Source organism: Amblyomma mixtum, chromosome 1 (assembly GCF_055824585.1).
Source record: "Amblyomma mixtum isolate Tamu chromosome 1, ASM5582458v1, whole genome shotgun sequence".
Classification (NCBI taxonomy): domain Eukaryota; kingdom Metazoa; phylum Arthropoda; class Arachnida; order Ixodida; family Ixodidae; genus Amblyomma; species Amblyomma mixtum.
Window position 1 is genome coordinate 320601340 of NC_143012.1, and position 72089 is coordinate 320673428.

Here is a 72089-nt window from a genome sequence, read left to right on the forward strand (position 1 = left end):
GCCAGTACTGCAGCTTGTGAACCGCAGCCCACGAAGCGTTTCCTACTCACATTTATGGAGAGAGGAACGACTCCTGAAAGACGGTGCGGATGTTAAGGATGGTGTAGTTTTCATGGAATGCTTCATAAGACGACACTGAATTCGCTTATCAGAAATGCGCATATTGATGAGCACCCTCTTAACATACAGGGGAGGGTCCCTTAGTGTGCGACTGCCCGAGGTGTCTGCGTACCGAGTGATGAATGAGGATCTTATGCAGTGTGTTGGAATAAGCGTAAAATTCACGAGAAACGCTGTTAAGGAGTCCCTGCAAACCGCGCGAAGAAACGGCTAACTAAACCAGCACTTTCAGATTTGGTGAGTTTTGCAGAGAAAACCTAAACTAGTTTAACGTGCGATTTGTGCTTCACTGGAGAGCGTAACGCATTACAAGTCGTCGCACGTAATTTTCGGACGGGATTATTCGCCATCGTCGCGAGAGAAACGTGGAAGTGCCGTCGTGACTGCGTTACTCTGCTGAGTGTTGAACTGTGTGAAGACGAGGCAGGAAAGTGATCAGAATAAACTGTGATGCCGGCGCAAAGTAAATGTATACCAGTTTAGCCCATACTGCACAGGCATGCTATAGAACACGGAGCCTGGAAGAATTCTGCGAATTTATTTTTTCAAAGTTTGTCTTTTCGAAGCTGATGTGCTGAAAAGGCGCTTGTCAACTATTTTTCTTTATAAAGTCAACAGCTCATGAGCTGCGTTCAGAGTTCCTGGAGAAGTGTCAGAACATTCTATGTGAATGACTTCCTTAACCTGACATGAATGGGAAATAAATCAATTTTGCTGACTTCTCGCGGCTTAATTAAGTGAGCTTATTCAGAGACAAATCGAGCCGCTTTCCTGCGTAAATGGCGAAGAGCTATCTTGCTTATTTGACTGACTGATTAAAAAATATTGTATGCTTCGCTGAAAATTCCATAGTTCGTAAACGGGGCTTGAGATTTTTGCCTTTCACGGGATCTCTTCGCTCGCTAAAACCGAAAAAAGAGGATCCTATATTTTATTTTTTTAGCTAGCGGAATGTACAACCTTATGATTGCGCGGAAAGCAAAAAATTATGCCACGAAGAGAGTTGTACTGAGTTTCCTGACCTTCACTGTACTGTTGACTTATTCAGCTGAACCCACATAAGGCATTGTTTTGGTGTGATTGGTTTACTCTATCCAAAAAGCATTATATTGGGCTCTCGAGGGCCCGTAGGAACACGTGATCACTGAAAATACCGCTTCGCCAGCAGTAGTACTAGGAGCGCTTTATCGTACGTTTGACATACTGGAGCCCGGTAAAACAAAGACGACGCTAGCAACTCTCGGGATATTTTTGTTCAAAAAAGCTCGAACTCAGCTTTGTTAAGTTGTCTCCTGATTACTGCACAGAAAGAACTTGTGGCATGCCATGCGTTGTACCATGCTACGCAATCAACTGCAAACGCGAAAACGGAGAAGCGGTCTGTTTGCTTCGGTGGATTACCTAAACTCTTGAAGACGTGATGCTTCGCAATTCGAGAAAAGAACGTGAGAATCTTGCTATGTTTTTTTATTTGGGTGTGAGCATTGGCTCGTAAGAACGTAGTTTTTGAAGCGCGAGCGACGAAAAGCACAAGGGATATAAATATATCACTGAACAATGAAAATTAAAGTGGACGACACAACCAGTTCTTATTTTCAATAGTATAAAGACAAATCTTTTTTTTTTCTGGGGCTAGATTCGTTCTTGAAAGGAAGGGAAAAGCCGCTGAGCAGTTGTTGTTTTTGAGAAATGAACGTTACGCGACCAAAGTCGCGTTTCTTTCTGATGTAGTTTTTCTTAGTCGCAAATTGCTTATAGCAGCAGAGGAAATTGTGCAGCGTACAGCGCTCACACCGCGGGCAGCATTACTGCCACAATACATAGTACTAGCAATGCATGTGCTGCAGGCAGTAGTCGGATTTAGTCCATACGTCGTCATGGTGACGTCGTAGAAGTAACTTAGACGTTTTCGGCAAGATTCACATTCGCTGCAGTGATGCTGTTGCTGCCACTCGCGAGAAATTGCTGGTTCCTACCTGCTTCAAAGTTATTGCGAAAATGAGAAAAATAAAGTATGTGCACTTCCAAAGCAATGCATTTGCTTCCGGCCCTGAGTAGAGATATTCCTCCTCAGCTTGCCTTCTGCAAATAGGCAGCACATCGGCGCGTGGTGTCGGTAAAGGCCTTGCCTAAAGGGAGCTTATTGTTTGTAAAATCGAAACAGACCATGCAGAATTTTGTGCAAATGTTTGAGTACTGGTTTGTACGGCTTGAGATGTTCAACTCGCTTAAAAAATTCAGAAATTCCGAACGTGATCAGGCGTCAGCGCATTGTTTTCCTCTCCTCGCATGATGAAGATGAAAACATTTTCACTGGAACTATAACTACCGGCCGGTCCCCCTATTCTGGGAGTCCATTGGACCTTGCAGCCGCTGTAGGCCTTTCTGTCATCTCCTAGTGAACTTTCGGGTATGAGCTGGGCAGCATTTCCTCTCACTGCTGAGTCGTTGGTTCTTTATCCTTTCTATTTTTGTGTGGTTTTGGCAGACCCATAGCATACAATTTTTTATGAAGCAATTGCGTTTTAGAAAATTTAGTTCATTGTTCTTTGAAAAATTGCGGTAGGAAAGCAGAAGCGGCGTTCTTTCCTGTGATGTATCTTCATTAACCGCAAAATTTATGCCGAAGCAAGTGAGTAAAAAATAAATTGAGAATAGAGCTGCGTGAGAACTCATTACGAAGTCATGTGCCAGATTGATGATGGCGGAAGGCATTTCTGCGAGGACGCTTAATGATGGGACTCCCGCACAAGGACGGAAATTTCCCCCGGGATTGGGCAGAACTGACATAGCAACGAAACTCTTGGTGAATTTTTTTTGCGCACAGTGTTAGGACCATTTACTGCTCCTACTGCGCAAGCCACGACCTTCAAGGTTAGGGCACGAGTGAGAACCTTTCAGTAACGAGCTTTCAGTCACCAGCTAACAACAAGGTAGCCTTTAGCAACAATTGCGAGCCGTCATGCATGCTCTAGGTCGTGCGTATCTTAGCCGTGCTGGTATGGCTGGCACTCTTATGGCTGAACAAATGGGGGGAGCGTCGGTATTTTCCCATTGTCACAAGCTGTTCGCATTGGAGTAGAACGCGAGCGTGAGACGAGGGCTTCCTTCACTCCCGAGCCATGATAGGTCGACTGACTCCATGCTCACTGGAGTGCACGAACTGGTTCGTCGATCTGGGGGCTGCTGGAGTCCGGCGAAGACTGAACACCCGACTGAAGTCAAAAGATGTTCAATGAAACGCACACTGAGTAAAGATTCTTTCTCTTTGTCTCACGCGCTCCCAAGACACCTGTGGAAACCGTCGCCTCGCGCTAGGAGTTCCCGCTTGATTGAGAACAGCGAATATGTCAGACAGAGTATCCACTTGTTCCCTAAATATGTCATTTGCAGCCGTTGTCAATAGTTGTTCCACTACTGAAAGTTGACGATCTGGCAGCTTTTTCTCTTTCATTACTACACACGCACGCGCACAGACACGCAAGCTGCGCTTATCGATATATTCTGCCAGTTCTTTAAGGGTAACCTTGACGACCTATGTATGGTCACGGTGGTGGCTCAAGGTGTTCGGCAAAGTCTTTACACATGACACTTCACGCGGTATCCCTACGGGACTGCGGTAAAGGTTCGGACCACTTCGTTAATAGATACTAGAGAGATATAGCAATGAGTGATCCGAGATCCGCTAACGTGAACCGCTTCTGCGAGGCACCACTGCACGCGCGGAGAACGCCATGAGAACACTGTAGCCGTGACGGTGCCAGATGGCGCCACGTGCCCGTCAGCTGTAGGGTGCCTGCGCGCCTGCCGTGTCGGGACCAATCAGCGCGTACGTAGTGGTGCCCCGCGGAAGCGGTTCACGGTAGCGGATCTCGGATCACACTATGCTGTCATTTTCTAATTTTAGCACCGCTGATTGGCCCGACGCGGCGAGCTCGCGCGCTGTTGACGGGAACGTGGCGCCATCTGGCGCTCTCAGGGCCATCTGCGCATGCGCTGTGCAGGCTCGCGGTAAGCGGTAACGGTATGCGCTATGCTAAAAGTATCTAGCCTCAGAGGATAGCAAAGCTACCGGCGCTTGTGACGCGTATTCGCGGTGAGCTTCACGTGCTCAATTAAAATGAGGTTAAAGTAGGTTTTGATCATAGCTTTTTTGTTGTTGAACGAATAATATAGGGCACTGTGAGGCTGTTTACTCATTTTCTGGAGCTGACATTTCTTAATGAAAGGATGTCTTTTAATTGAAACCGTGAAGATTGTGACGTATTCAGCTGCCACTCGCAAGCTGGGGCTGGATGCCACCAGAGTCGACCTTAGCGCAGAAAGAGGAAGAATAAAGGAGCCCAGTGCCGCGAACCTAGGTTCACATGGTAGTAAAGGATGAATCAAGAAATATTAAAAACATTAATGCATATTTTGATAGGGTTAATTTTTTTGTTCGGCCAGTTCAAAAACAAAAGTAAAAAAAACGCATGGTGACCTAACTTGTTTAATTAAAGTTCTCCTGAAAATCCACTCCTAACGAAGTCACATCTTTTGTAAGCAGCACTTTGCAAGACATGTTATTTGCACTTCGCCACGAAAATGGTGCGACAACTGCAGCCATACTGATCGATACTTTTTATTGAAGTCTATTGTGAGGATAGTTCGGAGTGGATAAATAGAATATATAAATGACGTTTGTAACGATGTTACCAAAATGTCTTGGAAAACTGCGTTGAAGCAGAAGGTGAAATCTCCCGCGTTAAACACATCGGAGCCCTGCAGACAAGTTTATGGAATAACGAGAGACCAGTTATGCGCAAAAGATTCTTCGTTTTACCATAGTCCTTCAATGCTTTTTCTGGTCACGAAACTCCTCCGTAACTCTATGGGAGAGGTTCATATACCGCCCGCGCCTGCCGCGGCGCGGCGCCACGGGGCACTGAAGGGCATCATTCGGCGAGCTCAGCGCTGTCGCGACCGGTCAGAAAGCGTCGCCGCTCGTTATCAGAGTGCGAATTTCACCGCCTGCTGCTCTGTCTGTTCACCTGACTCTCTGCAGCACTCTGCTAAATGTTTCTTCATATCTACTCTGTTGCAAAACACGGGTTGTCTGCTCTCTCTATTACATGTTCATTTGCTCCTCTTGACTTAAGCTTCATTCCTCTGTTTGTGACTGCTGTGTGCGTAATATTCATTTTTGCTGTGTGCATCAAAAGGGTAATCCCCTATGTTCTTCGGCAAACGCACAAGACCATGTAGAACTTTCACATGCCTTGCTGCCGATGCAAGCTGTTATATCTGTTTATTGTTCATCACAGCTCGATGTATAGGTGTATCACACATGCGCATGTATGCATAAGCGCTTTGTACTTTGGCCACTGCTGCTTGAGCTGCTAAAAGGCGTCTGGCAGAATTGTAAAATAAAACATCAGATTGTGTTTGCTCTTCAGTTCATGCAACTCCTTGTTTTGTCTTGTAATTGCCGCTATCATCTTAATTTCCACTGCTAACTGAAATGTTCCGAATCTGCTAATTGAAATGTTCTTAATTTTATCTTAACATTTGTTAGCCTCAAAGTTTTCATCTCATAAGTGCTAGCACCAACTGTCCTCTTCGTTTTGGGGAATGAGTTCAAATGCAGACTGCTTGCTAATCATCCTGCACCTCATTCTTGTTTGGCTGCTTTTATTGCTATGGTCAGGGATTCCTGTCACAATACTGGCCTCGATAAAGGCATTAATGTTAGCATGAATTTCTTTTCTATGTAAGTGCATTGAACATTACTCTCATTCTCTATATTAATTGTACCACTATTTTATTTTTAATTTCATCTTTTATATTTGCATTGTCAATCAAGACATTCTATTTTTCTCTGCTCGCATACACGAGTCAGCTGGCAGAATTGACGATTGCTTTATTGTGCTTTGTATATATGAGGTTTACTACAAGACGATCGCTTCCCTGGATTGCCACGTGCTGTTGCAATACTACATGTCACTGATTTGTTACATATAAACACGGCTGTCTGTTAACACTGACTTGCTATTGCTTTTCATCAGTTATTCATATTTAGTTTTCTCATGCCTACTGTGTATAATTCCATTTTTTTTGCAGATTGGATGCGATGGCGCAAAAATATGTACGTTTGTAATTAATAATAGCTTTTTGATTGAGTGAGTATTGCAAATAAAATACAATTTTTGAACTGCATTACGAGGAGCATTAAAAATAGGTTTGGCCGGTGGTAAATTGACACCTACGAATTTGCTAATTAATTAGGCCAATGCGCCTACTGTGCCAGTCATATAGAATTTTCGGGTGGGAGAACTGCCAACAGTTCCTCTTAGCATGCAAGAAAAATTTGGTTGAGACACACAGGTCAGAGATATGGTCCACGACTGATGAGCCGCTGACCGTATGCATGAGGTGTACGGCAGTTAGTAAAACAGATGCCTGCTACAAACAATGCACTGTTACAACAGCTTAAAAATGAACCCAAGTCAAAGAAGATAGGGCACTAACGAATACACAACTGAACAAATACAGAAGAGTTAAACGTAAGGGTTCGAAGTATAAGACATCAGAATAATGCCTACAGAACTAGTGACAGCTACAATAAGGACTTGAAGACGTTAGCTCGTAAAACAATTGAAAGTGAGGTATGTAGGGAGGGGAAAAAAGGAGAGGTCAATATAGAGGGGAAACGAGTGCTTATCTGCAGGGATGGCAAGCTCCTATTCGAAGGAGGGTAGGTCGTTGCGGGGCTGATTCAGTGGCGAGGACGTTGGAGGACCAGAGCCTGATGTTGGCTTATCATGGGGCCTCGGGGTAACGAGGGTTGACGTGGTAGGTTCTGATCGTAGTCCCGATCGCTAGCCGATCACGTCCTTGCCTTATGCACGCTCCCGTCTGCACGCATCGACTAGCCCAAATGCTCTGTCCGGCCCTGCGCTTACACTGCCGCCGTATCTTTTACCCTCACGTGCACCGTCCACAAAATTACTTTCACATCGCCTTATAAGCCGCATGCGGTCATTCCCCGCGTGACTGCGTCCTTGGCATTTAGGAGACGCAAGCTCTGAAGGACGCGGTGAGGCCGTCCACCCATTCCGACGACCGGCGCCGGAAAAACAGAGGGGATACCGCGGGGGTCCCGAATTTAGTGACAGGAGCATATATTTTTAAGGCTGCAGTTCTCATGTTTCTCCTAATGACAAGGCTCCTAATGACAAGCTGACAACAGTGTCAGCTGTAATCGGTTCAAGAAGAATTAAGTTAAAAAAAATTGTCGTGAATTAAGAAACAAATGCGCTGAAAATCATTGCCTCGCATGTTTGCAACGACCACGAATGCTGATTTAGTGATTTAGATACACGACAGCCAAAAATGACAGAGCCCTTTCATATGCGGAAGCTGAATTAAAGCAAAAATCACACGATGAAACTTAGCGCGCGTTCCTTATGTGTCACATATATGCAGCCGTGAGCACGGAGTCTTTCGTTGATCAAGCCATCACGGTCATGCTTGCTACTCTTAAAACTGCGACAAAAAGGGGCAAAATAAGAAGCCCGTTGCGCAAGCCATCATATGCTTACTTTCGAGCCCGGACGGGCATCGCGTGGCCCCAGTTCCCACAAGAAAGCTGCCTTATAAATTCAAAAGCACCGGCTATGTATACGCTTCTTGAAAGCGGACTCACGCTTGAGCTGTCAGACCAGAGTTGGGAGGTGTTGAATGGGGACTGCGGTCATGTTTCTGCTCGTATTTCGCCAACTGCAAGCTAGCGGTTACGCGCTTCAAGATTTGAGATCGAAAACAGCGATGCGAAGGCAGGAGACAAGCAACTGTCTTTGTAGCGCGTATCGCTTTCTTCTGGCAATATCGTTAGCTTTTTATCGCGTCTACAGGGCGTTAGTGTGCTGCATCACGTTCAAAAATGTAACAGGGCCATATTGAGAATAAACAAGAAGCTGCGCAGTTCTACACAAATCGTCTGCTTCAGAGAAGTATCTGTATGTCGCTACGTCATCATTTCCTTCCCATTTCCCATTTCCTCCCTGATTAAAGTTCGTCATATTCTCGTTAGACTAGATTGGAAGGAAAGCTAAACCGACTGTCGCTGAAATTTTCGAGTAATCGGGTGAAAATACCTCGCGTGATGCAAAGCCGGCTGGGGCGGGCAGGCGGCTGCGCCGCTGCTCGGTGCCCTCCAGTGCCCAGCGGCGCCTCTAGCGGCCAGCGCCGACCCTATATGAAACTGAGGCGGGAGTTTCGTGACCAGAAAAAAGCATTGAAGGACTATGGTTTTACTGTGGTGAGACAGTGCCATTGACGAAGCCAGCAAAGGAAGCTGGTTGAAGAATGATCCCCGCGTTTTTATTATTTTGCGTATGCTAAGCGTGCCTCTGCCACCCCTCACAACAGGTGTATTTAATTATAAAATTAGTGCTCCATCAAACCCTGGTGCGAACCGTTGCTTTGTGTTTGTTTTCCTGCAATCTCTTTTTTAACAGTCAAAAGTAAAACACTATATATATCCCACCAATTAACTGAAGAATCGTGACGAGACACACAAGGCATGCGAGCGGAAATATAAGGCAATGCCTAGCCCTAGACCATTGCGGCTATTCAAGCTCCACATGATATCATTTCCTATATATGCTCTGCGACCTACTAAGATCGGTTACTGAAGCATACATTTATCCGAGTTAAACGCCGGAATGTTGGATGTATTTTCCGACAGCAAACTTCTCCTCGAAGCTTCGCGGCCGTTAGGCGTACAATGGCATTCAGACAGCAAGCGATACGTCCTTCGATGCAGCGAATCTGCGTTCTTAACCCTGGACCCGATAATGGCAAGCAAACTTTCGTGAGCCAGTATTTACTGATGTTAGCGGTCTACTGATGTTTACTGATGTTAGGCCGGCTTCAAGCTGGGTCTGATGAAGCAGTCCTTTCATTGCCTTTTATCCTGCGGGAATCAAACCAGAATCACTGGCTGTGCGCCGTGACTAGAATACTAACAGCTCTCGGGTGTCTGCGCCAGCTGCCGTGGGTCACGGACTGCTTCTGCAACTCTGGTTTTGTGTAAGCTGAATAACAGGAGGATGGATTGCGCATGTCGCAAATGAGCTCTGTCGGTTTGTCTCTGAGGGGACGCCTGTATGGCTATTCACGAGTAAATTGTCGGCTTATTCCCAGTCGACGCTTGCCTTTTGATCAGACTGGGCTTGCAGACTGGCAGTGATCCTGCAAACGGTGAAGCTCGACCTTTCACGCTAGTAGAGCGGATCCAATTCGTTCTGTTTACGTACGAATGGAGCTGCATGTGACACATGACGTGTTGACCTTTCGGTAAAAGGAGCCAGTTGGCGGTCAAGCCAGACAGACAAGTTTCCAACTAACAATAGTGTACCTCAGCAGAAAGCTCGCGACTTTTTACGAAACGAATTGTGGTTTGCCTATGAGAACAGCATTGGAGGAAGTAAGAATAAATGTATAGAAACTAATTTGGAGCGCCTTAATGAGTCATCTGTATGCTTAACACATACAGTACACACTGCACAATGCTATTTCCAGCTCTGTTCCTAGAGTAGCTGTAAGAAGTTCTGGAACCAAAGTAATCGGTCTTGTTTTCATTTTGAATTAACGCTACTGCCTCTTATCTTCCCGAATGGAAAGACCCGTGGTGCTTCAAGTATGTCAACAGAATGTTAAACAGGTCAAGCATGGAGTGATCACCTAGTATTATGCAAAGCAAGATTTCCCCTGTGTTGCGACTTTAGAGTGCCATTTTTATCGAGGTATCAGGCGTATGAACCTCTTTTCTGTACAGCTAAATGAGAGAGTGCACTCTTGGGGGCAGCACGTAAATAAAAGAAACAGCTATAACCACAGTTCCATAGCTCCTACAAAATCACAAGACCGGCGACGCCCGCCTCTACTTGCTGTGACAACAGTTAAGCCTGGAAAATGTTCAGTTTTTTTTATGCGTTGCTGCAGTTGACGAAAACTACTGGTGTTATACCCACAGCGTACGTATTTTCGGAGTGTAAATGCTTTCATTACCGATTGTTCGCTTTCGTGCTTTACCGATATTAAGAGCTGATGCGAAAGGAGCTTGGCGAGATTACTTTTTTTGCGTCATTCTTTTCCAAGATACTAAGTGTTGTTTGAACGCAAAAGCAGAAAAGAAAAGCCTCTTTTTGTGGGAGCCTAGGAAAATGCACGGTGAAATGCGTGGCGACAGCAAGGACGGGAAAAATGGCGCATTCAACCGCTGGCAGGCGAAATCTTGCACGGCCCTACTGACACGTGCCTCGAATTCGGGAAACATTCAGTGGAGGCGCGTGCGTATGATCTTGCATTCTACAACGCTCTTTACGTTTACCTCTACAGAAAGAATACACGAACATACTGCTCTACAAATACCGGATTTACTAGTACCAAATTTACGTCTGTGGAGACTTTCAATTTGTGAAGTGTTACTTTACGCTTTATATTTACCAGCCGCCTTTATTATTACGCTAAATTCATCGGTATTCTCATTTGTTTAACACTGTTTTTGTTCTACAGTCCACGATCACGTACTGCAGTGTCTGTCCGCTTCTTCCGGGGCATTCAAATATTTGTTTAATTTCCTTCCGCCATTTTTCTTGGGTAAACCAGTCTTCCTATGCAATTAGCAATATCCGCTAGAAGCGCCCGAGTTTTCCCGATGTCAGGAACCGGTGGGCTTTAAAAATGGCTCGGGCATCTCGTGGTGCTGGTAGTGAGGTTTAGGACAGACGGGATTAGTCTTACATCGATGGTGTCGGCAAGCGTTGCGCATATGTTTCATACGGTAAATAAAATATACCTACTAGCCCAGTTTTAGACGGCCGGTACCCCCTAAGAATTTAAAATCAGCGTTGCGTCTCCATGTCCCCGTTTTGCATCATGCTTCGCAACAACGTTGTTGTCCGATCAATTATTTTTATGCGAAGCATACTAGCCGCACAACCGAGCTCTTCCTTGATGCGCCGCGCGCGGCCGCGTAGCTACCACTTGACCTACATCGGCGCACCACGTGATATGACATCACAACAGCTGTGAAAGCTGGGGCTCAACTCGTGCGCTCGCTTGCGGACGCGCAGCCTCCGCCGGCGGTATACTTCGCATCCTAGGCTTAACCATAAGCTAAGCCAGGCCATTTTTTGAGGAAGCCAAATATTAGAAGCTGTAATTGGCTTGCTCGCTAATGGTACTGAATGGTACATTACGCTCCATACTGACAAGTGACTAACGTTGCCAGAGGAAAGTAGCTGTTCGGCATTGTCTTGATGTTGTGCAGTCGAAAGAGGTTTGCTGGAACGAGAGTGTTAACCATCGCTCCAAGTTACTGCATCGGAGTGACAGTTCACCACGCGGACGGGAAAAAGTGCGAAGATCATGCGGAGAGCTGTTTGACCAAATTTCTTCTTCGTGCTTCATTTAGTTGCCACAAACGTCTGGAACTTGTTGCCACGCCGAAATAAAAGTCTAAGCATGGTGGAGGCGATAAACTTTCCCGACATCCAGCAGTTTAAGGAAAATTAAAAGGTATTCATTGATATTCCTTCACTGGCATCACATGAGTGAGTTTGCTTGGGGGTACTTGGCATAGGGGGGAAATGTCAGGTGAGGCTATTCGATAGAGAGTCTGCACCAAGGAGGCGGTTGGCAGTCAACATCACCAGCGAAGAATATTACCAAGTTCAGCCCTGTGCGCCGAACGGTGCCTCCCAGCCCCCAACATTTCCGTGGGACGTACGCAGACCGGAATAATAGACCTGAGGCACTTATTTCCTGCCTTAAAAATAGAAAGCGTTTCAAGTCGTTTTGCATTTTTCATTGCCCCCTCCCTCATCCCTCATTCCCCCCCCCCCCCCCACACACACACACACAATATCAACATAGAAGACAGCATAATCATCCGTAAAATCTATGGAAACCATAAGAACTTGTGACGCTCGACTGCAAAAAGAAAAAAAAAACGGACACAAAGAAACGCCGTCACGCCGAATGAAAGTACTGTGCGGAAAAGAAGGGAATAATGTATTCAAATTCGGCACTTTCTCTGGTATTTTAGAATGCATTCCTCACAAGCCATAATCTCAGGGCTCATACATATAAGAAAGAAGTCGTCTTGTTCACTAAACGAAGAGGGTCCCTTGAGATTACAATGCCAAAGCAGAGAGTCTGTGTGCCCTTGGTTTGGTGCAGTGACTATGCTTCGCTATGGTAAAATATTCGCGCTTTGACAGAAGAAGTACTAGCGTAAAAACATCACCAAAAAAAGAAGCCTAAGATAGTGCCATTCCGAAACATCACATTTCAGAGCGTCCGGTTTTGCAAGAATTCACTAAATTGCTGCGAAAATACGGTAAAAAATGGGGCTTTTCTGAAACAGGCGCCCAAATATTGAGCACGTTTTTGAGGACAGTGCGCAAACTACGCAAGTATTTGTTGGTTTATAAACTGTTAAAGAAATTGAGTAAAGTATTCTGACGTCTCTTTCTCCCACTTTAGGGGCTTTATTTTGCTTTTTCTTATGTGGGATGAAAAAAAGGAAATGGTGCTTCGTTGAGACGTATAATGGAAGAGAAAGCAGTGTTTTTTGTTCGCCATGGGAATTTTGGTAACAAAGATAAGGATCAGTGGTCTTTCAAACAGTCCCAGATGGCTGATATAAAACACGAATAAGAAGTCTTCATGAGAAGCACTGGTAACCCCGCTGAATATGGAACTGCTGCACCGCACCGGCATAGCTTGTGGTCCTCAAAGGGGCAGCTGCGAATCCTAAATGTGCAGAAATGTGTGTGTGGGTCAAAATTGGTATACCCATTTAGAAGAAATTTGTGTAGAAGAATGAAACGTAGGTCGCATGTTTTTTTAGATCAAATAAGTTTTGCAAAAAGTGTGCAGCTAGATGTTTCAACATGTTTCCCCTCCACGGAATCAGCACCACTGTCTCATAGTAAAACACTGCCTCATGCGCTGCAACATAAGGTGGGCGGAAAGTTATACCTTTAGTAGATTTAATTATGTCGGTTACGAAGCTATACTACTCTAAATTTTCTCCATGCCTGCATAAAACGCTAATAAAAATTGCGATTCTGCCCAACACATCATTTCATTTCTCAAAAAGCCAAATGTAAGGATGGATTTTGTCACTTCACAACATGATTTCCCTGGAATGCTGTTATGTAACCACTAAAGCATATGAGTTTGGTTCTTATGGTTATGACGACCATAATAGTTCATATTAAAGCATAGTGTTTTATACACGGCACCCTGGGGAAGGTACCTACGAATGAATGACATATCTGAAGAAGGAAGCCAAATATTTAACGTTTATGAATTAAGTGTTAAGGTCTATCACTCTTCTACCTTGCGGAGGAAAACCGCTTTCAATGCAATGCAGGAACCGAGCTGCAGAAAGCATTGTACGCGAACTCGCACTGCTCCACGAAAAAAAAAAAATTATGAGAAGAAAGCTTTAATTGCCATATGTATATTTGTCAGTACGCCATGCATACCCCCTTTCCATTAGCATCGAGATGTTTATATGCCTTCTACAAGGACCAAAACTAAAGCAAGGACGGAGTGTGAAAAGTCCACAGAGAGGTAGAGCAGTAGGGGGCGGCAGCAACAGTACGAGAGTTGTTCAGTAATAAAGACTCGAAGCTCTAGCCAGGTGTCTTGGCCGAGGTTCACTGTGGGTAGAAGGTGAGAACGAATGTGGTATTTGTTCCAAGCTGGGCAAATAACTCTTTGCGATGCCGTCCTCTACAACTTTCACCATTCTGAATAACATGAAGTAAAATGATGTGGTGTAACTTTATTTGGCAAGAGAATTCGAGGCCCGCAGGCCTCCTGGGTCTCCGCACGACCTCACTCACGGTCTAAACGTTCATGTGGTGTTGGTCCATTGTATACGGCCCGGCTGACGACGAACTTCTGCCTGGCCAGGTCCGCTGACAGCAGTGAAGCCTCCCAGTCCTCCCAGGTTTGGAGAGGAATGTGAGTTAGGCAATTTTCTTTGCTTTTATTTGCTCAAAGAGCTAAAAGCTATCCTAACGGGCTCCTTTCTGCTAACACACCCAGACGCGCGCGTGCGCACGCACGCACGCACACGCGCACACACACACAGACAGGCACGCACTCACGCACGATGCAACATACATGCGCGCGCGCATTCGCCTCCTCGCACACGCATACATACTCACATACATAGTGTACTTATCCACACATACACATACACGCAGTCGCGCGCACACAACGCGCACGAGCGCACGCACCATTGATAACGCCCACATGCTTCTTGTAGGAAAAAGAAAAGCTTGTTCAATTCTCCGATGATTGAAGCGGTCGGAAAGCGCGCCTGTAATCGCAAAGAGTTTTAGTATCCCGCAAGTCATAATTCAAGAGCTCAGTACTGTGATGCCATACCCTTTCCCTTATGAAAGGCGACTTTTACTTGCACATTCAGAGAGCGCTGAAAGCGACCAAATTTATGACCTGGAGCATGCAATCCTGCGGGAAATCAATCGGACCTAGTTGCTCGGAAGAGGCATCCGCGAAGTCTTTACTATACCCCGGCACCGGCTGTTGCGTTAACCGGGGCGAGGACTCCTGCTCTTATTTCTCTCCGATCTTTATAAATTGCCCACTAATCTAGCCACCGGAGGAAGTGCGTCTATCCTGGAATAATTAGACTAACCGTGCAAGCGCTGTCTTTGTAGGCTTGGTAACGTATGTTGCCGGGCGGGTTGGGTTTGCATTTTTGCTTTGTTCGTTAGTTTTTCGGCACGCCACGGCTCCTTGCACAAAATGAATTGTGGAAGTGAAAGCTGCCTCTCGTGCAAAACCAAAAAGAAGCTCATTTTGTACGGAACTTTTGTTTTCATCCAGCAGAGCAGATTAATTAAGCGCCAGGTTTCACAGTATGCCGGAAAGCGAAAGGAAGCGATTTAGGACAGGGTTTAGCTCTAAACGCCAGCACAGCTGGCAAGAACTTGGCTAAGTAAAACAGATTTGGCGAAAAAAATGAAGCTGTGCTTAAAGTGTTGCTATAGCGGATAAAAATACGAAAGCCATGATTTACGCCCATGCGATTATGTTCAAAAGTAATTGTCAGGAAGGGCTAATCAATTTTCGTATACTCAGTAAAGTGTTTGTCGCAGCACCACTTCATGCTTCAGATTTTCGTTATGCAGAAACAGTTTTCCAAACGTTATTTCATTCTTCATTTCAGTACCCTTCCTGGTGCGTGATGCCCTGAGACGTCTCAAAGCGACTCAGGCTACAAGGAACGCCGTAGTAAAGGGCTCCGGAAATTTCGACCACCTGGGATTCTTTAACGTGCACCGACATCGCAGAGTACACGGTCCTCTAGAATTTCGCCTGCAATGAAATTCGACCGCCGCGGCCGGGATCGAACACATGTCTTTCGGTCTTTCGGGTGTGGTAAGTAGTGTAGAGGAGATCATTCCTAAGGGATACATTTTTCGTCGTTTTGAGAAATGTTTTCCAAATGTCGTTGAAGACTAGAGGAACGCGGGATATGCGAAGAGGGCTACGGAATAATTTCGACCACCTTTGGATATTTAACGTGCATTGACATCGCACAGTAAACGGGCGCCTTTTGCGTTTCGCCTTCATCGACACTCGGCCGCCGCGGTCGGGTTTGAACCTGGGTTCTCCGGCTCAGTAGATGAGCGCCTTAAGCACTGAGCTTGGTAATGTTTGTTATAACCTCGAGCCTCGTTGCGAGTGGGGCCTGAGTAAGGGCCTTACATGTTTCGTTGTCGTACCCTAGACTGATGCGCGATAAGCAGTCGGCTAGTGAGCAGGATTACTCGGGTTTTAACCCGGCCGTAGAGACCGTCTTTCTTAGGAGGAAAAATGTAAAAGGCGGCTGCGTGCTGTGCGATGGCAGTGCGCGTCATAGATCCCCCGATGATGAAAATTATTCCGGAGCCCTCTGTTACGGCAACTTTTTCTCTCTTTCCTCTTTTGGCCTCACTTGCCATCACACCACCTCAAGGCACAGTTGAGGTGTCCGCCGTGAAGTGAGGGTTACTGCGCCTTTCATTTTATGAAAACTATTGTATTATAACCAGTTCAAAACTATGAGTGTGTTTGCTTTTTTGCCGTTTGCGCGGCTTGCAGTAGGTCCACGCACGTTCAGCGGGTTCCGGGGTGTTACGGGTCAGTTCTTTGGAAGTCCATATCGAGGTGGTCAAGCAGGTCGGCGAATTGCTGGGGAGGCCCCCCGCCACTGCCGGTCCTGCCCCGAGACGTTATATGCCATCATGAGACCGTAGCTAAGCCTTGCCTCGCCTATGCTGTGCTCCTCCAACAGATTGCTATGGAGAGCCTTTCCAGGATTTAGGGTTAGCGCGGCGCCACCCGCTTCAAAAATTCGAAGTCCACTGGTATAGCTGGAAGGGGGCACTCATGAACTTTAAATGGCCTCCAAGGGTTCCTCTCTACGAGGTCTCTTTGTACCCCCCAAAATTTGGGCCCTGGGCTGGATCTGTCTGGTCGAAATAGGTGACGAAAGCGGGGCACATGCAAAGCGTGTCCGCACCCCTGCGGGTGTCCCGGCAACCGGAGTACTTCGAGCGCTTGCGACGACGTTTGCTCCTACGGGCCACATCTATGTGCGCAACAGCAAGGTGTCGCACCTGCCCGCGCCCAACGGCTTCACGAATGCGAAGCACCCGGCGCAGCTTTTCCCGCTCAACAGTATCTGGTCCGCCTACGCGCGATTTGGCGTTAGGGTTATAACGGTCTAGAGAACGAAAACTCCGCGTCCGTACGTCGGCGTACAGCCTCTGAGAAAGCAGAAACGAAAGCAAACTAAGCACACTCATGGCCTCGAGCGGGATTAAAGCCCGCGAACAGATAAAATTCACTTGCTGCTGTCTTAGACCACTCGGCCATCACCGCAGCCTTTCTTTCCGCGAGTTAAATTGTCGGCTTTTCCAGCTGTGCTTTGGAAATCACCGTCTTTATCAACTTTCATCCGCGCGCGATAGACTCCAAACGCAAGAGCAAGCGGACACATGGACGCGCGAGAGATAGAAAAAACATTTAGAGCCAAGTACCTACCGACCGCAGGCGGCTGGGCCTCAGTATGACCCCCATATAGGGGACCTCCGAGACGCACCTAGCGAGAGGTTCCTGTGTTGTCCGTTGCTGCTTCATTAGCAGTTGGTACCAGCTTTCGTCGGATGGGGCTAGCTGGAGCGCACGGGGAGGGGGGGCTTGCCCTCACATACCCAAGGAATATGATATTGTGTTACCGATTCCTGTGACTAGCAGTTTTGACATGCGGGATCAAATTACCAATTTCTGACTAAGAATAACCTCTGGTGACTTAGAATGAATCGAGTTTGGATCCTTTTGAAAATCTTATCGTGTGTTTCGCTGAGGCCTGCGCGGTTAGGAGGTTATATCCGCCGTCTTCAGCCGTTTCTCTTTATACGCGCGAGCCACAGGTGGAGCGCTTGGCCGGTTTGAAGCTTATGCACAGGTGTCCTCGTAAGGCTTTGTTCTAAGGTTGTGTGGAGCGGGTGAATATCCACTTACTCTGGTTGAGCATTAGTCCAACGTAGTCGGAGAACACATTTTGCTCTCTCAGTTCATTTTTTTTTCATGAGTCATGGGAGGTTAGCGTAGAAAAGGAAGCTTCCGAAATCACGCAGATGACGCAAGGAAATGTTTGTATAGTGCGTGTCTGCGGCACACCAAAGGTTGCCATGGAGCTGAAAAAAGACAAGTGTACCCTTGTCCACCCATGACTGCTCATTATTATTTTGCTGCTGACGAAGAAGTAATGACTAATGTAGAGACAAGCTTGGAATGAATGAGAGGAGTTGCAATTTCTTTTACCCACGACCAGTGCTTAGCTTTAATCCAGCACATTTCAGGGAACAAAGAAGTCATCTCTTTTGAGGCCGTCGGTGCCAGACAAATGGAGCAAAGCGCCTCTTTTGTGCCTTTTGTGTCTGGCGAGAATCTTTGTTGCTAGCTTGTGCGGTACAGATAGCCTCTGGCGAATAGTTACTTTTTGTCTTGGAAACAATGGTACAGCGAGATCAGATGACTAATGATGGGACTGCACGGCACTGAACAGCTCGCACATTAGTCATTTTTCTCGAAATGGATCATGTCCTAAACGTTTGAGAGAGTGGTGGTAGATGGACATGAAGTGTAATTATTTTCCCGGCAACAAGCAATTTATAATCTGCAGTCTTGATTCCAAGATGTCTAATGATGACCAAAATGATCTATGAAGTCACAGAGCACCACTTAGAGTGAGAGATATACGGCCCACTGCTCTACTCATTTAAGCAAAAAAAAAAGCTTGTTGTTTTGTACATGCATGTCTACTTTCTTTTCTCATTGGTTCCTGCTTTTGCTGTTGTCGGCATAAACTGCTGCTACATTATGAGCACGTCAAGAAGTTGCTTGCGGTATACATTGACAAATGCTTTTATTTCTTAAATCCTTCCAGTCAAGGCACCGTGCTTTTGTAAGTTATCACTCACACGACTCGCATTGAAATTCGAACGTTAAACTAGGAAACACAACTTTCTCGTACTTAAAAACGTATTTAAAAAAAAAAAACATCGTTTCTTGAGCCAAAGACATTTAAATCTTCGACAGCTGTGCAATGAAAACTAGGAATTCTCCCACGATGAAGAATGCAAGAAAAGGAGTCACAGTAGAGAACGGTCCATGAAAAAGCAGCGTATGAGTATAAGCAAACAAAAGCCAATTTGCTTTTCAGTGCTCTGCCGGGCGAGGTTTATAGGAGCACTCAAACTTGCTGTAAAATTACTGTGAAACAAAAGGGAGGTCAATTTTATAAGGTCTACAAGACAGTCATAATGACACACTTTATTATGGTAGTCGCAATAGAATTTTAAGATAAGAATCAGGTTTTAGTGTTACTCCAAATAAAGCCTCAACGATGTTATGGACAATTTTTTACCAAACAGCAATTTCTAGTGAAGCTTCTTCAGTACACTTGAATGAATAAGCATAAATTGGCCTTTTAAAAAACGTCGTGTACATACGACGGAAGATTTCGAGCTTTCTTTTATCTCATTAAGACGAGAAAGCGAACGTAATATGTGCGCACAATCAGTACTAACCAAAACTCCAGTTCTACCTTTTCGCGTCATTGGAAGAAGAACGTATTCCCATAAATGTGATCCAGAGCTTCTATTCTGAGAGCTCCGGCACTGCACCTTTGGTAGGCATAGTTGTGAGGCTCCGAGTGGTTCCAGTGGCAACCACTCAAACATGGAAGCTGCAACACAGCAAACACGGAAGCTGTAACCCTTTACAGGCTACGGTTTTTTCTCTCTTTTTTTTTTCCTGTGGACATGCTAGTCAATGCGTTCTTCCTTTCTTTTCCTAACTGGAGCCTGCACAATTTTTTAGTTTTTTTTTCTTGTACCAGAGATGTTCAAACTTCTAACAAATTATTGCAGTTAAAGGCAAGCATTGGTTTTTCTTCACTATCCTACTGAGAGCAATAAAGTACACAAGTCCTCACATATGATACTTCCAAGCCATTTTCTACAAAAATGAAATCAGGGCCATCATGCAGGTGCAACTGTTTCTGTTCTTACACTTTCCCTCCACATGTTTCTTTTTTCCCCCGTTGGCATGATGGTAACGAATCATAAAAATAACTTCAGCTTGAGCCGAAGGCGAGTAAGCCGCGCCGTTGAGCGCTCACATACATGTCACGAACACAATATGCAAAGTAGGTGCTCTGACTTCCACTCACTGACGGTTAGGAACGTCCCAGATGTTTCGCGGAACAAAGACAGCATTAAGTGAGTGGGCGTCAACGCTTAAGAGCCCATAATAGGACAGCGTCACCGATTTCCGCAGACCACAAACCCTTTACAAGTGGAGGATAACAGGATGGCGCAACTCTAACAGGAACTATGGGCACAAGACACGCGATTTGGCGTGCAATAAGTCGTCATCCCCGCTCAGTGAAGCGTTTGGAGAGAGATATCGCAGTGTTTTTATTTGTTTGCGAACGGCAAGCGCTTGAGCAGGCTCTTCAGTAAGTGACGTCCATGATTGTTATGAATTTTCGAGTAAGTACCGCGCACTGCCACCGTGATCATATCCAGGCATCTTGCTTTTTTGTTGACCTTCCTCTGTTATTACAGCAATATTTTATTCAGTTTGGTTATGACGTGGACCAAGCATGAGACTAAGATAGCTTTCTTGAGATAAAAAAATCAGCTAGTGATAGCCGTTCAGAAAAAGCCAGTAATTTAGCAAAATGGGTCACAGATAAGTGCATATCACGCTCTGCACCACAAAAACAGCGTCTGGTACAGACGCTCAGCCGGTTGGAGTTAATCATTCCAGCGAATTACAGTGGAAAGTGCCATGTCTGGAAAAAATTATGTCGCTTGAAGCATGCCAAACATGAGGGTATATTCTAGGCAGAGTGACAAAACTAACTGATTATAAATATAGTTTATTCTGGGCATATGACGAAGGATGTATGATTACAAAGCAGTATGCGTTTGGCCCCTTGGAGAGACCAGCGAAATATTTTATACAGGTCAATAGAAAAAGAAGAGTTCGGGAGAAATTTCCGCGAAGGATAATCGCAAAGCTTAGAAAAAGTTTATGGTGTAAAGCGACTCAGGCAATGATGGACGCCGTAGTGAAGGGGTCCGGAAATTTCGGCCACCAGGGTTTCTTTACCGTGCACTGACGTCGCACTGTACACGGACCTCTAGAACTTCGCTGCCATCGAAATTCGACCGTCGGTTTAGAAAAAGTGGTCAAGCAAACCATTGCCTGAAGCTATAAGTTGTGGGCAAGAAAGTAATTACTGGAATTTGAAGTTCATATGCCTTGCATGTTCCGTAAGAAATATGTGTGACGAGGTCGCTGCATTTCGAATACACAGTCCAGAGATTAAAACTAAGTTACTCAACTTCGTCGAACGCATTGCGGTGCTTTGTATTGAAGTGATATGCCAATACAACGAACTTCACTTCAACGAACTGTTCAGATGAGCAAAAATTAAGGCAGCTTGTTTTCGTCCTTGTTCGATGTTCTAGTAGTACGTCATTCGAAGTTGTACGTCGCCGCAGACGGTTTCTCCCCTACGTACGTTGATGGTTGTACGACACACTGCTTTTGCGGTGAACAGAAAAAAATGAAACATAACTTTTGAAAAGGATGAGCAAAAACTTTTAGAACTGTTGGGCTAATTTGGTGCCGGAGTTCACGACGTGAAACGGGACAACCTATGCACGCGCTTGATAATTTGGCGTTAGAAGAAGTAAACAACACAGGGTCGTGTTGCACATTCTGAAGCGCAGAGGCTTTTCGGAGCGAAGGAAAGCGATGCTCACCAGTGAGCTGCATGAGCCGTATATACTGAACGCGGAATGCATTTACGAGCTCGCGCTGTCGTAATAGCAGAGCTCCGACGAATACCCGATCGGCGGAGAGCTGCGGCAGCCATCCTCGAAGGAGATGCCATGCTCGGATGGCAGTTTCTAGGGTGCACCATGGCGCTGTGTACGCGATGTTGGCGAATTTGTGAAACACGTGCAGGCAAGCTTAGGTTTGTTTTTGCTGATGCTAAACGAGGGTACAGTTCTTTCTCAACGTTGTTTCCTCAAGCAGTCCAGCATGTAGTATAAACAGCAAGGCTTTCGAAGCATAGCAGCACAGAGTGTTAGCGGCGTTCAGTGTCTTGGGAGCATGCAGGCTTTGCTAGCGGAAATTGATATTAAGGCGAAAACCTTTAATGCCTCATACTGTCGTTAGCAGACGCGTCGGCAGCCGTGTCGGCAGATTTGTCCGCCTTTCGGCGTCACTGCTTAAGAAGAAACTGCGCCGAGGGTGGGAATCGAACCAGGGCCTTTGGCATTTGAAGAGGCGACGCTGCCACTCCGCCACGAAGGCTCAAGGTTCCAGCATGAATAAAGGCGCATCTAGTGAATGCATGGGTTTCATAAATAAAATAAAAGGAATAAAGTCAGGAAAAGGAAAATAAAAAATAATAATAAGAAAATAAACAAAATAAAAACAAAATAAAAACAAGATATTAAAAGAAAAATAAAAAGCAATAAAAAATAAGAAAAGGAGCAGAAAAAAAACAAAATATGAAAAATAAAAAGTAAATAAGAACAAACAGGAATAAAAAGCAATAAAAAATAAGAAAAGGAGCAGAAAAAAAAAACAAAATATGAAAAATAAAAAGTAAATAAGAACAAACAGTGCGCCAGGAAAGGCTTTCGCCTTGCAGCACTTTAAAGAGCCAAAGTGCCCCCTGAATTTTTTAGTTGTACTGCTTGTACGGCCTGAAAGCAAATTCATGCTCTTTCTTTTTGCAAGATTATGGAGTTACGTAAATTACTCTCGTTGCACAATAAGTGCTCACAACACAGGCACGAAAGTACCCGGAGCATACACATACCAGGCAGCTACAATGTCAACAATTAAGCCAAAATTTTTTAGTCTGGTTCGGCGATAACATTGCAGACTTTTTGTGTCATTTTTGCACTTCTTGGAACTTTCCGTTCTCCTATTTAAAATAATAAGAATTCGGGACTGCGTTTACCTAGCGTCGCTAAGCCTTGTGCCTATAGCTCTTCAATGGGAGACTCGCATTTTTTCTTTTTTTTGGGGGTGGGGGGGGGGGGGGTTGACGTACAGATAACGGAGTGTATTTTGCCAGAGAATATCAGTTAAGTGTTCTTACGCAGACTTCAAAGGAAGCGGTGTCTCGATGCCTGAATTAAAGTTTCCTCCAAAACCTTTTAATCTTGGAACAATGGTCACCAAAGGTAACGACGAAAATGTAGTCATTTTAAGTTAGAATACCTCAATTTTTCTTGAAGTTACTGCCCCAGGATTTGTTTCTGAGCTAGTTGCTGCTTTATGATGCAAGGGAACTACAGCCGACAAACAAACGCCACACTGTGAAGAAGACACGTACGGCCCCGTGTACGTGTCTTCTTCAGTGTGTGTCGTTTATTTGTGGGCTGTAATTCCCTTGTATACTGTTGCAATCACTTTTTTTAGGGGCTTGAAATGGATCAGGGTATGGGCTCTTGATTATTCAGTGTCGCATTTTATCGAAACGAAAATAAAAATTGTTCAAGACTGACACCTTCACAGAATGGTTAAACCATCTCACGCTGTGAGGCTGTAAGCTAGTGCGTTAACACGCACGTATACTGTCGCGCCATAACTGAGAGTCCAGACCTGAGGGTAGACCACACAGATAAAGACGTTCTCAGATCAAACTTTGCCTACAGCCGTTCTTTTTTTTTTTTTTTTCAGAATGAAATAAAGCTATCAGTGCCTTGTCATGCTTTACGTGGTGGCAAAACACGTCAACTAGAACACTGTCCCGAATCCCTGACAACAAATCGTCACACAAAAACAACCGCCCCAATTGACACAAAACGTTTTGATTTGCGAAATAATTTTCGCGCCAACAAATCCTACCACACGTAGGGCGAAGTCAGCAGTGAACCATTTTTGCGTGCACACATTTGCATTCCTTACTCCCTGTGAAAAACATTTTTTTTTATTACATCATCAATAGCAGCAGCAGCAGCTGCCTGATCACGCCCACAGGACAAAGGCCTGTGCCATATCTCTCCAATTATCTCTATGCTGTGCCAGCTGGGTCATCCTATCCCCGCAAACTTCTTAATCTCACGTGCCCACCTAACTTTCTGCCGCCATCTGCTATGCTTGCCTTCTCTTGGAATCCACACCGTTGCCTCTAAGGACCATCGGTTATCTTGCCTTCGCATTACACGCCCTGCAAAGCCCATTTCTTTCTCTTGATTTCGACTCGGGTGTCATTAATCCGCGTTTGATCCCTGACCCACTCTGTCGTTTTCTTGTCAACGTTACGCCTATCATTTTTCTTTCCACAGATCACTGCGCTGTCCTTAACTTAAGTTGAGCCCTTTTCGTTCAGACGAAGCTATGTCGAGAAAACATAAAAACAAACAGCGAAGTGCGAAGGTTTAAGTTATTGTAGACTGAACACAAGTGCTCTTGGGTTTCGGTTCGCAGGCGAAAAGGTCGCTTTCTAGAGTTGTTTGTGAACTCCACTCCTATTTCGTCTCCGGTGGCTAAAATTTTTCTGTGTTGGCGTTTGTTTTTCAATTATGCTGCTCGTATTTCATTTTGGGACTGGTGCTGCATAACTAGTATCTACGAGCGATAAGTTGTAAATTTAGAGAGACTATCATTTTAGCGCCTGTGAGCAATTTCATAAATAAAAGTAAAAAGTTCAAGCGTACTTGATGGTCCGATTGCGCTAAGAATTCTATGATGTGGTATAAGGCCTGAGGATGAAATAAATCTCTCGTCATGATTTCGAAAACAGTTTTTAGTTATATTTTAACGCGTCTGGACCTCATTTAGAGGTCTAAAAGGGAGGAAGTCGGGCACGCAGCCAAGAGAAAATATTTGGTTATGCAAGCATATCTTCGACCAGAGACATTAAATACATAAATGTTTTGACCACCCTCTCGTTTGTGCTTCAAGCCTATCAGCATCAGTACGTGCTCGGTCGAGACACTGGTGCTATTGTTGAATGTGGTGCATGTGAAAGGATGCGCAAAATCCCCAAAGTTTGCAGCAAGAAACATGGCCTGCTTAGTGATGAGTTCGCTGGGGGTAAAACATTTGTTACTCTCGCTGCATATTAAAACAGGAAATAAATGTGTGAGAACGAAAATTGCTGTTAAGATGTGTTCAGTGGCGGCTTTCTTTGTGCTGTTTTAGTTTTTTAGCCCCAAGCATAACAACGTCTCATTTGAAAGGCAGATAACTGTAAACAAGATGCACATTTCTTTTAGTAGCGTAATGAAGAGAGCGACAAAGCAGTGTGTGTCCAGGGGACGAAGGACGGCAAATTTTATCTTGCTCTTTCCGACCATAACTTGCATATAAGGCGGTGAAAGTGCCTTCAAAGAATAGCAGCAGTGCTTGCACTTCTTTTATCTGGATATTTGTGACTTTCAGGGAGAGAGATAGTTTATTGACGTGAAAGGCAGAGAAGTTGGCCTGAAAAATTAATATTTGGCCTGCTACTCTGCACTGGGGGAAGGGAAGAGGAGAAAAAAGAGGGTCACGATGGGGAATGATGATGATGAGAGGAGGCAGATGAAAAAAGACAAGGCACACCTGCTAACATTAGAAACGCGAGTCAAGGACCGTAGTATCGCTTAAAAAGCGTGAGAGCGCTCCCGTTGTAAGTAGAGTTTTCGAACTATCTGGCCAAGCGCCGAGGATGAAATCCTCCGAGAGGGGCCTGGTGTCAAAAGACTGCAATATAGATGCCAGCATGAGTCTTTCTCGTGCATCTGGTGGGAACGCCACTAAAACGTGGTCTGAAACGGGATTTTCAGAGCTGCGGTTTGTGCGTTAAGGTCTGAGTGAGAATATTTTCAGAGTTTTGCCTTGTACACACAAAAAGACAAACACCTTACACTACGTGTATGGACGCTTGCAAAATGGAACAAACCTTGCAATTTGCAAATGAATGATTATGAGTTCTGGCTTAACGCAAATAACATCGCATACCTCACGGATACCTGAAGGTGTATAAGCTACCATGCCCAATTTTAAGCACAGACTGGAATTAGTTGATGCGCAACATAAAATAACACTATAATATTTCAATTTTTTGCTGTTAATATGCATCTTCTAAAACAGCATGAATAGGAAGCGGGATGAGGTCACTAACTATTACTGAATGAAACAGTAAACTTTAGCTAAAGAAATTAGTCCTGCAATTCATTTCATGTCAACTCGGCAATAAAGAGAATACAAACGACGGTTTTTCCGACAGTATTTAGTACTAATTCCGAAAGTATTTAGTACTACTTCCGGCAGTATTTTCTAGGCTGGGTGATTTTGTAAATGGAACTAATCACAAGCACTCGTTTTACGCCGCACCTAAGCCGGCGAATGTTTACGTTTCAAGTTCGAAGTGTTTTCGAGACAAGTTTCGAGAAAACAGCTCAGTGTCGATGGGATATGTAAGCATTTCATGCCTGAAATGACGCTATAAAATTTGGAAGCTACAGTGACAAAGCGCATCTTAAGCACGTTGGTTCGCCAGAAAATTTTCTAGCTCGGGCATGGGCAGAGCGGTGACCCACTCTTTATTGCTTTAACTGTGTATTTCTTAGCGAAAATGGGCGTCCCTGCAATTATCTCTGTTTTCTCGTCGCATAAAGGTGCTGTCGGGCTCATATCTTAGTGGTCATTACGTGTCTACTAATGTATTCGTGTAAGATCTGGTGAGGCAGATACTGGAATATAAGAGTTAAATTGTATAAACTGGTTATCTAGTAATTGCACATAAACACATAAAAAAAAGAAAAGCATTCAGCATGGGTGAAAAATAAAAGAAACATAAAGATAAAACAAGGAAATCAGTCACAGCTAGCTGAATGAATCGTTTGAGGTAACAGGATGGTGTGACGGGGTGAAAGACACGCTTTGTGATTTCAAAGCTCTTCTGGCAAGCTGTAGACGACATCTGAGTTTGAGACGTAATGAATTTATCATCGTCACTTCCTCCCTGCGCCCACATAGAGTGGTACGGGTGTCTAGCCGCGTATACTCTTACACTTTCGGAGGGGCAACACGATCGGCATGGGCCCCATTTGCCACTTCATGATGGCGCTCGGTTCCAAAAATAGTCGCTGGTCGTTAAGAGGGTCGTTAAGAGAGAGGCGCTCCTGTGCAAGAGTGTCGGTACTCTTTCATGGCTTTCCTACCCATTGCTTCGCAGTTTCCTACGTTTTTCCTTTCCCTTCGACGCCTATAACTTAGGAATTTGCGCACTGTTCTTTTATATTGGTTTTCTTTACGAAGCGGGTGGGGCGATGGAGAAAGCATGCAGGCCACCGTATTTCGTGTTCGCCGAGGACACTTGCCGACTACCAAAACCACCACATGTTTCTCTGTAACCTTCGCCCTAAGAGCTAGTGTTCGAAAAAACTGACGGCGTTAAGTAAAGAACGCCGAAAAGTTGGGACTAGAATGTGAGACGATAGTCCTGAGAAGCACATAAAAATGCATCGATAGGTGCGTAATAAAAAATTTTCTAACGGTTTATGAGGCTCGATGTCTGCGATCAAAAATAAAGATAAAAGCATGGGTGTTGTACTCTGTCATACCTTCCACTAATGAAATATGCACATTCTAAGTTAAAGGGGCTCCTGGAAGAAATTGAAGTTGGTCTATGTCGGTGGCCTACCGTGTTCTATTCTCAAAGGGGCTCCTTTCCCCGAAAATGGAGTTTTTATAAGCCAGAAAACACTAAAAAAGGGAGAGTTTTAACTCAGTTAAGCCTAGTAGACGTGCGAAAGCATGTGTTCATTCTTCGGCTCTTCTTTCCGACATCTGCATGTACACACAACCGCGTTTCTCGCTCTTCCTCTTCACATCGTCTCTCCAGTCAGCGGCAGCTGGCGCGAGGCCCTCCTCCCATTGGCTACAGCTGGCGCGACGCTCCTCTGAACTTACCCGAGCTTCCTCTCATTGGCTGCAGCTTGCGCGACGCTCCTCCGAACTAACCCGAACTTACCCGAATGACTCTGAAGCTTCACACACGATTCTTGGTTGGGCATGGCCGTGTTAAGTAATGCTTTTGCACTAAATACGAAGTATAGGTGTCACCCTCCCCGGCCGATTTCTCAAAAGAAATGCATGCGCCCACACTGATTTTGGGGCATGGATCACAGGCATGGATAAGCTGCGCTCCCATTCGCTTTAAAACGGTGGCAACCCGTTATTTTTGTTAAGGACGTCACGAATTTGAATCAACTGGTGGGAAGAATTTTAATCGAATTTTCTCGGCAACATATGCACTTCGTGCTTCCGAACAAACATCAACGTACCCAGAAATAGTGAAATAGTGAATTTTACTCAGAATAAAATTTCAGTAAAGCCATCAGGGTCCCTTTAAACAACTATCAAAAGCTAGGGGGTAAAACATTGCTGCCGGAAGTGGTACCATGTACAACTGTAGCCCAGTATAGTGCAGTAAGAACTGAATGTAACGAAGTTTCTTCGGATTCAAAGTTCCACCATAGTAAAATAAAGCAGGCTGAAAATGTCATTCTCAGTTCTCGGCTTGAAATTATTTTGTGTAGCATTGGATGCATGGCGCGGTCTAATACACGAACTACTTAGTTCGCAGGGCTAATTGCTGTATTTTATCATGAGCTGCCGCCGCTCTCAACTCCAGAGTTAGTTTTAACCAGAAAGAAAAAACCCTGCAGGGAAGGAAGCATTCGGCTTCAGATTTTCTTGGTTTGGGTTAAAGTAACTGCTTTGTTCTTGAAAAATTTCTTCGAACCTTCGAACAAGGCTGGAAAGCAACTGTCATTCTAATCCCCTCTCCTAGGGCGACAGAAATCAAGACTTAACGTACCCTTCCCTGCCAACTTGCTTTTCTGGAAGACAGCACCCTCTAATTAGCACCAAGAAAGTCATTGCCTCGGACGCGAGTATTAGTGTAACGAGGTGCTGCAGCTGCTCAGGCGATCTCTGGAGATAACTCTGTGCTCTGTGTTGTCCCACTACCTACCTTGTCGATGTTTGTTGAAGGCTTAGTTAGTTTTACTCGGATGCGGAAATCCTGATGATTGCAGCTTAGGCTGTTGGCACGAGTCCCTTGTAACGATGTACTTAACATCGGTGGATTATGTGGTTCACATTATTTTAACCTTGCTTACATGCAAATCCGTTGTTTACTTGTTTAGTAAGTACGTGCCTCCGTCCTTATAGTTTTTAGCCAGAAAGTTCCGAAAGATCCAGCAATCGTTCTAGTTGTAAGAGAGATCGTTATGTCGATATGTGACGTCCATTACGTGCAACCTAATATAATATTCCTATTACACTAGGTCACATAACCTCTCCGCGGCTGCTAGATGCATATTTAAAGATATGGTATGGTGTGTTGAAGCATTCGCTGTTTTTTTCGCGTTATAGTTGCTTAGTTCGAAGCAATTCAACAAAAATGGGCGTAAATATTGTTGGCGTATTGAATATAAAAGATGTTGTATAGGGTGAAAGGTTGCATATAATTTCAAACTCCAAGAACTCTACAAGCACCACGCAACGTTTTATTTTTCATGTAGTTAACAAGCATTGGATTCATTTTCTCTCAATTGCTGTTAGCCCAGCAAGCTCTGATTTTTCTTTTCACACTTGTTGCTATATCTCCAAAGCGAAGGCACCGCGTTGTATTTGTGAAAATGGGAGCGAGGGTTAGAGGTTATATTTTAGCCGGTGTTTATAAAGTGTGAAGATCCGTAGCATTTCTACCTTCTTGGTGTTCCTCAGCACAGTGTTCATTATATGGGAAGTTAATATACGCAGGAAATTTTTAGTGGTCTTGTGCAACGCAGATAGGCTGCGAAAAGAGCAGTGGGTGCCTCAGTTTTTTTTTGTGATAGTATGTAAGTTAAATCGTGCCTGGAATATATTTGGGGCACAAAGAACCACATTCGATGTTTCTTGGTGCTGCACTGAAAAATGATGCTGGCGGGCCCTGCGTAAGGCGGCATGCCGCGCTTATTTGCGGAGCATATACAGCACGGCAACAAGAAGCGCATATGCTTCTGCAGGATCCTTTGCTTAGTGGAGATATGACTGAAGGGGGATGCCACTCGACGCAGTTGGAATGCAGCGGCATCCATACGCGCTTCACAAGCCGAGATGTGCATGTTTTGGCATAGAAAAAGACGTGAACGGAAAGCCAATTCAGGGCACGCGTGTTTTCCCATATTGTACCGGCATGAGCGTAGTCAACAGGAGTTGCGAAAGGTGGTAGCGGTAACGTGACCTGGCACATTGATAACCAAATACTTGAAGCCTTAACATCAGGTCTGGATTAACCTTTGTGACTGCACACATGGCGCAAGCCAAAGACGTCCTGCATTGGCAACCGGGCTATTCTCACAGTGTAATGAGCGGGCGTAATTGATCCCGGGCCGTAATGACCGGGAAGACTGCCGTGCTACAGAGAACCTCGAAAAAGTTTCCGCGTAGTTGTTTGTTTCTTTTCGCTGCAGCAGAACAATGGATGATGGATAGTGTCGGACGACAGCAAGGTGCGCATAGTTGGCACTGTGTTCTCTAATGTACGTACGTTATTCTTGGCGAGCTGATTAGATGATTAGGGTGCTCCCTAACCTAAATGGAGGAAAAATAGAACTGAAAAAAGGAAAATAGAAACATTCGGCATGAAAACAGCACTGTCGTGAATACTTTTTGAACTTGTAAAAAGCTTGAGGAAAGTGCGCGGCAGGAAAAATAATTCGCTACATGGCAGGCTTACAATACTGAGTTCTCTCCAAAGGCCATGCAAAGTGAACATGAGAAGTGCAGGACTGCAGTTTCTTTTCCTGTGACTTTCCCCATTATGGGAGCTCTCAGACCAGGACATACGAGCTTGCGGAAGTGGCATCTCTAGCTGTTCCCATATGTGCTTCTAACTGGTGACAACGCGGGGATGCTGTTTAGTACATACTTTGGATGAACGCGTAAAGTCTGCATGTGCACTTAGTGGGTTAGTTCTGACAGTTTGCCATGCGGAAGCTTTTATAGCACGGTGCACCGTGAAGCCCCGCGAAGAACCTCTCTCGTTAGGAGCGTAGCTGCCTAAATGCTGCGCTCATAAAAGGGCGACCTGTTAAAAACTTAGGTTTCTAATGTTCAGCTCCCAGTGATGCAGTTATGAAATTTCGGGCTTTTAAATCACCCCATAATATTTCGAGAGCTAGTTTGCGATCCCCTGCTTCCCAGCGCTTACATGCATGCTGCTGTAGTATGTACCTTTAGGCTTGGTTTTTTGCTCGCTTAATGAAACACGAGCCAATACATAACAAAAAAAAAAAGTTGCGGGTGGCAAGGAAGTTCACAGAACTTATAACGTTGCCTACATGCAGCGCGTGGCTGTGACTGCTAGCTGTTGCCGGTGTTTTTTTTTTTCCCTCTTAGTCATCCACCTGATTTCTTCGTCCTGTGAGGCGTGCACACCTGCGAGGAAAAGAGGGCACCCTCCAGTTCCAGACTTTAACAGGAGCCAACTTCGCCAATTATTTTCTTGTTATTCGTCGCTTAATATAGTTCCTGAATTACAACCTAAGCCACAGAAAACATTACCTGCTGTGGCACTTCGGAGCACTAAAGCAGTTCAAAACCTGGCATGCGGGTCTGTGTCAGTTCTCATACAGTTTTATAGCTTTGTGTACTGCACTGTCATATTTTATCATGATAAAAAAAATCCCTATGGCGAAGCCCGGTTGTCAGGAACTCAACTGAACTGAGGCTAAGCTTCAATGGGTTAAGAAAAGTTGCTTGCAATCATTGCATGTACGTCTAAGCACATGAATGTCACAGACAGCCTGGAATGCCAGGGAAGAAGTCTTACTTAATAAATTTTCATAAAGAATTAGAAGACAAAAACTGTGTGATCACCAGTGAGTTCAGTTCTCTTTGATAAAGTGTTTGTCACAGTGTGCCGTTCAGGACTAGTATATAAGATAATGATACTGCAACTTATTACTTCCTGCATACGAGAAAGGTGCTGTGCAACTTTTCTTCCATCAAAGGGATTGAACGCGTAATATCTCCTATGACTTTCACGGCCATAGCAGGTACTATGCATATAAAAGGCTATCAGTTTTGTAGCTTCTGCAGTACTCTTTCGCAGGCCAGACATGACTCAAACCATCACTATATTTCGTCACTTCAGAAAAAGCCTGCAGCGGTTATATGCGTACTGCTAAGAATAACGTTCAAGCTGTCTTCTAGCAACCGATGCCTCTTTGCACCCGACAGGGCAAACATATTTACAGCTCACGCACTTCAAGAGGTTGTGAAACTGCATGTCAAGTACGCATTATTCGTATTTAGAAAACTTTTCACGCGTTTCCATAGTAAGTCAGAATTCCAGCGGCACTTGTGCCTGGACACAGCAAGTGCCCTTTCTTTTTGCTTTTTTTCGATCTTGCATATGCAATTATCTTCAGCTCTGTATCTTCAATAAAGAATATGAATATAAAACCCCGTGAACAAAAAAAAAAAATGCTCCACCAGTTCTTCAGTCCCGCTTAGACATCTCCAGGAAGTCCGGTAAAGGAAGCAAAGCAAGGATGCGCTCCCAGTTATATAAAGTTCAAACGGAGGAAAGAGCAAGTCCAGAATCCCGAATATATTTTTCATTCAAATAACGGAAAATAACCGTAACCCCTTACGAAAGATGGAGCAAACTAAAATGAAAGTAGACCCTAAATTCTAAAGATGTGCTAGATTTAGCCTTCATGCTTGGTAGAACCCCAATTTCACGCTAAACTGAGTGAACCGGCTTGGCACGCGGCAGTAGGAGTCCCAGCTCAAGGCTGCGTAAAAATTTCGCGGTGTCTTGCAGTTTCCGTGCTGAATCTACTCATGACAAGAGGATGCTGCCTTTTTCGATGTTACTTGGTGAGATACTACATTCTTGCGTTCTCTTCTTGTCTTTTACGCGTATGAGGAAATGGGATAGTTTTAGCGGTCCACGGCTGCTATGTAGGTTTCCGGAAAATAACTTACGCAGTAAGCTTGGCATTGAGTCAGAGATTCTGCTATATCATTGACTTTATTTCTTTCTGTTACCATTTCGTGCTTTGGTGCATCCTGACTTCGTGAACCCATGCTTACTTGATGTGCTCTTATATTTCAATGCCTCTATTGCAACTTTACCCTTCTTTGTTTTCTAATCGAAATTTTTGAGACTATTTAGTGCAACCGTCTCCTTATAAGATTTATTCAGTGCCTTTCGTTCCCTCTATTCCTTCTATTTTTCCTATCTTGCTAGAGATCAGCGTCTGTCGCATCTGAAAACTGCTTCTTCCTCTTTCAGTGGCGCAGATTGCTTTTCCTCATCGTCTCGCTTGGAAACGGGACTTAAAATGGTCATTCTCAGCATCAGCAATTAGAGTTTTTGAAATCTTGTGAAAGTGTTCAACAAAGGAAAACTGATGGGAGCAATGAGCACTCCAAGGACCCTTTATTTTTTTTTTACCCGGAGCACAAAAAGCTCACTGAACATATTTTTCAAGAAAATCATTTCCCTTGCGTCCGTGTCTGCTTCATTCCCATTGCTGCTCAGGGAATTTTGAGCTGCTGTCTTGCGTTGTAGAGTATCAACTAAAAATTCCGTATCTGGAGTAAATCCAATGGGACGGCAAGTACCAACCGCCCTCTGCACTATCGTTTGAGCGGTCGTGTTTTATAGGGGAAAAAAAATGCAGGGGTTTGATGCACGCTCCCCCCCCCCCCCCCCCCCCCCCCTCCTATCTTAACATCGGGAATTTAAAACTGTTTTCTTAGCTCGTGCCTCATATAGCTTTGAAGCATAAGCAGCAAAGTGACCCTACTGCCGTTAGTGGTATACTTAGTAGTTCAGGGGAAGTGCTCAACAAAAATCTCCACTAAGGAGTCCGTGATTTCCGCCTTCATGTAAGGACCCCTTGCTAACCTCTTTCGGTACAGTGAGTCATCGCTGAAATATTTTTGATTTTAGTTTCCACTTGTGTACGTTAAAATTCTCTTTTCCTTCCTGAGATAACCAGCAAAATCATTTGCGTGGATCTACTTCATTTGCAACGGATAAACAATAACGGCACCACGGCGGCTGCTTATACTTCAAAGCTATGAAGGTCCAGAATTTTTCAATCTCAAAGCATTCCTGATCTGGAGAAAAGCCAATGAAAAGCATTCAGTCTTTGTCGAGAGTAAGCACTCCACTCCAAGTGGTTTACTTCCAAGCTATGTGGTGGCGCTCTGATCGCATTCCTGGCAGTCTCAACTTTTGGAGGGGTTAGGACGAAAAGTCTCCTCATCTCTAGGAAATCTGGAACCCTGACGCTTCAACGCTGACAAAATAAACAACACAATAGAAAGAATTTCAACTTTGGAGTTATCTGCTGACCACAAACGCAGAGGCACAAAATATAAAAACAAAAATGTAATGAACGCGATGGAAAATAGCTATGTGATATGAAGCAGTGCAGCAGATCTTCGAAATTTATTGTTACCATTTTGATTATGATTCTGACGAAAACTGTGAAATATAGAATAGTATGTACACGCAGCAAAAAAAAAATCGATGCATCACAAAAGTTCATTCTCAAGACCATGTGAAAACATAAGTGAATTAATTATATTTGTCAGTGTAGGGGATAAGCTGTTCTAGTTCTTGCTAGTTTTAGGTAAGCATGATTTGTTGCCCATGCCGGTGTTTAAATGCGTGCGGTATGATAACTTTCTGATTATGATCACGACGAGAAGAAATCAAAGGTGCTGGCTTGATCTAAAGAATGTGTAAAAAGTTATGATAGTAGATTTTGTGAAAGAGAGAAATGCGAGAATGATATCGGGGATCGGATAAGAGAGGCAAGTTTACTAAGCATTTCATGTGTGTTACGCTCGCTGTCCGATTGAGGCTACTTAAAACGAAACAGAGTGAGCGGTTTTGTGCCGCCTCAGGGTCTGTGTTAGTTTTTAATGCCAGGGATCCCATATAAATTATTAGATATGGCCACTCCTAATTAACGGAACGAGGCAGCGCATTCCAGTAAAGTATTAGTGAGAGAATATTTAGAGAAAATACAGCTAGTATGACAAACCCTCATAGTTTTGCACATCTTAATATTAAGTCGCATTTTCCGCAGGTACCAATCAGTTATTTTGTTCAGGTAAAGCTGCAGAGCTATCACGTCCGAGTCGTAGGCAATTTTATGCTTAATCACATAATCGTCAGCAAATGAACACATCTTTGATGAAATATTATGAAATATTGTTTTCAAAGAGAAAAAAAGGAACACTAAAATTTATTATTCACGCGTTTGGTACATATACGCAGAGACAGTATTGCATAAACAGGACCCATTGTTCCGCCAGAACATGCTCGCGTGCCTGGTACTTTTCGTATCATATCTGCGGCCCCTTTTAAGGCCTCTGCAGGAAGCCGCCTTTGTGCAAGGACTCCCCTTTTCATGGCTCCGATCTCCAGCTTGTGCCGGGTCGTTTACCGGGAAATAGTAAAAAAAAAATACTACAGATTACCGTAGGCAGCAACCCGTATTGCATTTCTGTATTTGCCTTTCGGGAAAGAGTGCTCCAATAGGGAAGATGAGAAGCTTGGGAACCAGAGCAGCTGTCAGCACATGCGAACAACGTGGCTACGAGCTCGGTACCCAGAGCGTTTGTACTCGCCCTTACGGTCATAACCTACCGGATTCTGCGGTTTCCTTTCGTAATCACGGGAGAGTCCTCTGCGTCTACTGTTGGAAAGGAAGTGCTACCCAGCTCCATGCAGCGGCCGTCGCTTTAGCTAATGAGGGGGAACGTGGTACATGTATCTGCGATGAATGGCAGAAAGTGCGGAGTCGTGTGGTAATGAGGATTTGGGAGGCTTAGGTATGCGACAACCATTTCAGGCAGTTGAGGTGGATCGAAGCGTCTGTCGGAAGTTTCTGTTTTCATCACAGGTTAGTTTTTATCAGGCCGAGCATTGATTGCTTAGGTTGGTTCAGTTATAAGCAAACACAGACACGCACTGAATCGGGGATGACGTAAAGCTAATCGTAATTATTAAGACACTAAAACCCCGGTGGAGAAGTTATTGGCGGAGCCCAACACTGACGCATGGTGTCGGAGTCAAGATAAATATAATGGATACTGCGTGCTCATGCACTATAAATTTGCAGCTAAATACCTGGGAAGAAGGTGAGTTGTGCAGTATGTTAAATCCAAAATGAAGTTGCACGCATTTATGGTTAACCTAAAATGTCATAGATAGAGTTGAAGGCATATGCGAGGCACATTCTCCATAGAACACTTCCGCTCATAGACTTACTAACAAATGTAAAAAAAAAAAAATTGAATTTCTCTTGACATCAATAAATTTGTGAACACTGGTCGCAGCAACACTTCAAGGGCTTGAACAGTATGATTGGCTACATTGCAGTGATACCGGCATTTCATTCAATATAGTTAACTTTAATTTGTAAACAAAAGCGCTGAAGATAAGTGGGATCGCATAACCTCTACATGTTGGCTCAATGGTAAACCTCATAGGAAATTTGGTCGAGATTGAAGAACCGAAACTGAATAGTCGGCATGTCTCCAGAATCTGCAGTAGATCAGGAGACATTCTATAAATGAAATCCGGCTTGCGATGGAGAGCAAGGAACTAAAATATAGTGGGTCGCTCACCGAAGACATGCGAGCCAGCGAGCTTACTGCTTCGCCTTAATTTTCAGGCAGAAAGTTTAGAGCGGTGAAAGCTGCGACTAAAAGCGAATATAGACAGGTGTGACAGTGCGGAAACAAGCAAGATTCCGTTATTGCCGCTTCTGCACTATAGTCATACTACCTTCGATGTACTCTCGGGAGAAACTCGGCCCCTTCACTGTTGACTTTACTAAACTCGGCTTCAATGGAAAGCTAACCGGGACAGGTTGCAACTGGTTCCAGGTCGACTGGTTTAAAGAACACATTCTCAGTTGCAGGTGGAATCAATCCCGACTGATAATGCGTCTCTTAAACCAGTTGGGCTTGAACCAGTGAGATCCTATGGCAAATTTTTACCACAGGTTCTTGCTGTTTATCTGAAACACGCGCAACGTCATGCATAAGACTCTTCTCAAAAAACGTTAATATTCCTTTGAAGTTTATGTGTGCATTAATAGATAAATGCAGGAAGAAAGGTAACTGGCATAGAACTAAAGTTCAACCTATAGTCAAAAAAGAAATTATTCCTTTACCTCAGCACCAACTCGTTCTCAGAGACACATACAAGACTAAAAAAAAAAACAAAAAACAAAAGACGATGCGGATATAGCAAGGATTCAAGACCTCCTATTGAATTGAGTAGCTATTTCAACAAAACGCCTGATACGCCTTCTTTCCGTTCTATTAATGCTCGGCAGACAGACTAACAGTCCGCAGCGTCACTGATGTCGTACAATAAAGGCAGTAGATTGTCGAACAATAGACTAGCGATAGCACCACCACCGACGCTATGGCATGTGGGGATCGTTGGTGACAGCGGTGTCGTCTTTACCTCTGCATGTTTTTTGTGGTCGTCTTGAAAAGAGGTGGCGCATGAGGCCTTTGCGTGGTAGCAGTGGCGGCAATTATACGACTTCGAGAAGAACTGCTTGGAAAGGATTTCCGGACTGGCGTAGATTGCACCTTTCCATCCCTCTCTGTTCTGCGTTTGTAGCCGAGTTGCGCTTTGCATGGGCGCGATCCTCTTCGGCCTATAACATCTTTTTCGAGAACAAGTTCTCTCACTTTCCTGCTAATTTGTAATATTCCTTGAGAACTCAGGAAGAATCTCTTCTCATTTTAGCCGCTATTTTAGACCGCGAATTCCCTGAATCCCATCGCTGATGATACGTGTAGGGTCCCACAGTGTCAAATAAGCTTATTGTGAAGAAAAAACCAGACACGTGCCTCTGTATAAATCAAGAGAGCGAGCATCCCAAACTACTATACATCTTCATCAAAACGCACTGGTTTAAAAGTCCCCATATTTGGCGACATTTGTTTTAGGCACTTTGGAACATACACTGACAATGTTAAGAATGTTAAGAAAACATATCTCGCTCTACTCTGATTCGGCCTATGTTTTTCTGTTTAGAAGACTGCTGCTAAAATTTCTAGTTTGTGAGATCAGCATATGGACAGCTGGAAAAAGGGGCTATTGAGTGTGAAGTTCAAGTTCCCGACCATCCCTAAAATATTGCGGCACTTGAATCAAGCTAGCGCAGGCAACTGCAGCAGACGCTGGGCCCGACTTTAACGAACGTAACCTTTCAAAATAAATGCAAGGATTCATATTAAAAGGTAAGCTCTTGTTCTGGAAACGCCTGCGACATCCGCGTTCTGCGCGAACAGTACGCGGATACGTTAACCATGTGTCTTAACCTCAATTAAATCGAACGTCATGATAATGATGATGACGATGATGATGACGTTCGGTTTAATATAGGTTAGGGGGCCCCGCATCAGCTTGTTTTTTTAGCGCAAAAAGTCCGGGACAAGAGAAAGGAGGGACAGAAAGAGCGAAGATTTATTTAAAAAAAAAATGAAGAGATTTGATACTGAAGAAATGTCTCTCTCTAAAAATGTGATGTAATCTCAATTACCCGGTGTTCTTCATTCTTCCTTCCGAAAATCAATGCCTGTGGACACAGTCTTCGTACGACCAGCCTAGTGCCGACGAAACGACAAGACGGCAGCTCCGCGTTCACTGATTAATGGGCGCCCAGCAAGAAAACTTTCCAAAAGCGGCCGGACATTCCTCCCATTTCCAGTTTTTCCAAAAGTCGCACGAAAACAAACGGCCAAACGTTCTCCTTGGCGACATCCGTCCTCGAACAGCCCTCTGCAGTGGTCGCTGAGTTACAACACCCGAGACAAGCGAGCCATGCACCAAAAGTACAGAAGAAGACAAAACAAATAAAACTGCGTCGCTACCGTTCTCTCCCGTTCTTCTCCCTTACCCGCAATAAATCAACTTACATCAGACAAGCGCAAGTTAATTCCGTACCCTCCGACCTCTACAGCCATCACATACCCAAATACCCAGGCCACCCCAGCTGTCAGGTATGCGGCGCCTACTCTGACAGTAGGCGTATATCTTGGTTGTCCCCACGCGCAGCTCAGTCTCCCAAGGACTTCTACGCCAACTTCTCCGGCAACACGCCCCATGTTACTGGAGGAATGGGGCTGCACCGCGTGCTGAACTTTATTGAGCGCTGTAAGATGGCTTGGTGGCTCACATCATCCAAATGCTGGGCGATCATCATACCGCTTCGCCTAGATGCAGTTGCATGACTCTATCCTGGGATGCCTAAGGTTGTTTATTTTCACGCTATTTTCGTTCTTGGATGCTCTTGTCCACTCCAACCTTTTCATTTTTCTCCTACCTGTGGAAGAGCTCAGGGAACCGTCAAAAGCCTGACATGGTCTCAGTGGGAGGAAGCCACTCCAGGAGCGACTGCCTCCTACTCCTGATGCTGGACAAGCAGTCACACAATGAAGCACACTGGACAGATGATCAAGCTAATTAACGGTGCTTAACCACTTGAATATCGATGACAAGTAATAGGCAAGGCATAAAAGCCCATGCAGTGTTAATCGGCAACACTGTTAATCGGTCGCAGGGCTGCGTTTTAAAGAAAAGACTGCATTCATCTAATATCCATTTTTACAACTTGAAGAACTTTTTTGTTATTTTTGATGCTTCTCGAATTTTTATATTGCACGTTAGGAAAGATTCTTGGCAAAACAGTTACTTCCTTCTGACGTATGAATCAGCCGCTCTGAGGTCTTCCTAGAGAGGATATACTGTGGTTGCGCACAGAAGTTTAATACTACATATTTTAAACTGTATTCTTGCATCCTAATTTCGCGCTTGTAATCACGAAAAGGTTGTATCGGGTCGCTCATTTCATCATTCTTCCTTTTCACCATTTCATGAATCCTCTCAGCTTCGTGGACGATCGCTGTCGCATAGGAAAAAGATTTGTATCACTTTGACAGCAGAATAGGTTTGGTTCTGATTCTAAAGGCATTTCTGCTTGAATGCTTGAGCAGTTGCTTCTTCGACATAATGCTATGGTAGGCAAAAGATGCACAGAATTGAATGAACGAGAAGCTAAAAACAAAAAAAAAAGTTAAAACGTATGAGCATTACCCGTCGCATTACCCGTTAGGTTGTGGTGAAGTTCGTGGGCGCTGAGCACATCTCTTAAATGATTTTTTGGCACATATATTCAAGCAGAGAGCCTGTAACGACTGAGGAGAAACCACAAGCTCACGAAATGCATACTGGCGCATTAATCTCAGGTAAAATGCTGTCCCGGCGCTGCAAATGGTTCTCACCAACGTAGTAACGCCAGCTACGAGAAGTCACTACGTGCGCAGTTCTGAAGCTCTTTCTTGAGCAATCTGTGAATGGTATAATCAGGCACCGGCACTACACGTGTGCATCGAAGAAGTCTCAAACACTTGTCGCACTCTGCGCGCTACGGTAGCGTTCACTTTCACGGCTCGCAGTTATATAGCAGGGTTCTTTAGCTGCATTTCAGCCTTGGAGAAAGCGCACCCGGTACAGTACGTCCTTCTTTGAAGAATGTCTTGACTCGTGTGCACAGTCAGTAGCACATCATATGTCGGCATACAAGTGCGTCACACTTCGGAGGCGTCCACTGCGTTTCCGTTGATGGTGACCATAGGCAGCGCTGTGACGTCACCGCGCTGAAGGCTCGGCTGCCGCAGCAAGCGTCCCTTCCTCAGCCCGGGGCTGGCCAATGATCCCACATCCGGCGCGTAGGATGTGGTTGTGTGCCCTCCGGCGAGGCCCGCGCGGTGGCGCACGGTCGAGTCGCGGCTGCTGTAGCGACGTCGGCGGCGCACGCACAGGAGGATGTCGCAGATTCCGCGGCGTATCTGCACGTTGAACAGCCCATAGAAGACGGGGTTCACCGCGCTGTTGAGCAGCGCCATGGTCTCGGCGAATACGATGGCGGCGCGCGGCACCTTGATGCAGTAGTGGCTGTGGATGCGCACGTTGTGTACCGTGAAGTACGGGATCCAGCAGAGCATGAAGCTGGCTATGATGCATATCTGCAAATAAAAGAGTGAGAGGAACGGGGAGGTTGACTTAGGGACATGCGCGCTCACGTTCATTTCTTATGTTGCTGCGAAATCCAGATTTGGCTGCGCGTGGCAAAATTTTACTCAGAATTTATGAGACAAAATTTTGTATCTTGAAATCTATTTTGTTACACCTGTCCACTAAAAGGTACAATTAAGAACGTTTTCTGTAGCCTTCTTCGCCTTTTCATGAGGACCGGTACAGAAATATGACGAATCAGGTATTACCAATAGAACTGGCAGCCATATGGCTTAAGAAAACTTTTACTGCAGTTGTATCGCTACACGAGCACTAAAAAAAACACGCAAAGAAAGTCATTTTAGCGTTGTAAGAAAAGAATGGCAGCTGAAGTCTTATTATTTCTTCTTCGGTTGGAACAAAAGCGCTGCATTGGTCTAAAATATTATATTCATTTTCATCGAGCCGTACAATAATACTTGTGGACCGAATTGTGTGCACATGATCCTCAACCTCAACCTGCGTCATCTATAAGATATGAGCTATAAGTACAGGACGATTACATTCGGCTTGAAGTAGCTGCATTATTGAAGCCATCTCATAGTTCAAGCCTTCCGCCAAATTGTGCGGCTTCACACTAAAGCGATATTTCAGCACGGTCCCGCCTAGTCCGACTCCCGTAGTCCGAGCCCCGTAGTGTCGCCGTACCAACAAAGGCGTAGAATATGCACAGCGTTTCGCCGAGTCGTACCGTGAGCTTGAGTGTCTTCGCTCGGGCCCTAGGCAGCAGTGGGTGCCCCTGGGCGCAGCGACGAAGCGTCGGGGGTGACGCTTTCCCGTTGGACTTGCCGTTGGCGTGGCTGGTTTGGGAAGATGTGCTGGTGGTAACCAGGCAGCCAGCAACGTCCGATCCAGAAGCTTCCCAGACGGCGCGAAGAAGGCGCACGTAACAAGCCGAAATGAGCAAGCCCGGTACCACCAGAATGTACAATGTGAGCCAAGAAAAGTACAGCTGCCGTTGCCAGTGCCGAGTGTAACCCACACTTAGGCACTCAAAGTGCGGACGACCGGTCGTAGTCACTCCAGTTTGGACCTGCGCAGGGTTTTGTGCAACAAGAGAGAAAAAAAAAATTCAGGGGGCATTTTGACTGTCTAAAGTGCGTAGAGGCAAAAGCGTTTTCCGCACCACTTTGCCTATGTGACACTGGTGACGTCTCCACTGGATGACGTCACATATAATTGATGACGAAGTAATGACAAATTACTAATTAATGGCTAATTAATGATTAATCACTAAGCACTAATTGACTGCTAATTAATGGCGCTTAAGCTTCGCCTTAAGGAGTGGAACGCGACAGCGTGTTGCAGCACTGCCAGGGAGTCCACGAAACGCCACCATCCGTTCGGCGCGATGCCTTGCCCTTTGAACGCAACGCTTTTTGAGGAAAGGAAATGGCGCTGTAATTCTCAGTCACCTCGGTGGACACCTTAACCGCACCGTATAGGAAGGGAGGAAGTGGCCGTGAAAGAGGAAAGAGAGGCCGTAATGAAGGAACTGAAAATTGTATTTGAGGAAAGGAAATTACGCAGTAACTGTCTCACATATCTCGGTGGACACCCGTCAAAACGCGGACATATCTGTCGACACGGCTGCCGACACGGACGCAGACACGGCTGCCGACATGGATTGCTAAGGACAGCATGAGGAATTAAGGGCTTTCGCCTTAAAAACACGCTTTGAGACATGCATGCTCCACAGCCTTTACACTGTTGCAGTTTGGTGCCCTTTGGTCCTCACGTAAGCTGAAATTCCGCGAAAAAAATTTTCAGTAATATACGTTTAACCTTGGCTACATTTAACCTAAACGGACCGTTAAGTAGCCAGCATTTGTTAGTGACTGTTCCTGAGCCCACTGTCGTCAAAGCGAGCGTACCTGCACAAAGATGAAGAGCTGCGGCACAGCAAGGAAGAAGGCCAGGGCCCAAGAAGCGGCCACCATCGCCCTAGCACGGCGCAGGCCCGAGCGCGACTCAAGGGGACGACAGATGGCAGCGTACCGGTCGTAGCTCATCGAGGCCAGTATGAAGGTGGTGGAGGCGAGCGTTACCATCTGCACATACACCACAGCCTTGCACGCTACGCCGCCCAGAACCCAGCCGCCGGAGACCTGCGAAGCGCAGACCCGTGGACATGTAGTTACTGCGCGTGATACCTGAAGGGGATGCGCTATGAAGGCCCCCCAGGAAGCGAGCCGACCATATGTAGCAGTGAAATAATACTCGTACTGAGCACAACACACGAAGGAACTAGTGCTTCAGCATTGGTTGCCCTAAAGAGTAAACACACGGAATTTTATTTATTTATTTGAAAATACTGCAGCCCCATTCTAGAGGCCATAGCAGGAGTGGGGACCTAAGATGTGGAACAATTCCGCGCATACAAGGGTACATTACAAGCATTACAAATATAAGCGCTGAAAACAACAACATACAATGCTACGACTCAATTGCCGACGCAAAATCAGAGATAGATAATGTTACCATGCACAGAATTCCAAATCTTCACAGTGCGCGGAAAAAAGCTGTATTTGAAAACGTTAGTGCGGGGAAACAAAGGTTGGATATTAAGATCGTAATGGCTCCTGGTTGCAGATGGTTTTGAAAACGAGATATGCTTACAAGTGTTTTTCAGCTGTGTTTCGAGATATCCTCTGAGAGCTCAAAACGCACTATAGTCGGATACAGTTCAAGAACAAAGCAGATTTTGCCCTTCAAAGGAACCACTCCCAGCCAATGGCGTCGGCCGTATCGGATGACCCTGCTAGCGTGACAACGCAGGGAGTGGCAGATGAAAGTGGACAGTCCCCCCTTCCATGGTCGGGAATAGTGCCCTTTCTGCATTGACACGCCGCTCCCTTCATTTTCACGCCAGCGGCGTCCTGACAATCGGCCGACGGGATTGGCTGTAAGGGGGGTCCTTCCCAAGTTGCTGCGTTGTTACACTCTAAACAGGAAGGAGTAAAAAGGGTGTAAAGTTGTCCTCTATGCGCACACCCTTTTATAAAAGAGGGGGCACAGGAGGACAACTTTACTCCCTTTTTACTCCCATATAGGTGTATTATTGTTTAGAGAGTACTTACTGATGTGACGCGCCGCCTATTTAAAAAAGGGGAGTTCTTCGGTGCGAAGAAATAGGTTACAAATTTTTTTTTTTGCAAAAAAAGTAAATACTTATCTCTAAAATCGGCCAAAACAAAACAAGAATTAACAGAGCACCATTTATTATGTTATGGACATTCGCCATCGTATTGATCCCAGATGGAATCAGCAAACTGCCATGAGCAAGTCAATAAAATGAAATGAAATGAAATATGGAATAATGCTTTACTCATTAATAAAGATATCGACTCTCAATTCGTTAGGAAACGAAAAACTAAAGTCCGCAAACCAAACATGCCATAGAATTCTAGTTGTTCTTAGCACTTTTCGGAACGGCAACCGGAAATGAAACATTTGCTAAACTCTGTTTGCACAAAGACCGCTGTACCGAAGGAATGCTTTGGAGCAAGCACTGCGACAGTTCGCAACACTCGAACAGGGACAAGGTACTGCAGGCTAGAACATTAAAAAAAATAAGGAAAGCAGAAAGCCATAACTCATACTTCCTTCGAGCGCATGGCTTATGAGATTGCTTTTGAAGTCTCATACGAGGCCGTTGTCAAAGGAAGCACTGACGCTCGTGTTAGCAGCTTTGTTGTTATTTCATGCCTCCTCAGTTTCCCGGAAAGGCTGCTTGTTTACAGACGTAGTATTGCACCTGGTGTAAAGGGAACGCACATTTCTGTTGCATTTCTGTTGCACTTCAAAACGACGCATTTGAGTCGGAAGCGGGACTCCGAGGAGAAAAACTTTGCGTGTTCTCGCGGGCTTTGTGAACACCTGAGGGCAATTGAGAAAAATATACGCGTGGCTTTTCGAGAATGTGGCAGGATACTATTGTCCCCTAAGTAAACGCTGTCGATGGGTCTCGTCTTTATTGATTTTAACTTGCTTGAAGAACTGTGCAAACAAAAAGTTTAGGGTACTATTGAATTTGCAGAATTTAAAAAGAAAACAATAAGTGATTTCTGCGCCAAGCGAAGCATGCCCGCTAAGATAAGAGGCAACGTGGTGAAGAGCAAGGTTGGAAGACAAACATGCGTGCTACGCAGCGTAAATATTTTGCGGAAGGCGTACAGTTTTGTAGCCGAGTTAGAGTAAACCTGTGGACTCACTGGCAAAACTACTGGCTGCAGACGCCAAAAGCTTTAATACCTTAATTCAAGTATGGTTTCAGTGAACTTAAAATAAGCTGTGTTCTAAGTTTCTAGCGAGTGTACAAAGTTTCGAAATAAGATTCCTGTGCCCCTTTTCTCTACTTCTTGCTTCTTTCTGATAGACAAGCTGGACTGCTACAACGGTGACCATTCTGCATTACAATACAACTGTCCCTCGGCAGTAACCCTTTTGAATCAAGAGCATCCGTCACAGTCAGTGACGTCAGAAGTGGCTTGCTACTGCGAAGCAAAGGAAGACGAGGTATGCTCTGAGAAGCAATGAACATGGGCGCTCAGTTTCCAACAGATTCTTATTGCGAATGGTTTAAAAACATGTGTCGGCAATCCGAGGTCCACATGTACCAAAGACACGTGTGCAAACATTCCCTATCCCCAGTAGACGACGACAGAATGACTGAAGCACGTCCGAATCCGCCCATTCCTTCTAATTGTATAATGTCTCTATTGAGCAAACAAGGGAAGGGGAATGAGGGGCTCGTTATAAATATGACAGAAGCCAACAGCCACAGAAACCAAGGGGCACAGGGGATTTTTTTTTTAACTAATTTATTTATTTTGAGTGTTGATCAATTTAGAATATTACTGAATATGTTATCGCTTAAAGCTAATTGATTAGAAAAGCAGAGGAAAAAACAACCATGTGCCGCCGGTGGGATCCGAACCCACGACCTCCGAATTACGCGTCCGGTGCTCTACCTCTGAGCTACGGCGACGGCTGTCAAACCTTCTGCTTTCGGGGGTATTTATGTTTACAAGTAACCTAACCTTGAGAGTGTTCATCAGCGCCACCCACGTTCATAAGCGGCGGACGTAGAACGTCCTGAGTAACCGCAGGTGTGACGTAGAACGTCATCGAACGGAGAGGGTGGAAGCTGCGTGAGAACCCTCTTATGCTGCCTATGGCATCAAGGCTGCCAGAACCGAGACCGTCGCTAAGCAATTAAGCAAACAAGGGAAGGGGAATGAGGGGCTCGTTATAAATATGACAGAAGCCAACAGCCACAGAAACCAAGGGGCACAGGGGATTTTTTTTAACTAATTTATTTATTTTGAGTGTTGATCAATTTAGAATATTACTGAATATGTTATCGCTTAAAGCTAATTGATTAGAAAAGCAGAGGAAAAAACAACCATGTGCCGCCGGTGGGATCCGAACCCACGACCTCCGAATTACGCGTCCGGTGCTCTACCTCTGAGCTACGGCGACGGCTGTCAAACCTTCTGCTTTCGGGGGTATTTATGTTTACAAGTAACCTAACCTTGAGAGTGTTCATCAGCGCCACCCACGTTCATAAGCGGCGGACGTAGAACGTCCTGAGTAACCGCAGGTGTGACGTAGAACGTCATCGAACGGAGAGGGTGGAAGCTGCGTGAGAACCCTCTTATGCTTCCTATGGCATCAAGGCTGCCAGAACCGAGGCCGTCGCTAAGCAATTAAGCAAAGAAGGGAAGGGGAATGAGGGGCTCGTTATAAATATGACAGAAGCCAACAGCCACAGAAACCAAGGGGCACAGGGGATTTTTTTTAACTAATTTATTTATTTTGAGTGTTGATCAATTTAGAATATTACTGAATATGTTATCGCTTAAAGCTAATTGATTAGAAAAGCAGAGGAAAAAACAACCATGTGCCGCCGGTGGGATCCGAACCCACGACCTCCGAATTACGCGTCCGGTGCTCTACCTCTGAGCTACGGCGACGGCTGTCAAACCTTCTGCTTTCGGGGGTATTTATGTTTACAAGTAACCTAACCTTGAGAGTGTTCATCAGCGCCACCCACGTTCATAAGCGGCGGACGTAGAACGTCCTGAGTAACCGCAGGTGTGACGTAGAACGTCATCGAACGGAGAGGGTGGAAGCTGCGTGAGAACCCTCTTATGCTTCCTATGGCATCAAGGCTGCCAGAACCGAGGCCGTCGCTAAGCAATTAAGCAAACAAGGGAAGGGGAATGAGGGGCTCGTTATAAATATGACAGAAGCCAACAGCCACAGAAACCAAGGGGCACAGGGGATTTTTTTTAACTAATTTATTTATTTTGAGTGCTGACCAATTTGGAATATTACTGAATATGTTATCGCTTAAAGCTAATTGTTTAGAAAAGCAGAGGAAAAAACAACCATGTGCCGCCGGTGGGATCCGAACCCACGACCTCCGAATTACGCGTCCGGTGCTCTACCTCTGAGCTACGGCGACGGCGGTCAAACCTTCTGCTTTCGGGGGTATTTATGTTTACAAGTAACTTAACCTTGAGAGTGTTCATCAGCGCCACCCACGTTCATAAGCGGCGGACGTAGAACGTCCTGAGTAACCGCAGGTGTGACGTAGAACGTCATCGAACGGAGAGGGTGGAAGCTGCGTGAGAACCCTCTTATGCTTCCTATGGCATCAAGGCTGCCAGAACCGAGGCCGTCGCTAAGCAATTAAGCAAACAAGGGAAGGGGAATGAGGGGCTCGTTATAAATATGACAGAAGCCAACAGCCACAGAAACCAAGGGGCACAGGGGATTTTTTTTAAACTAATTTATTTATTTTGAGTGTTGATCAATTTAGAACATTACTGAATATGTTATCGCTTAAAGCTAATTGATTAGAAAAGCAGAGGAAAAAACAACCATGTGCCGCCGGTGGGATCCGAACCCACGACCTCCGAATTACGCGTCCGGTGCTCTACCTCTGAGCTACGGCGACGGCTGTCAAACCTTCTGCTTTCGGGGCTATTTATGTTTACAAGTAACCTAACCTTGAGAGTGTTCATCAGCGCCACCCACGTTCATAAGCGGCGGACGTAGAACGTCCTGAGTAACCGCAGGTGTGACGTAAACGTCATCGAACGGAGAGGGTGGAAGCTGCGTGAGAACCCTCTTATGCTTCCTATGGCATCAAGGCTGCCAGAACCGAGGCCGTCGCTAAGCAATTAAGCAAACAAGGGAAGGGGAATAGAGCACCGGACGCGTAATTCGGAGGTCGTGGGTTCGGATCCCACCGGCGGCACATGGTTGTTTTTTCCTCTGCTTTTCTAATCAATTAGCTTTAAGCGATAACATATTCAGTAATATTCTAAATTGATCAACACTCAAAATAAATAAATTAGTTAAAAAAAAATCCCCTGTGCCCCTTGGTTTCTGTGGCTGTTGGCTTCTGTCATATTTATAACGAGCCCCTCATCCCCTTCCCTTGTTTGCTTAATTGCTTAGCGACGGCCTCGGTTCTGGCAGCCTTGATGCCATAGGAAGCATAAGAGGGTTCTCACGCAGCTTCCACCCTCTCCGTTCGATGACGTTCTACGTCACACCTGCGGTTACTCAGGACGTTCTACGTCCGCCGCTTTTGAACGTGGGTGGCGCTGATGAACACTCTCAAGGTTAGGTTACTTGTAAACATAAATACCCCCGAAAGCAGAAGGTTTGGCAGCCGTCGCCGTAGCTCAGAGGTAGAGCACCGGACGCGTAATTCGGAGGTCGTGGGTTCGGATCCCACCGGCGGCACATGGTTGTTTTTTCCTCTGCTTTTCTAATCAATTAGCTTTAAGCGATAACATATTCAGTAATATTCTAAATTGATCAACACTCAAAATAAATAAATTAGTTAAAAAAAAATCCCCTGTGCCCCTTGGTTTCTGTGGCTGTTGGCTTCTGTCACAATGTCTCTATTGGTACTTTGCGACTTTTCTTAGCAATGACAGTGGTGTCTATGATCTGTGTACATTCTTATGTTAACCAATGCAAAACATCAAAGCCATGCTTTGCTTTCCATTCAGGAACATTTTTTACACCGCTTTCATCTTCATTTAGCAAAATGTTAACGCGTGCGACTGGAGCATGCAAACAATGAAAAGGACGAATTTGATGGACCGGGCCAGATACCATGCATTGTCTCGCCTGTGGCCGCAGCGTGGACTTTCTTGGTATTTTCGTCGTCAGAAAAATGAACGACAGTCTACAGCGAGAAAATGTTGAATCAAAACGACTGTCAAAATTCAGGCCTGATTGTGCCGTTAGACGCCGATTGTGCTGTCGGAAAAGGAGCACGGCATTGTACGCATGCGCTGTTGATAGTCGTGCGGCTCAGCAGCCCTATACGTTTGCGAGCCAATCGCAGTAACGATCAGCTGGCCCTTCAGTGCCCGTGTTCGTATCGTTCCTGAGTCCCTCGTATCATAATACGCTGTAGTCACTAGTTATTCCGTACCCAGGAGCCTAGTTCACTACCGTGATTTACCAGTGGCCCTGCCCTGGCTCTACCTTGGCCCTACTTTGAATTCACTCAGTCGCAGGGCGTGCTCGCTTACCTCAAACAGCATCTCCGATGACTGGGTAAATAGGCCGACCGCCAGGTCCCCGATAGCCAGGTGTAGAATGAAGAGGTTGACTCGCGATGCACGCTTGGCAGCCCGGGGTCGTGCCAGCACCGCTACGATGGACGCATTGCCCACAATCGTGAAGAGCATGATAATCGAGAGGGCGGTGACGCGTTGTACGAGAGGAGCATCCCACACCACGGCGTCCGGGAACACTACCGCGGCGGAGCCGTTCGTCCAGCTCGCTACCGTTCCTGGCAGAGGTACGCCGCCGAGGCCACGCTCGCTGCAGCTTCTGCCGCCGCTCATGCTGCCCGCCGGTGGTGAGTGCAGAGTTACGCCACTGCACCGTCACTATGGGCTGGCTCCACCATGACGCAATGCGTGCCGAGAGACATTCGTGTGCCTGGAAGGAAGAACACACAACAGTCATATATGAAGCAGGGAAATAGGCTTCGTTTGTTGTTACTGAGTTCCTTCTGAAAAAAAAAAAAATGTTGAGTCCGAAGTTTTCCAAACATGACTGCGAAGGCTGTACGAGGCGTGAGGCACGGGCTGCGTGCGCAGGTGTTGTCACGTGACCGCGCGGGTGAGGGTTTGTCCCGGATGTGCATGGCCTAACAGCGATGCCAACGTCGACGCGAAACAATGGAGCAAAGCTGCAGGTAGGGCAGTAACGAAGACTTTATTTTGTTAATTAATTTCATTACACGTTCGAACACCTATCATGGCATTACGTCAAGTCTTCAGTCTTAAATTTGACCAATATACATGGCCTCTACATCGCATCCTGGGTTAGTTCGAAACCGAGTGACACTTTGTGCTGCTCCTCTTTAGATCAACATTGACCATAAAGGCAATGGTGTGAACCGAGCAACGCACTAATGAAAATTGTGTGGATATTTTTAATTCGTAGTTTGTTTTGGCAGTACTATAGTTTTTACTAATTTAAATAACGCAGGAGTAAGTCAAGGCGTAATATTTCATAAGTTAGGAAGATTGACACACGAATGTACTTTTCTGCAGTACAACACGCTTCTATAGTCGGACAGAAATCAAGGGCGAACCGGTGAATGCCCATCAGAGCAGGCCCTCAGGCCAGTGGCGTCAACCGAATGTCATGACGTCGCGATAAATCCGGTTAGTCAGTGGTTAATTCCCCTACCCCTGCCTGCCTTTGCGATGCCACACAAGCAAGTGAAAGGGGATTAACCAAAACGTCATGGCAATCAGTCTCTCTTCAGGGGCATTCGCCTTACCGTTCTTGGTTGCGTTCTCCTATTAGATATGTTGTGATGTAAATAGGAGGCTGGACGAGCTGTACTACTGCACACGTAAATTAGCTCTAAAACCACCAGTGCGTGTGATACTAACCCTGTTGTAAGCAGATGTTCGAATATTAAAAGGATGAAAGATATGAGTGGGCTGGCTAGTCATTTAGAGAAATAAAGATAACAAAGTGCGAAATGAGAGTAGTCTTTTCAGATGCGACAATAAATATTAAAGCTTGAGCGGCTAGGGAGCAGAAAGTTTATTTCGCTAAGAGCAAAGCAACATACGTAATCGGGTTATTGACCTTCAAGCTCGAAATGAGGCCCTTTGTGTCGTCAGATGGTCTGTAGCGTACGCGGCCCCGGAAAAACTGATAATGCTGTCGTGATGCAAAACATTTTTTTCTTCTTTTGGCGTCCCTGACGCAGCGATACATAAACTTTTTGAGGTCCACTCAGATTTTACACAATGCTGAAGCTGCAGTTGCAGTTAAGAGCAGCATTAAGTGGAACTTGAGCCAGTTAAGGTCTTCCGCAAAGGGCAGAAAGGCGTTAGTTAATTAATATCTGCTGGTTGACGAAGAATAGGATCAAGTCTGAGAACTAGCTATGCGCTACCCAAAGCTATTTGGTCATACCAATGCCCAAACTGACCATTAGGTTCACGTATTCAAATTAAATCAAGATATCACATCAGGTGACGTTCACTTAAAAAGGGGTGAGTAAATAAAGTTCTCTGCGTTTCTCAGCCCATTTATACGATGTAAAATTAATTTTTGCACAGTTTTTCTCACTCCTCCCCAAACTTCGGACTAGCCCGCTCACAGCCGACGCCTCTGTAAACTATACTGGACAGAAAACCTGCAGACGGTGGCCATATTTTTAATTGATGTTTTTTAACCGTACGATTAAAGGAGCATTTTGCTATCGCGCAGACGGGCTTGACACAGCGCTCTAGCAGTATTATTAAATGACGGCTGTCTTTTAAAGATGACTACGTATATAAACAGCTTACTGCCTGGTGCTCCTAAAGTAGGACGCGGGTAAAACTCTCGACGATGAGCCCCTTCCTGTGATATGCAGTGATGATGGATGGCATGGAGAGTATAACTAGGGACGTTGATTTATGAAGAACGCGGCGCCTAGGAGGGAAGTGCCCTTTTTGATCTCGGATAAGATGTTCACATATGTACCTGTTTCTCTCGCGCATACCGTCAAATGTGATCCACGCTAACCTTCATCAATCATTCGTGTTACGCCTCGCAGGTAATGGCTAATCTCTCGACAGAAAACGCGAAATGTGTGTTCTTGATTGCGTTGATGTTATCAGAGTAAACTCAGCTTCTAGATTGGCTTCTGTTAACATCACTTTGTCTTGAGTGGTTAACTGCCTCGACTTCAACACTGAGCATGTAATTGTAATCGGACTCCGCAATCACGAATTACGGCTCCTCTTTCTTTCTTTCTTTCTTTCTTTCTTTCTTTCTTTCTTTCTTTCTTTCTTTCTTTCTTTCTTTCTTTCTTTCTTTCTTTCTTTCTTTCTTTCTTTCTTTCTTTCTTTCTTTCTTTCTTTCTTTCTTTCTTTCTTTCTTTCTTTCTTTCTTTCTTTCTTGTTTTGTTTCCTTCTTCCTTTCTTTCTTTCTTGTTTTGTTTCCTTCTTTCCTTCTTTCTTTCTTTCTTTCTTACTTTCTTTCTTTCTCTCTTTCTTTCTTTCACTGCCTCCTTTCTCACTTTCGCCACGGCGTGTTTCAGGTGTACGTGGAGATGTGAGATGGATACTGTGGCATTTCCTTTCCTCAAAAACCATTTTAAAATTTCATTAACCATCAACGCTATCGTGATATATATACCAGCTAAGGCGGAGCTTGTCTCCTCCAGTTATCTCTCCTTGCAGGTTTTTGCGCTATTAAAGCCTCTGAGTTCCCAATCCCGTCACGACCGTTATAGCTAGGCAGCGTGAGCTCTATATTTCATAGTTTTATTTGGTCATCGTGTTGCACCGATATCACGCACTGATTTCAAGAAGGATGGACGAAAAACAATGGTTAAGTTTTATGTGCCGCCATTCACGATTACGCTGCGCAGTTGAAGCACTTTCCATAACTTTATATTCACATTTACTATGAGGCAAAACGCTAGCGCTCTGAAAGCATATATAATTGACAACAAAATGTCCAAGTGTAGTTGTACGCTGCAAAGGCTATGCATGGACAGAAGAAAAGTACGGAAAAAAAAGTCTTAGGCATCGTAGCGAATTCCAAAACTTCTATATCGTCCGAAAGGCGATCTTTAGGAATGCGAAACATGGCCTTCATAGCCTGGCGAAAAAGTTTTGCAAAGACTTATGATGACGCCCTTTTGTGCACCCGGCATTCCACTCTTTGTCCAGAAAGATTCTGAAAGGATTGAGGGAACTGATGGCGGTCGTACGCGTTAGGGTAGAAGCGCCGGGCAAAAATAAAATCCCCTGAAGGACAATTGTTCCTTTTTGCCGTCTCCAAGAAGAGGGCGCAAAGACTACTGCAACGCAAAAGATGCGAATTCGGCAGTTGTTTTTTCCTCTTTTGTTGGAGAAACATCAAAATTCTAGCTCTGACAAATGGGTCTTCCCAGTTTATCATTTCTTTGCGTTCGGAAACGAAATGTTTAATATTAATGCATATTCTCACAAACTAACAGCCAGAGAAGGGCGTAGAATCCCTTTGTTGTTGAAATCAGCTCTTGGGTGCCCGTGAATATCTTGGCCACTGGAATGCGAGATTATATTGATACAGCTCAGAAGTGGACGAAGAAGAAGTGCTTCGCCATCTCGCGCTCAGAAGTGGACGAAGAAGAAGTGCTTCGCCATCTCGCTTGTGACGAGGAAGAAGTGGTTCGTCTTCTTGCTGGTGACCGCTCGGCAGACTGGAGCAGTTCTTGTGTCTCTGTGTGCTGTGTAATATTCGTGACAAATCTGGTGGAGGTGCGGGGTACGCTTCCAGACCCGCGTAGGCTACCGACCAATACGGATCTCACCCCAGTTCACCAGCGCCGCGGCCGCCGCCTCCGTGGAGCGTCCCCTGAATTTGGACTCCTTCCGGCTGTAGCCAGGGCGACGCAACCCCGGCCTTCGGAGGCACCAGCTGCCATGGCAACTGAGACCACGCTCCCGGCGCACATCCTCTGTCATCAGCCACGAACACCCCTGTCGTTTCATGGCGACGTGTTCGAGGACGCCGAGGATTGGCTCGAGATATTCGAACGGGTTGCCCGTTACAACGGCTGGAGTGACAACCGTAAGCTCCACAATGTCTATTTTGCACTTGAAGAGTCGGCTCGGACATGGTTCGAAAATCATGAAGCTTCGTTTACGTCCTGGGAAGCTTTCTGCCGCAATCTTAAAGCCACTTTTCCGAATGCAGACCGTCGAGAGCGAGCAGAAGCTGCGTTACACTCGCGCAACCAGCGCCACAACGAGAGTGTACGCATGTACTACGAGGACATGACTCGCCTTTTTAAGCGCGCGGATCCCAACATGACAGAAGACAAGAAGCTTCGCCACCTCATGCGGGGTGTCAAGCAAGAGCTCTTCGCAGGACTCGTGCGCAGCCCACCAAGCACTGTGGCAGAGTTCCTCACCGAGGCGGCAACTATGGAGAAGACTCTGGAACAGCGAGCCCGCCAGTACAATCGCGACGTCAACACCTTCGGGCCTGATCCCATCTCCATGCCTCCCGGTATCGACGCGGCCTTTCTACGCGAGCTGGTCCGATCCGTCGTCAGAGAGGAACTGCAGGCCTTCCGTACGCCGTCCGAGACGCCATCTTTCACGCCACTGAGCGAAGTCATCCGGGACGAGGTGCGCCTGGCAGCACAACAGCACCAGATTTCCGAGGTTCCTCGCCAGCCTGATGCAAGGCCCACGTATGCGTCCGTCCTGCGCCAGACCCCTGGGTACGACGTCACTGCCGCGACTCCAGCAGTGCTCTCGTCGAGCTCCCCTCGTGGTGACGCTCCGCCAGCCTATCAGCGGCCGCGAAAGAGTGAAGTGTGGCGTGCCCCGGATCGTCGGCCCCTCTGCTATCACTGGGGCGAGGCGGGTCACCTCTACAGGGCGTGCCCATACCGCCGCGTGGGCCTGCGTGGTTTCGCGCCGGACGACCCGTGCCCTCAGAACGGGGAACGACCGCAGGAGATAGCATTCCATCTGTCGTCGCGCCAGAACCACATCACGTCAGGCCACCAGGAGGCTCGATCACCGTCGCCGCGACGCTACCGTTCTCCAAGCCCCCGTCAAGCCGCAGGCTACTCCGGACGCCGTTCTCCCAGTCCACGCCGGGAAAACTGATTCTAGCGGCCTCTGGAGGCAAGGCCGCTGATGCCGGGACTTGTGAAGATCCTCCTGCGCCACTACCACGCGACGATGTTTCTCCGGGAGCGAGTAGCGACAGCATCCGACGCGCTACCTCCGATTTGTGCGTCAAAATTGACGGAATCGACGTGACCGCTTTGCTGGATACTGGTGCCGACTATTCTGTCATGTGCCTGGCCCTTGCCGTACAACTGAAGAAAGTATTGACGGGGTGGTCGGGGCCTAGCATTTGCACTGCTGGGGGTCACCTGATTATCCCTGCCGGCAGGTGCACAGCTCGTGTCGATATCCGTGGTTTTGTGTACGTCGGCGAGTTTGTAGTCCTCCGTGAGTGTTCGAGGGACTTGATCCTCGGTCTTGACTTTCTCCACACGAACGGTGCTGTCAGTGACCTCCACGAATCACGGGTCACGTTCTCGACGAAACGGGCCGTGGCACGCACTGACACAGACGATTCACGCTTCACTGCTCTGCGACTTGTTGACGACGACGTAATGGTGCCACCCCGGTCCAGTGTGCTCGTTCTCGTGAGGAATGATTTATTCCACGACTACGAAGGTGTCGCTGATAGCCACGTACCCCTGCTGCTCGAGAAGGGAGTAGCCATCGCTCGCGGGCTCGTCCAACTACAAGACGGTTGTGCTAGTGTGCTCCTTACAAATTTTGCCAACGAGTTGCAGCACCTCGCCAAGGGCACGGCTGTCGCCTTCCTGCATGACTTCCCTGTGGTGCCTCAAGTGTGCGCCCTGGAGACAAGCCCTGAAGACCAGGCCCCACCGTGCCCTGTCCTTCCGTCCGTCAGAATCAATCCCGATTTGGCGCCTGAGCAGACGGCTCTTCTCTCGGCGCTTCTAACCGACTTCGCGGGTTGTTTTGCCACAAGCTCCAGGGTCGGTCGTACGCCTGTCGCAAAGCATCGCATTATCACCGACGAGACTACACCACCCGTATGCCAGCGCCCATACCGCGTTTCTTCGACGGAACGCGAAGCCATTAAAAGGCAAGTGGACGAAATGCTCGCCGACAATGTCATTCAACCGTCGACAAGTCCATGGGCGTCACCGGTAGTCCTCGTGAAAAAGAAAGACAACACCCTGAGATTTTGTGTCGATTACCGCAAACTGAACAACGTGACGAAAAAGGACGTTTACCCGCTCCCCAGGATTGATGATGCACTCGACAGGCTACGTGATGCCAGGTTCTTTTCCTCCTTGGATCTCAAAAGCGGCTACTGGCAGATAGAGGTGGACGAGCGAGACCGCGAGAAAACTGCTTTTGTGACGCCTGTTGGTCTATACGAATTTAAGGTGCTCCCGTTTGGACTATGCTCAGCGCCGGCCACTTTCCAACGCATGATGGACACTGTCTTGTCTGGGCTCAAGTGGCAGACGTGCCTCGTATACCTGGACGATGTCGTCATTTTCTCGCCCACCTTCGAGCAACACTTGGAGCGGCTGCGCACAGTGCTCCGGGCGCTCCAATGTGCGCAACTTACGATCAAGCCCGAGAAATGCTATTTCGGTTTTGAGGAGCTTCGTTTCCTCGGCCATGTTGTCAGCGCGCGCGGTGTTCTCCCAGATCCCGACAAGACCGCTGCTGTCTCCAGTTTCCCGCGTCCCACTGACAAAAAGACCCTTCGACGTTTTTTGGGACTGTGCTCTTACTATCGACGATTCGTCCAAGATTTTTCCAAAATAGCTGAACCCTTAACAGCGCTGACCAGAGACGACACACCCTTCTTGTGGGGAAGCGACCAAGAGGATGCTTTCGTGGAGCTCCGCCACCGCCTGCAACGTCCACCGATACTCGCCCATTTCGATGACGCCGCAGCAACTGACATACACACTGATGCTAGCAACGTAGGCCTTGGGGCGGTCCTGGTACAGTGGCAGGATGGCGCCGAACGAGTCATCGCATACGCAAGCCGTACACTTTCGCGCTCGGAATGCAACTATTCAACGACTGAGAAAGAATGTCTTGCGGTAGTCTGGGCCATCAGTAAGTTCCGCCCATACCTATACGGAAGACCATTTCGCGTTGTCAGTGATCACCACTCGTTATGCTGGCTGGCCAGCCTCAAAGATCCATCTGGGCGGTTGGCGAGGTGGAGCCTCCGTTTGCAGGAGTACGACGTAACGGTCGTGTACAAGTCGGGGCGGAAGCACCAAGATGCGGATTGTTTATCACGCGCGCCAGTGGACCTTGCTTCCCCGGAAATCACTGAAGACTTCTCTTTCCTTGGTGCTGTTAGCGCAACCGATATGGCGCAGCTTCAAAGGGAAGACCCAGAGTTAGCGCCGCTCATCGCGTACCTGGAAGGCTGCGACGGTCCCCGCATTCCTCGTGTTTTTCTTCGTGGACTCAAATCCTTCACTCTGCAGAACGGCGTCCTCTACAAGCGCAACTTTGAGAGCAACACTGCAACATTTCTGCTCGTAGTCCCGTCCGAGTTGCGACCTGATATCTTGAGCGCTTGCCACGACGAACCATCTGCCGGCCACCTGGGGGTCAGTCGTACCTTAGCGAGGATTCGGCAGAGGTACTACTGGCCAAGATTACTTCCATCAGTGCGGACATACGTCAAAACCTGTCGCGACTGCCAGCGCCGTAAGTCTGCTCCCTTCAAACCCGCAGGATTTCTTCATCCCATAGCGCCTCCGAAGACGCCTTTCCAACAAGTGGGAATGGACCTACTCGGCCCTTTCCCGAAGTCATCCACTGGAAAACGTTGGATTGCTGTCGCGACGGATTATTTGACGCGGTACGCTGAGACAACGGCGCTTGCAAACGGAACTGCTGTCGAAGTGGCTACGTTTTTTGTACACAACATCGTGCTGCGTCATGGCGCTCCTGCGGTTATAATTACTGACCGTGGAGCTGCTTTCACAGCCCGCTTGACTCAGGCAGTCCTAGATCTGACCCACACCAGCCATAGGCGTACAACAGCATACCACCCACAGACAAATGGTTTGGTAGAGCGCCTTAACAGAACCCTGGCCGACATGCTCTCCATGTATGTGGATGTGGAGCATAAAACATGGGACCAAATTCTCCCATACGTAACGTTCGCTTACAATACGGCCCTGCAAGAGACAACGCGGCTCACGCCCTTCCAGCTTGTCTTCGGTCGTCCAGTTGTTACTTCTTTGGATGCCATGTTGCCCGTCGACCCTCAGTGTGACCTAGAGCCAGATCTTGACGTCGCCACTTTCGTTCAGCGGGCTGAAGAAGCACGTCAACTGGCCAGGCAGCGAATACACCGTCAACAGCACGCCGACGCTGACCGCTACAATCTCGGACGGCGATTTGTTACGTACGAACCAGGCGACCACGTGTGGGTTTGGACACCAGTTCGTCGCCGTGGGTTGTCCGAAAAATTACTGCGCCGATACTTCGGACCTTACCGAGTTCTCCGCCGCATTAGCGACGTGACGTACGAAGTTTCACCGGCAACCCCAGGCCGCCCTTCGCGCAGACCACCGCATCCGGATGTTGTGCACGTCGTTCGTATGAAGCCGTACCACGATCGTCCTGCTGATTGTACTTGACGCTGAGTGCCGCCGGTTGTGTGTCGTGATAGCTGTGTCTCACTTTCCGTGTCTAACCCATTTTCCCCTCTGTGAAAGCGGCCCGCATCGAGGCGATGCTGCAGGGGAGGGAGCAATGATACAGCTCAGAAGTGGACGAAGAAGAAGTGCTTCGCCATCTCGCGCTCAGAAGTGGACGAAGAAGAAGTGCTTCGCCATCTCGCTTGTGACGAGGAAGAAGTGGTTCGTCTTCTTGCTGGTGACCGCTCGGCAGACTGGAGCAGTTCTTGTGTCTCTGTGTGCTGTGTAATATTCGTGACAATATTGTATATTGAGATGCATATCACTAGCTACAAACCGCGATGATCGCTCTTTAACACTAAATAGCTACAGATTTGTTCATATTACCGTTTTTAGTTCTTTCTTCGTAACGTAGAAGTCTTAGCTGTCGTGTATTCTATCTATTTGAGGCTAATATTGTCATAAGTGCTAGTGTTGAGTAGAACTCGAGGCTCAGGTACGTTAAGAGCTGTGAATGCCACATCAACGGCGCTTTGTAGAGGTTTTGTCACCCCTTGCAAACAAACAAACAAACATCCCAACCAATACTAAATAGCCCTAATCAAACACCACCCTTCTCTCGTATCTCAACCTTGCAGGCTTCCGAATTTTCAAACTTTCCGAAACAAAGGACCCGGCTTGTCTAACCTACGAGCTACATGTGACAGAAAAAAAAAAAGAATTACTGCGGAGTCGACTCAGGTGCAACACCTTTCGTCGCGCCTTTGTGCTCGTCTCCTGGATTGTTCCATCCATCTTCTTTGCAGAGGATTTATTTGTCCTCAGGGAAGCTTCTTTCCAGCTTTCGCCCACACTACTTCGGCGCACTGCAAGGTAGGCAGTGGCTAACCCGTCTAGGTCCTCGGATTTCCCTGCTGTTTTCATTCTAGACGGATGTAAGAGATTGTGGCTCCACTGGGCGTCGTTTGTCTACGCTGGCATCGCAGGACGGCCCACTATCCTCACCAACCACTTCGATAAAAAAAAGAAAGTATTTAGAGCCATATATACGATTACTATTCGTGCTTTAGCTTTTGTGTGCTCAGCATGCTCTTGGTCTTTTCTGTTGTACAAGCGGATCGGAGGCATTCTGATCTGGAGCACCAGATTGCAGGCTTGACCCAGGTCGGGCCGACTGCGTTTTGGAGCGGCCAAACTAGCAACGTATGATTTGTGATGGTTAATTTTTTGCGAATTAGAGCACCGGGCATTAGGGTTACGAGGCACACATTAGGGCATGGCTAATAGAAAATCAATAGGAAATGGTTTTGTCCGGTATTTGACCTACATTCCTAATGAGGGGGGTGATTAGATTTTTTAGTGCCTTTAATCTGCCTAACTGGCTATGCGGCATGTCATCAGCGCCAGGATGATTCGACAACATGCCGATCTTTAGCTTCCTCTCAATTCGCACAACACAGGCAATTATACCTCTGGCCTTGATCGGAATACCTTCAACCTAGGGCAGTGCAGCTCCGTGCCACAGCCACAGAGTCACGACAGGAGGCGAAAAACCTCCATGGCCTAAAACATTGGAATCGGTTCAACAATCATTGGTGGCCTCAGCCTGTCTGCTGGCCTCCGCTACGGTGCCCGTCGCTGTGCGACATGCAGCCTTAGGTGCGTGACTGAAAATTTATATTATGCGTGTACACAGAATTTAACTTCCGGCCTTGATTGAACACTTGAGCATTTATTGGTGAGTAAGTATTTAGCAGTGCATATATATTGCTTCCGCCCTCACCGTTCGATCAGGTTCCCATGTGGTACTCGCCGTAATACGGGACGTACAACGCCCGCCACTATGGACGAGGGTAACGCTGGTGACTACTCTCAAGGTTGGGTTACACCAACGTTACTAGACTAGCTAGTCTAGTAACGTTGGGTTACACTGCACATAAATACCCCTGAATGCAGAAGATTGGACAGCCGTCGCAGTACCTCAGTTGATAGAGCACCGGACGCGAAATTCGCAGGTCGTGCGTTCGGATCCCACCAGAGGTCAGTGGTTGCTTTTCCTTCTGCTTTATAATCAATTATCTTTAAAATTTTAACCCTATAAATCTCCCATTAATGAACGGCAAAAATTAAAAACAATCGAAATCTCCTATGCTTCTTGGTTTCTGCAACTTATCACTTTCGTTTTGTGTGTGTAAGCACGCCCACGCACGCACGCACGCACGCACGCACGCACGCACGCACGCACGCACACGCACACGCACACACACACACACACACACACACACACACACACACACACACACACACACACACACACACACACACACACACACACACACACACACGCACACGCACGCACACGCACGCACGCACGCACGCACGTGCAGGAGCTAAGGAAGACGACGAAGACGATGTGATTAAAGAGAGCGTTCTAAGAAACTGCTGCGTGTCCCCTTTGATCTGTCACAATGGCGCAGTCGACGAACGTCGGCCGCCAATGTAGTGGAGGGAACGTCGGGACAAGCCTTCTTCTACGACGCCCCTCATAGGCTCAGTTTTGCTTCGGGACATTCAAGGCCACGAACGAGACCAAAACCATTTGGCCACTTCGTCTTGAAGCGCCTCGGCATATTTTAAACCCTGGCTTAAGTTAGCTGGAACGCTCGGTATATATGGCCTTCGGGCTGCGCAGTGTTGTAGTAAGTTGTTATCGCTTTCCGCCAAAAGATGTTATACTCCTGAGCAACAGAAAATGTTCAGTAACGCCGCTGTGAGACGATGGGTTACACTTTTGCGTTGGTGATGTAGATTTCTTAATTTTTCTCCTGCATGGAAAAGAGGGAGGGGTGAAGCTCTCATTGTCACTTCGCCCCTAAGAACAGTGAGATAGTTTTTTTTCCCCTTTTTGCTCTTCTTCTGCACACGACTCAGTCCTTTTTTGCTTTCTCTAACCTTACGCAAAGGCTATCCAACGACCGCGCTGCCGCATCAGCAGCGACTTGAAACAAGAAACATGCTCCGTGCCAATTCTAGCTTGCTTCAGGGATCTGCGTTTGATTAGGTGTCTGTGTGTGCCCATTCCTTTTCGTCTCTGTCACTTGAACGGGGTTGTTTTCTTTGTGTGGTTGCGCGCTGCAACCATTGTTTAGTGAGAAAAATGCCATTCGAAAGGAGGCAGATGGGGTAAAAGAGTTTGCGGCGTAAGGATTGTGAAAAAAGAAGACCTTAAAAAAATGCGTCGACAGCTTGACCACTTCGTTGTTATTTACTGTAGGGCTTTGGAACTTGTTCTATCAGCGAGAAGTCAAAGCTGAACAAGTCCATTGAAGCACGACCAATAAAATTAGAAGATGTTAGCTGGGGGACGCTCATTACTCAAGTTGCTCAGGCAACCGACCAGAAGTGTTAATCAACCTCGTTTTACTTTCCTCTTCAGGAGAGAATATATCTGTACTTTTGTGTTGACATTTAAATTCTGTTCGTGTTTCATTTACGACAATAAACAGCGCACATCACTGAGAGCTGCTAATGAGGCGCGCGCAGAAAGCAGCTGCAATAAAAAACTATGCGATAAAGATGAGAGAAGCCAACAGCCACAGAAACCAAAGAGCACAGGGGATTTTCTTTTTAATTTATTTATTTTTTGTGCTGTTGATTAAGTAAGAATATTACTGTCGCTTGAAGCTAATTGATTAGAAAAGCAGAAGAAAAAACAACCGCATGCCGCCGGTGGGATCCGAACCCACGACCTCCGAATTACGCGTCCGGTGCTCTACCTCTGAGCTACGGCGACGGCTGTCAAACCTTCTGCTTTCGGGGGTATTTATGTTTACAAATAACCTAACCTTGAGAGTGTTCATCAGCGCCACCCACGTTCGTAAGCGGCGGACGTGGAACGTCCTGAGTTACCGCTGATGTGACGTAGAACGCCATCGAACGGCGAGGGTGGAAGCTGTGTGAGAACCCTCTTATGCTTCCTATGGCATCAAGGCTGCCAGAACCGAGGCCCTTGCTAAGCAATTAAGCAAACAAGGGAAGGGGAACGAGGGGCTCGTTATAAATATGAGAGAAGCCAACAGCCACAGAAACCAAAGAGCACAGGGGATTTTTTAAATTAATTTATTTTTGTGCTGTTGATTAAGTAAGAATATTACTGTCGCTTAAAGCTAATTGATTAGAAAATGCGATAATGAGTATCATACGGCGTAAACTACGTGACAGTCATCAGTTACCGCATTTTCTTTCGGCGAGGAGCATGTCGTCTACCGTACCTACTGCGCAAGAAACGAATGCAGGGCGAACCATCCATAAGTAAACTAGGTAATGTATTAGGAGGGTTCTTGCACCCTCCTTAGTGCATTTAACGCGGGTAGTGAGTAGTAAAGCCCTTTGTCCTACCTCCTTTCGGCTCCGGCCACAAAAACATTGCTTCGCATAACTGCGCCCCTGTTAACGTCTGCTCTTCATTAGGTTGAACAGTGAACAATTTGCTTGAACTTCCAGCTGAAGTGCAACTTATTGTGGCACTAAATAGTATTGGTTCCTTTTTCCGCGTGACAGCTACCGGTGAACCTTACGGAAAGCAAACGCACTTAAGTTCGGTGCAAGCATTGCGTTAAGCAACCATAAAATTACAATCCGCTTGATCCGCAAAGAGCGCTCAGGCATTTTACTGATAGTAGCTTCTTGCGGGGACTTCATTTACAGCCTAAAAGTCGACCGAAGCCGGCACGAAAGCACTAGTCAGCACACAGGCAGGAGCCGCAAGCCGTTGCGTGGAGATAAAGACGAAACAACTATGCGGGTATAAAAGAGGGCGACAAAATAAAACAAGACCTGCTGCTCGCGTAATCAGGCATAAGCAGACAGAACGCCTTCGGCGAAGCGTGCTCGCCAACTAGAATAGGAACTTGAGTCTAAGCACAAACGTGTCTATGGTACAGCGGGAGCACCGAGCGAAACACGCAGATGCAACAACAGCCACTGTTGTTGCATGCGGGAAGATTCAGACATATTAGTCCTGCAAAATGGGCTTTGCGTAAAATGCTTTCACCAACACGATGTAAAACGATTTTAGTTCGGGTGTCGGTGGTACATACACTCGCAAGTTTGGCGACGAATCCTTATAATCAACTTTTTTATTTTGTTGTTGGGGTGTGTCGCAAGCACAAGAGCGAACACCGAGCCACTCTCCTGCTACTTGTGTAGAGCGCTGTAGCGCATGTAGCCAAGACCTTTGCGACTAAAATAAAAGTATCTATTGGAGACATCGAAACTCTTGTTTACGATAAAAAAAAAAAACGAAGTTCGCTCATAATGCAGGTCCGAGAATTTCATTCAGCACACGCGGAATATGCGCGCGTTGAATTGTCAGCCTCCCCTGCTATAAATTATGTTATAATTCCGTTACATAAAACTTACAAATTCCAACAGAGTTTTCAAACAATTTCTGACCCTGAAAACAAACTTCAGAGCTAGCTTTTACGCGTTCGATAACTTCCACGTCAAAGTTCAAACCCCTCAAGTTCCACAGTTCGGTATGGTTCGGTGGCCATCTGCCACAGATGATCTGCCCGTCCGGCCGGCCCGAGCTAACTCTCCGATCCCCTTTCCGATTATTCATATTTGCTAATAGTTCATATTAACTATCTGTGGCATGTTTCTTAAAGTTCAGGTCATATTGAAAGTAAGGAAAGGAAGAAATTAACAGAAATAAATCGCAAACACAAAGGCCACTTCCACTTCGGTCTGCACAGCAGTTATAAAAACTGGGAAGCCCTCTTAATTACATTCTTAAAGAAGGAAATACGATAGGATTTACACTGCCTGCCTTGGTGCCTATAATGAGTGTGTAATGTTGTTGTGATTTTCCGTCCACATCTCTGGTTGGAACCGGTTCCATTGCGCTTGCATGGTATACATGAGTCATCACATTCTAGAATGTTTGAGTTCTTGCCATTGGATTATTATATGAGATTATACTTATGAGACCAAGTAATCGACATTAATTCATTTTTTGTGATGGGACTACTTTTAAACTTTTGGGTCTCCTCACATTTTCAACATTGGCGTTGCCCTATGATTGGCCCACTGGCCGCTGCGCGGTGTTGATGACGTCACCACCCTCTCCATCGCGTTCACAGGTGGCAGAGAGTACTGATATCCGTACTAGCGCACTAGCGCAGCGGTTAAGCGATGGGCCACTGCCTCGGCAGGTGACAGCTTTTTACACAGCCTCTGTTCCCTCACAAAAATTTTTTAGACAGCCTGTAGAGTGTCTATAGACTTCTATCTAGAACGTCTATAGACTCTTTGTAGACAAATCCTAGAGAACAGTCAATAGGCAATACAAATGCTCTAGACACTCTATAGACAGTCTATAGATTTATGGCCATACACCTTTAGTAGACTTTTGTCTATAGACTGTAAATAGACAAAAAGAAATATTCATAGGAAGGCAAAAGAGTCTATAAGTCTATAGACTGTCTGTAGACAATTTTTATACGGGGTGGGGCTTGTGAAACCTAGGTTGCTCTTCTCGAGCTCCCGCAAGGTTCAAGCGCAGCGTCACGCTGGGCAGGTGTCAACTGCACTGAATTTGGCAACGGTGGGCAGTTTGCTCGCAGTCCGGTGGGCAAGTTGCGTTAACGTCGCAAGGTCACTGACCACGCTCGACCAATCAAGGAATTTCGAATTCGGCATTGCTCTCTTATGGGTCAACTCAAGTCACGTAACCCTGATGACGTCATCAGAGAATTTCGTTTCGGAGAAGTCGGAAATGTTTCTGTGAGCACACAGCCTAATAGCTATCGCTTTAATATAGAATGCACAGCCGGTCGTACGACGTGATGCGATGAATCTGCGTTGGTCCGTTCTTTCGTCCGTGTGTCCATTCGTTGATGAAAAAAAGTGAACGTGGCCCCACCGACAAGCCGCGGAAGCTTTGCCGCCATCACAAGCACCCGATTCATGGGTAAGGGTCACAGTGTTTTATTTTTTGCCTCAGAAGAGCGCTTCTTTGTAGGTAGGTAAGCGCCTCTTGACGATGAATTCGGAGTGCATAGTGCTAACGCTTTAAAAAGCATACTCCGTCTCAATATAAGTACGCGCCCCTGTCTATTGCTCCAATACAAATATTTAAGAAAAGTTGTGTGCGGGGATGGAAAACTGTACAGAAAAACTGAATCTGTGTTTCAGCATCTATTACGAGGAGACATTAGTGGTCCAAGATTTTTGCGGTCTTTTACGGCTTTGATTCTATACCGAAAGGGATGCCGCCATCAGTTTTAATTTCCATATTTAACCTGATAAGTAAAAACTTAGATTTGAAAGAAACCGGGGAAAGCCATGCCGAAATCCTATCAGTTTTGTTCGTGTCAGTCAAAGAGGCGTGTTGGTGAAAGGCTAAAGAATTACTTCGAACGATTTATAGAATTATACAGTAGTAAGGTGGAAAGTTGGGCGAGTTGAATCTTATTCATGATGAAGTTTAGCGCCAAAAACGAGGACAAAGAAGGAGTGAAGACACAACACGAGCGCTTTTTCGCAACTAAAACTTTAATGGAAGAACACATAACATATATACCCATCTCGTGAAGTAAATCAAAAAGAAGAAACATTAATATCTTTTCCTTTCCCCCCTTTTTTGGTTTTTTTTGGTATTTTGGTTTCGCCTTCGTGATTGTGATTGTGACCATGAAGTTTCCTGTTTTTGCACCCTTTATGTACCTTTTGCACCCTCAGCACTCTTCAGATGTATCGCCCTCTAAGGTTTATCTTGACCATATCATGTATGTTTCTTCTTTTTGATTTACTTCACGAGATGGGTATATATGTTATGTGTTCTTCCATTAAAGTTTTAGTTGCGAAAAAGCGCTCGTGTTGTGTCTTCACTCCTTCTTTGTCCTCGTTTTTGGCGCTAAACTTCATCATGACGATTTATAGAAGTTAGAAAAGTGGAGGCGTGCCCATATATTGATTCGGCTTTACCTCAAAAGCAGTGTGCCCCATTAGCGACTGCACACTTGCAAATACAGTGCAGGGACTCAGGTAAAGAAAAGAGATGTAATATTCGTGCTCCATCCTAAAGAAAAATAACTATTTTTGCTGACGCGTTTCGTCGTTGCAGTCAATTAATACGTGACTGTTGCCAGTGGCGGGGGTACGAATAGGGACAATGCGCATGGGCCTTTTTGTGCATGTGTTATTTCAAAAACGAGCAGGCTGACCCTAGCATAGTCGCGTTGTGAACAAAGGCGACTCAGGTGTTTCTTTTCTGTGGAAGTGCGTCGCATTGAAAAAAATTTATTGACTTCGCTACAGCAAGCGGGTGAAGAAACTTGTGCTATTGGGCGGCGTGTCATGTTCTGATCATTTCTCAGTTAGGTAAGGACACAATGGAGATTCAAATGGCCGCTTCTGACGGGTAAATCAATACCGTTCGCTTGCCCTAGCCTTTAGAGAAAATGAGAACCTGAAGCAGGAAAGAGAAAAATTACAAACCATACAAAGGACGGTATTCGATGCTTGAACACCGTCGCAGTTTTGTAACTGACAGTAGAGAACTGAAAGAATTGCCCACTCTACGCAGCGTGTTATGTGCGCACGGATGTGCTTGACGTTTCTGACGAAATCATATACGTTGAGATTTGGTTGAGCAATGAGGTACAGTATTTTGGTGTGAAAGACGGCGCCTGCGGGTAATCGGAGATGATTGCCTCTGAGCGCACGTTGAATGCAAATATACGTATCAAAATTAGGTTTCGGAGCATTGTTTGTCAAAAATGAATGACCAAGAGCGAGTGCCAGATTGTTGCGTCAGCACTGTCTCTTGCACGAACATTTATGCAGGACATGGTAAAAAGCGCGTGAAAATAAAGCAACAGTGAACGTGCGTTGTCAAATACTCCTCGAAAGGGAAACGCATGGTGTACTGCGTTTGCGAATCAAGCCCTCCAAGGAAGTCGCTGTTAGCAAGTGCTGATATCTGAGGAGAAGTTACCGGAGCAAAATGGTCATGGTTCAGCCTCGGAACGTAGAGAATAGTGGAGAAAACTCCGTCTTAAGTCCCCAACCTTACCGTGTGCCGTGCAAATTCGGCTTCCATAGCTTAGCCTTGTGCTGGAGCCTGTTGTGATGGTTTGAGGCGGTTACGGTATTTTCTTCTGGAAGAGATTTTTTGCTTCCTGGATGCTACTTGCGAAAGTATGAGTGAGCTAAGAACCGCAGAGAGTCAGTCTCAATGCACCATATTCCAAAGTTTACCACACCAACGATCATTGGCGCCGTGCTGAGCATGATTATAGAAACTGACTTGTTCTCCTGTGACGAATGCATCTATTATAAGGCGTAAAAATCGCCCCATTGCTACCCGTAGAAGCAAATGACGCTAAAACATTTCGTGCCCTTGCTCTGTCTTAAGTCCCCTTGCCTTAGAAGCTTCGCGCGTCGAGCCTAAGGCGAGTGTGCCGCGGCTTGCCGTAGCAGTTTATGGTATGTAATATGGGGTTGTACCAGCGAATCCAGTGCAGTATTTTCTCTAACGGCAGTTGTGCAGCTGTAGTTTTCAACTTTACGACATCTTTGCAGGAGTGAGATAGCTTGGATCGAGGCGCTGCTGACCCAAATTTTAATGAGTCAATTACGAAAATGGTTCCTTGGGTGCCAGAGGCCATTACAGAGGCCTTCGCAATGTGGAACGCGTTCTCGTAGCTCACGGAGGCTAGCCTGGAATAGGAACTGTTCGCTGTTAGGCTGTTTGCTGCGGGATTCTTTAGAAAAAGTAATTGGATATGTCCCTACACGCTGCCTAAGCGTTAAGCGGGTCTCCACCGAGTAAACATCAAAACCAGAGCAGCAAACTCCACTGCAATCTTTGAGCCACCGAAATAATTGTTTAAGAGCTTGGGCTCCTTAGGGTAAAGCGAGACGTGATAATTAAATGTTCCAGTGCTATCAAATTTATTTCAGGAGAAAAATTAGCCATCCTTAATTGTCTTAGGGGAGATGGCTGTAGGATGAAAAAGAGGATTCAGTCACTCAGCATTTCTTCACATTCTAAATATATAGCTCTCATAAGCATCTAATCTGAGGAAGTTTAGTGGTCTCATTACGTATAATAATAATTGAACACGACGACTAAAGGGACACGACGACTATATGACAAGAAATATGTAAAAGGCCAGATGATGTGCAATGCATGTTTTCATACTAAGCGGATGGAAACGCCGGCTTGTCTTTTTCTTGCGCAATAGCAGAAATAGTGGCTGCTTATTTGTAAACGCGTTTCTAGCTTCATATATAAGTCACTTTTAATGGCGACTTAAAAAGACACTGAGGACCAGCGAAATTCTGCCTATATCAATAAATTACCGCGTTGTGATGACAAGGACGTCCCTTTCGGTGAAAGCAGGGCATTCATAAGCTAGAACAGGTCAAAAAATGGAATACAGGTGTCGCCACCATAAATCTTTTTAGCATCGGAATGGTGGTGCGTTAAGACCTCTCTATATATTTTTTTACGCGTGGATCCGCGAGGCTCGGGTACACCGCTGTACAACTCCATACGGCGATCATGCAGGCTTTTGGGTGTTGAGCATAACGAGTTTGAAATGAGTGGCGGGAAAATCTTTAAATCAAGTTTCTCCCTAACATATCCGTCGTTTTGCAAAAGGCACTCGTGTGCTGTGGGATATCAGTGAACGTCAAGGGCCACTGAGAACAGCTGAATCCAATTATTGTTTGCAGTAAAGGCTTATCTACCTCTTTCTGGCATTGTTGGCGTTTGTCAACAGCAAAATATCAATTTGTTAGCAAGAATCTTGGATTTAAACTTATCTTGCCTGTCGACTCAAACTCGTGATGTCCTTACAAAAAGGCCGGGTTACCACCGTTTTGAAGAGAACGGCGATCTAGTGTCCTAACGGGCATCAGCGCCCAAAAGCCAGTGCCGACGCAGAAATTTGACTTGCGTAATGGGCCGATGAAGGTGACACCCGTATTTATTTTTTTCATTTTCAGCTTATAAAAGCTCCATTTTCTATGGGAGTGGACTCTTTGTGATTAGAACACGTTACCCTCTCAATACAGGCAAACCTCTTTTTGGGCTCATGGTCACTTGAAAGAATTTCAGGTAGTCGAAATTAAACCCGAGCCCTGCACTAGGGCGGGCCTTCCTACCGTTCTTCCTTTACTCCCTCCTTGATCCCTTCCATCACGGCGCGGTTGAGGTGCCCACTGAGGCTGAGACAGTTACAACGTTTTTACTTCACTCAAGCCTAATTACTATTCTTCGTACCGCCCAAACATCGACATCTTAAGAAAAAAAACCACATTATCAATTTTTACAGCGAGCCAAAGTTCAAGATTTCCTGAGTGTTCTTTTAACGAGTATCTCGAGATATTTAGTAACAGGGGCGATATACAGGTTGCCCCGAGTTTGGTGAAACTCGGACTCTACTAGAGCTCTGGTAACGCCCTCAGACGAAAGAACTAATGGAATCAAGACGCAAAATTCGTCCCTCAGCGCGCCTCCAGTTTCACTGAGATATCTAGAGTCACACCCAGTTTATCACCCCTTGGTCGTCGCCTCTTGTGCTTCGCGGGCGGTCGAAAATTTGTGACTCACGTGATCACGTTGTCGAGGCCTTACCGAGTGCATTACCGGTACACAAAAGCTACGAAGGCAATGTTTTTAGTGCATTTTTATAAGGCACGTTTTAATGGTTCACAAGCATTCTATGCTGTGAAACAATGCGCTTATGAACCAGCAATTACGTCACCATTTCAAATTCTAGCCCATAAAGACTTCGCATGCTTGTTCTGCAAGTTTACGTGTTCGACACATTTAAAACCGTCGAGTTCTGAACGCTCCGCAGCTTTGGATTAACTGAATCGCGAGGAACATTTGCGATAAAGAGCATATTCAATTTGAAGGGCTCTTTCCTGCCTAAATAATATATGAATATGTCTCTTTTTTTTTCACTTGCTACTAGCTAATTGGCATTCTTCTCAAGCTGCGGAAGCTTTATGTGTAGCGGTATATGCTCCCTGATTGATCACCCTTGTTACTGCGTCAAGCCTGTGCAAATTTTCGGTGGGTCTGCTTTTCCTGTTCTTGTTGACTGGCATATACGAGGAACACAAAGAAGATAAAAAAATAGCACATTTTTGTTCCCTTCCCTATAAGACAAAACTAATCCTTCTGTAAGCCCTCCATGTGTGACGTCCAAGGCAGACTAGAGGCTCCTTTTATCGAAGATTGAAATCAGTGTGGGCACTGCGTGAACTATACCGCTTTCAGATCACCATAAGGAGTACAAGGACTTTTCAAAGCCTGCAGAGAGAGATAAGACCATGGCAGGCCTAATGGCAGCGCTTTAGAGCAAACCCGTTAAGATGGGAGAAAGAAATAGGCTGTAACTTCCAGTTATGATGACAAGAAGAGTCTTATAGTAAGCTCCAGTAAGCTCCCCTATAATCGCATGATCGCATACTGGAAAGCAAAAAGATGACACAATGATTCTGGTGATTCTTAATGACAATTGTTAAGCTTAAACACATATAAGGCTGCTTAAAAAATTATTTTGGATAGCTGTGAAGAAGATCTTAACGGTGGCTACAATACCTTAGATGCTTGGGGTAATAGCAACTCAGAAAAAAATTAAGGTATTGGCTAATCGGTGATTTGTTGGTAATGGTTTTCTCGTCGTCTCAAAGAGCTTAATGCTAACAAGCTGGCGACCAGATGTTCACGTGCCCTCAACGGCAGGTGTTTAAGAATCGGAAAATGAATTTTTAATTTTTATTCGGTTGTCTAATGAATATATAATCTTGACCTGCAATATGCAGATGTTATATTTTCGTTTTAATAGATTAGGTTCGTCTTATAGCCTTAAAACAGTAACCAGAAACACCGCAGAACTTACCGGAGGAGAGGGCCTCTCTCTCCAAAACTATACGAATGTCACCGTTTCAGAAGCTCACATGGCGGGTTGAGCTAGTTAGTGTGGCTTAGTGAAAAAACACTGTGCCCTGCGTTTCCAGCGCAATATCTCGACGCTTTTACTTCTTGTGCCTAAAGTAGGTATTGTAAAGATGTTCGGAATGAGCGTTACTATTTGGTGGTTAGTAAGTAGGAAATCAAATCAACTTACAAGGTTGCATTAGAAGTGGGCAAATGTCCTAACGATTTATTTATTTAATTATTTATTTATTTGGGAATACTGCAGAGTCGCCTGACTCCAAGCAGGAGTGGACACAAAAAACAAATACAAGAATCAAGAATACAAGAATACACGAATACAAGAAACAATACAAGAATACAAGTACAACTTCACCCCAGCATTTTCAGGTTTGTAACGAACTCTTGCCCACTGGGACTCCCAATTTAGAGAATGTATTCACGTCTGT

General features: G+C 45.9%; 1 protein-coding gene across 1 annotated transcript; it reads right to left on the reverse strand.

Annotated features, from left to right (window-relative positions):
* Nucleotides 1–39543: 39543 nt before the first annotated feature.
* On the reverse strand, nucleotides 39544–49896 carry LOC149372671 (gonadotropin-releasing hormone II receptor-like). Its single transcript, XM_089586821.1, has 4 exons — nucleotides 49501–49896; nucleotides 42808–43041; nucleotides 41625–41966; nucleotides 39544–40884 (listed from the first exon to the last, which is right to left on the reverse strand). The coding sequence occupies exons 1-4, from the start codon at nucleotides 49816–49818 to the stop codon at nucleotides 40447–40449; spliced, it is 1332 nt and encodes a 443-aa protein (XP_089442947.1). The 5' UTR covers nucleotides 49819–49896; the 3' UTR covers nucleotides 39544–40446.
* Nucleotides 49897–72089: the final 22193 nt, after the last annotated feature.

Excerpts from the sequence above, each read along its gene's own strand:
- LOC149372671 (XM_089586821.1), bottom strand. The coding sequence starts at position 49,818 with ATGAGCGGCGGCAGAAGCTGCAGCGAGCGTGGCCTCGGCGGCGTACCT. Across the intron at positions 41,967-42,807 it reads AGCTCTTCATCTTTGTGCAG|GTCCAAACTGGAGTGACTAC; the intron begins GTACGCTCGCTT and ends AACCCTGCGCAG. Across the intron at positions 40,885-41,624 it reads CGAAGACACTCAAGCTCACG|ATATGCATCATAGCCAGCTT; the intron begins GTACGACTCGGC and ends TTTTATTTGCAG.